Here is a 53,815-nt window from a genome sequence, read left to right as displayed (position 1 = left end):
CTTTATAACATAACAATTCACAAGAGTATCCAAATTAGCAATGCAATTACATTGCACATAATAAGACTGTTCATACAGACCCAAAAATCACACGCTGAGGCTGACCAGTTTCTTTGAAATGCTCAGCCCTGGCTCATATTATACAAACTTGTTTAACAGGTTTCTTGAGTTATGTTGTCCCAGTCAATGCACTTCCAAAGAGCTGGGATGTTCAATGACAAGCTATTCTGACATCAAGTGTGAAATTTTGAGATCTGTTGCAATAAGAATTAAGATGCAAAGACCCTGTGTCATCTCATGATTTGTTCTGGGGAGACCCACAATGTCCAAAAAGTGTGGTTCCTGTCAGTGGCATTTAAAATTACTTGCAGGATCAGTACGCTATTAGGCTTGCACAAAGCAGATGTGACAACGTAGATGCTCAGCGACATCATCACTATGCTGAAATATTGCCATTTTTTCCTTGTTGCAGGCAACAAAGTAGATGACATAGAGCCTTTATATGTACAATGTTCAATGGTGTACTATAAGTCAGAAAATTAATTGAAAGGGTACATGGTGTGATTGAGTGGCATCTTCAGTTTAATCTTGCAGAGTGAAAGTGGTTGTAAGCTATTTGGTTAAACACATATGGTAACTGGGAGACTGCTGTAGGTTATCATTTTGATGTTCCTAGAAGAGTAATTTCAGTGAAGTATAATTTTGAAAACGTGAAGCAAAATTCTTGGTGATGTTAGGATATCCCCATTACACGAGAATCCGTTCTTGTTACAGAAGGTGCCTGTGTATATAGCTCCTTTGTATTGCTTTGAGCAGAGTCCCTTATATATTTCTTACTAATATGCTCTGTAGAAATTGAATTCAGAAATTTTACTACTGATAATTAAGAGTTTAAAGCCACTAATTATATAAAAGTTGCATAATTTGACAGATGATCATTTTATATTGCGTACTGTTTATTGCCTGTCTGTTTAGTTTTGTGATTGAAACACAGATTTCCTTTTTCCTCTGTTATAATGCTGTATGCTGCTGCAGTGTTATTCTCTATCATTATTTCCTAGCAGGCAATAAAGCATATTGTACAGTATTATACAAATGAGTGAGATGATTATTTATAAGAAAATGAAATGTTGATTTACAAACAAAGTCAACCCAAAATTAATTCTAACTACTGATCATTTATGCAAGACGTTAAAAGAATGTGGCTTCATTCACCTTCAACTAGTTGATTCCAGGTAAAGAATTAATATAATTAAACACAAAGTGTATGTTTTCACCGGGTAATGTATAACCATGTCAATTTGCATTCTATCACAATGTTGAGCTCCTTGGCTCAAGAATTGACCAGGCTACATAGAATGCAATTAGAGTCAAGAGAGTTATACAGCACAGAAACAGGCCATTCAGCCCACTGAGTCCATGCCAGCCATCAAGCCTATCTATTCTAATCCTATTTTTCAGCACTTGGCATGTAGCCTTTTATGCTATGGCGTTTCAAGTGTCCATCTAAATACTTCTTAAATGTTGTGAGAGTTCCTGTCTCTCTCACCCCTTCAGGCAGTATGTTCCAGATTCCAACCAACCTTTGGGTGAAAACATTTTTCCTCAAATTCCCTCTAACCTTCCTGCCCCTTACCTTAAATCTATGTCCCCTGGTTATTGACACCTCCACTAAGGGAAGAAGTTTCTTCCTATCTATGCCCCTCAGAATTTTGTATACCTCAATCAGGTCCCCCCTCAGCCTTCTCTGCTCTAAGGAAAACAACTCTAGCCTGTCCAGTCTCTCTTCATAGCTGAAATGCTCCAGCCCAGGCAACATCCTGGTGAATCTCCTCTGCTGCCTCTCCAATGCAATCGCATCCTTCCTATAGTGTGGTGACCAGAACTGTGCACAGTACTCGCTGTGACCGAACTAGCATTTTGTACAGCTCCATCATAACGTCCCTGCTCTTGTATTTGATGCCTCGGCTAATAAAGGCAAGTATCCCATATGCCTTCCTAACCACCTTATCTACCTATGCTGCTGCCTTCAGTGATTTATGGACAAGTACACCAAGGTCCCTCTGTACTTCCTGTGGTCCTACCATCCATTGTATATTCTCTTGACTTGTTAGTCCTCCCAAAATGCATCACCTCACACTTCTCAGGATTAAATTCCATTTGCAACTGCTCTGCCCATCTTACCAGCCCATCTGAATTGTCCTGTAATCTAAGGCTTTCCTCTTCACTATTTACGACACCACCAATTTTCCTGTCAGCTTACTGATCATACCTCCTGCATTCTTGTCTAAATCATTAATGAACACTACAAACAGCAAGGGTCCCAGCACCGACCCCTGCGGTACACCACTGGTCACAGGCTTCCAATTGCAAAAACAACCCTCAACCATCACCCTCCTGCCACTAAGCCAATTTTGGATCCAATTTGCCAAATTCCCCTTGATCCCATGGGTTCCTACCTTCTTGACCAATATCCCATGCAGAACTTTATCAAAAGCTTTACGAAAGTCCATGTAGACTACATCAACTGTTTTACCCTCATCTACACACCTAGTCACCTGCTCAAAAAATTTAATCCAATTGGTTAGACATGATCTCCCCCTGACAAAGCCATGCTGCCTCTCCTGTCCCTCAGAATTTTTTCCAATAGTTTCCCTACCACTGTTGTTAGACTCACATGCCTGAAATTACCTGGTTTATCCCTACTACCCTTCTTGAATAATGGTGCCACATTTGCTGTCCTCCAGTCCTCTGGCACTTCTCCTGTGGCCAGAGAGGATTTGAAAATTTGTGTCAGAGCCCCTGCAATCTCTTCCCTTGCTTCATATAGCAGCCTGGGATACATCTCATTTGGACCTGGGGATTCTTTTAAGCCCACTAAACCTTCCTCCATTTCAATGCTAATTTGTTCAAGTATGTCACAATCCCCCTCCCTGATCTCTACACTTACATCATCCTTCTCCATAGTGAACACAGATGAAAAGTAATCATTTAAAATCTGACCCATGTCTTCTGGCTCCACACACTGATTGCCACTTTGATCCTTAATGTGCCCTACTTTTTCCCTAGTTATCTTCTTGCCCTTAATATACTTATAAAATGCCTTGGGATTTTCCTTTATCTTGCCCGTCAGTGTTTTTTCATGTCCCTTCTTCGCTCTCCTAATTACTTTTTTAAGAACCCCCCCCCCCCCACCCCCCTACACTTTCTATACTCCTCTAGGGCCTCCACTGTTTTCAGCCCTCTGAATCTGTCATAAGCCACCTTTTTTTCCTCCTTATCCAATCCTCTATATCCCTTGACATCCAGGGTTCCCTGGACTTGTTGGTCCTACCCTTCACCTTTACGGGAACATGTTGGCCCTGAACACTCTCTATTTCCTTTTTGAATGACTCCCACTGGTCTGATCTAGATAAGTAGCTGCTCCCAGACCACTTTGGTCAGATCCTGTTTTATCATATTGAAGTCTGCCTTCCCCCAATTCAGTAACTTTATTTCCGGTCCATCTTTGTCCTTTTCCATAACTACCTTAAATCTTAGAGTTATGGTCACTATCCCCAAAATGCCTCCCCACTGACGCTTCTACTACTTGACCAGCTTCATTCCCTAAGATTAGGTCCAGTACCTCCCCTTCTCCTGTAGAACTTTCTACGTGCTGGCTCAAAAAGCTCTCCTGGATGTACTTTAAGAATGCCACCCACTTTAAGCCTTTTGCACTAAGACTTTCCCAGTTAATATTGGGAAAGTTGAAATCCCTGACTGTTATCACCCTATTATTTTTACACCTTTCTGAGATTTGCCTACATATCTGCTCCTCTATCTCTTCCTGACTGTTTGTAGGCCTGTAGTACACTCCCAGCAAAGTGACTGCCCCCTTTTTTTAAGTTCTACCCATATGGCCTCATTTTAGGAACCTTCTAAGATATCATTCCTCCTTACTCCAATAATTGACTCCTTGATCAATAGTGCAATGCCACCTCCTTTTACACCCACCTCTGTCACACCTGAAGATTCTATACCCTGGAATATTGAGCTGCCAGTCCTGCCCTTCCCTCAACCATGTCTCTGTGACAGCAATAATATCATATTCCCATGTGTTAATCAACGCCTTCAATTCATCTGCCTTACTTGTAAGACTCCTTCCATTAAAATAGATGTAATCCAGCCTTGTATTATTCACTTGTGCTTTAACAGGTCTATATTTGCCCTGCCTTCCAGACTGACTTAATTTCTCTTCTATATTTGGCTGTGATTCTACTGTACCTCCACTCTGCACCCCATCCCCCTGCCAAATTAGTTTAAACCCCCACAACAGCACTAGCAAACCTCCCTGCAAGGATGTTGGTCCCATTCCAGTTCAGTTGCGACCCGTCCAACTTGTACAGGTCCCACTTTTGCCAGAAGCAGACCCAGTGATCCAGGAAACTGAAGCCCTCCCTCCTGCACCATCTCTTTAGCCACGCTTTCACATGCTATATCCTCCTAGTCCTACATTCACTAGCACGTGGCACCGGGAGTAATCCAGAGATTACAACCTTCAAGGTCCTGCTTTTTAATCTGCTACCTATCTCCCTAAATTCTTGTTGCAGGACCTAATCCCTCTTTCTACCTATGTCGTTGGTACAAATGTGAACCACAGCCTCTGATTGTTCACCCTCCCCCTTCAGAATGTCCTGCAGCCACTCCGTGATATCCTTGACCCGAGCACCAGGGAGGCAACATACCATCCTGGAGTCACATTTGTGGCCACAGAAATGCCTATCTGTACCTCTGAAGATAGAATCCCCAATTACTGTAGCTCTCCCGCTCTTTCCTCCCCTCCCCACCTGAGGTGCCACAGACTTGGCTCTTGCTGCATTCCCCTGAGAAGCTATCTCCACCTACAGTTTCCAAAGCAGAAAATCTGTTGGAGAGGGAGATGGACCCAGGGGACTCCTGCACTACCTGCCTAGTTCTTCTACTCTGCCTAGTGGTCACCCATTCCCTTTCTGCCTGAGCAGTCTTTACCTGCGGTGTGACCACCTCCCTGTACGTGCTATCCACGAGGATCTCAGCCTCGCTGATGCTCCAGTGTCCCCAGCTGGCGCTCCAGATCCGAAACGCGGATTTCGAGTAGCTGCAGCTGGAGATACTTCCTGCACACGTGTTCATGCTGGACACTGCAAGTGTCCCTGACTTCCCACATTGCACAGGAGGAGTACTCCATGCTGCCGAGCTGCCCTGCCATGACTTACCCTTAATTTTCTCCCTTAAATTACCCAAAAGTTAGAGATTATTTACACTAGGGACCTTGATTCCCTAAAAAAACAGCAGTACTTGCTATATATTTAAAACAGTTTTGGGTTGCCAACCTTCCTGTATTGTCTGAGAATCTTCTGGAATTGAGGACTAATATCCCGAGCACTGCCTCTAGCAGCCCAGATCAAAATTACTTTGTGTTGACTGTTTGTGCCTGTGTGCCCCTATAGTCCAGAACTGAATTACTGCCCCATCATGAGGAATGAAGGTTATCAGTGGGTAACAGTGCAGCAAAGTTCATCTTGCAAGAAAAATGGAAGCACCTCACCACTTTTTTGGACTGCCAAACTGATGAGTAATACTTTGGAAGTGGATTGTGGGTGAAGTTAGTGTCTTGATTTTAATGTGCATTACGAAATTACAAGAAAATGTATTCTGCTTCATTTGACAAGAAACTATTTCAGACTGGAAATGTCCTAGCTGTTGAGCTATAAATCCCAAGACAGTTTGGATATTTAAATTCAAATGAATTATCCAGCTATCTGAACCTCTGCAGTCTGTTATTACTAAAAATTTCCTTATCTCCACCCATCCCCAAAGTTTCTGTGTAAACATTTCATAGAATCATAGAATGGTTACAGCATAGACAAAGGCCATTAGGCCCCCTGAGTCTGTGTCAACTCTCTGTAAGAGCTACCCAGCTAGTCCCACTACCTGGTCTTTTGCCTGTTGGCCTGCAATTTCTCCAGATAATTATCCAATTCCCTTTTGAAAGTCATGATTGAATCTGCCTCCACCACACTATCAGGCAGTGCATTCCAGATTCTACCCACTCACTGTGTAAAAAAGCTTTTTCTTACGTCACCTCTGGTTCTTATGCCAATCACCTTAAATCAGTGTTCTCTGGTTTTCAATCAATGGGAACAGTTTCTCCCTGTCTACAAATCTCTCATGATTTTGAACATCTCTAATCAAATCTCCTCACGACTTTCTCTTCGAAGGAGAACAGCCCCAGCTTTGCCAATCTATCCACATAATTGAAGTCTCTTATCCCCAGAACCTTCTCATAAATCTTTTCTGCACCTTCTCCAATGTCTTCACATCATTCCTAGAGTGTGGTGCCTATGGAAGCACTGGAGCTTAGTATAACTAATTAAAGTTGCTGAAAATAGACATCTCATTTTTAAAAATTGTATCCTGTGCGCAGTTTACATGTTTACATAGTATTCAATGCAGCAGGATCCATGTAATTTGTTGGGTTAACATTACTGTAAGTGATGGGGAGAAAAATAGTCTGTTACAGTACAACTTGCGATATTTTAGATGTTAATCTCCATGGTGAAAATAGAATACACATCCTATTTCGTTTTTTGGATGAACCTATTTGTTTTTGACATGACTGAAAACTTGTGGGGTAGTGTGCTATTTAAATAAATTGATATCTAAATTGAATAGGAACATAGGAAGATAGGAACAGGAGTAGGCCATTTAGTCCCTTGAGCCTGTCCTGCCATTCAATGAGATCATGGCTGATCCGTGGCCTAACTCCAAATACCTGCCTTTGGCCCATATCCCTTAATGTCTTAGCTTAGCAAAAATCTATCTATCTCAGATTTAAAATTAACAACTGTTCTAGCTTCAACTGCTGTTTGTGGGAGCGAGTTCCAAACCTCTACCACTCTTTGCGTGAAGAAGTGCTTCCTAACATCTCTCCTGAACTGTCTGGTTCTAATTTTTAGACACAGTGGCACAGTGGTTAGCACCGCAGCCTCACAGCTCCAGCGACCCGGGTTCAATTCTGGGTACTGCCTGTGTGGAGTTTGCAAGTTCTCCCTGTGTCTGCGTGGGTTTCCTCCGGGTGCTCCGGTTTCCTCCCACAAGCCAAAAGACTTGCAGGTTGATAGGTAAGTTGGCCATTATAAATTGCCCCTAGTATAGGTAGGTGGTAGGGAAATATAGGGACAGGTGGGGATGTGGTAGGAATATGGGACTAGTGTAGGATTAGTATAAATGGGTGGTTGATGGTCGGCACAGACTCGGTGGGCCGAAGGGCCTGTTTCAGTGCTGTATCTCTAAACTAAAACTAAACTATGCCCCCTAGTTTTAGAATCTCCAACCAGTGGAAATAGTTTATCTTTATCTAGCCTGTCTTTTTCTGTTAATATCTTGTAGACTTCGATCAGATCACCCCTTAACCTTCTAAATTCTAGTGAAAACAGGCCTAATTTGTGTACTCTCTCCTCGTAATTTAACCCCTGTAGTCCAGGTATCATTCTTGTAAATGTATGTTGCACTCCCTCCAAGGCCAATATATCCTTCCTAAGGTGTGGTGCCCAGAACTGCTCACAGTACTCCAAGTGGGGTCTAATCAGGATTTTGTACAGCTGCAGCATAACCTCTGTGTCTTTATACTCCAATCCTCTGGATATAAAGGCTAGCATTCCATTAGCCTTTTTGATTATTTTCTGCACTTGCTCGTGGCATTTTAAAGATCTGTGCACCTGAACCCCCAAGTCTCTTTGGACATCCACTGTACTTAACCACTTCCCATTTAGAAAGTACCCTGCTCTATCCTTTTTTGGTCCAAAATGGATAACTCACACTTGCCCGCATTGAAATCCATCTGCAACAGTTTTGCCCACTCACCTAGTCTGTCAATATCTCTTTGCAATTTTATGCTATCATCTAGACTGTCTACGATGCCGCCTAATAGTGAGGGGCATTCAATGGCATTACCGTTGTTGAATCCCCCACCATCAATATCCTGGGGGTCACCATTGACCTGGAACTTAATTGGACCAGCCATATAATTACTGTGGCTGCAAGAGACTTGGCATACTGTGACTCACCTCCTGACTCCCAAAACCTTTCCACCACCTATAACTAGGGCTGTGAAAAATGTGTCATGGACTATGAAGTCACGAGTCCACTATGAAATTAGCCATTTTGCAAACTTTGCGTGTTTTATTCATTGACACAAGGCTCACCTCGCTGATTAGTAGATGAAGGAGGGCTTCTGGTGCACTTTTGAGAGAAGCAGTTTCAAGTATTAGCAGACAAGTGAGAATGCCAGAATGAGCAAATCAAAAATGGCTACAACCATTACTGCAGCACATCAAGTGAAAGAATTTGGAAGCAAAATTCTGCATGCCGATGGTGGAATACTGTTTTGTGCAAGCTGCAATGTTTCATTGGATCACACACAGTGGGCAACAGTTCAGTGTCACTTAGAGTCCAAAAGCCATTGCAGCAGAAAGAGAGCACCTGACATTGCACAGATGGAAAACGAGCATGCAAAAAACAAGCAACAATTTCATCTCTTTTTAAGAAGTATACAGACAGCTCAGAAAATCGTCAGTTGGTTGCAATGGAACTTGGTGCTTGCAAAAGCATCCACAACATACTGTTAGAAAAACTGGATCACCCAAAGTTGTGGGTATTCATTCAACATAATGTGCTCTTCATTTGCTTGGATGAGTGCAGCTGCAACCATACTCAAGAACCTCGCGCCATCCACGACAAAGCAGCCCCCTTGATCGATACCCCATCCACAACCTTAAATACTCATTCCCTCTACCACTGTGGCTGCAATGTGTGCGATCTACAAGATGCCCTGCAGAAATTTGTCAAAACTCCTTCGATAGCACCTTCCAAACATGCAATCTCTACCATCTAGCAGGACAAGGGAAGCAGGCACATGGGAACACCACCAGATATCGCCATTCCTTCATCATCACTATGTCAAAATCCTGGAACTCCCTCTCTAACAGAACTGTGGGTGTACCTTCACCACAGGACTGCAGCATCTGAAGAAGGCTCATCACCTTCTAAAGGGCAATTAGGGATGGGCAATAAATGATGGCCATGCCAGTGACGTCCACATCCCATGATTGAATAAGATAAAATAGGATGAGCTTAGCTGCTTTTCTTAGGCCTCAGTTTTTAAGAACATGGCTGACAAATAGGAGTGCAAACCTTGGCTACACTTAACCCAGGGGAACTGAAGCTAATTGTAGCACCCCTACTGCCATTCTAGTTGAGATGAGCTAAACTTTTGTTCCTAGTCTCTCTGGCTCAGTTTGTTTGCATATTTGCACTGATCACCCCTTGGTTTGAGTACACAGGAATTTAATTAAACCTTTCCAGTCAATGGGGTGATTGTGCAGGTGTTCATATGGTCAAATGTGACATAATTCATGTGATGAATCCTGTGAACCATAGCATATCATTTAAGATCTATAGTGGAAACTGGTGTGTGGCAGTATAAAGTACATAAGCTGTTGCTGGGATCAAACACCTGAGGAAAGAAAGGCTACACCTTAAGTATCATCACAGGATGTGATGTCATGAGCCTGTACCTTGTGTTCATTTAGATACCTGAGTAAGAAGACCCCTGCCTAAATAAACACCTGTTACTTTGACCCAGGGTATACTTTCCTCATTCAATACTAATAGCACATTGACAAGATAGTACTTGGTGGCAGCGGTAAAAATGACTTTACCAGCGTAAGAAAGCAGAAGAGATCAAGACTTCAAAGAAATATGGAAAAATTGATTCCATTACCAGAAAGCTTCCAGCGAGCAGCAGGGTCCAACTAGGTCGGAATGTGGCTGAGTGGATTTGAAGATTTGACAGGTACCGTTCTGCACCAGGTTTAATAGCATGATCGGACAAAGAACAGGTCAGTGTTTTGCTTAATGCCATGGGAGACAGTGTTGACGACATTCTGACTACCCTGGGGATTGACGAAAAGGAAATCCCATATGGTGAGGTGATTAAAGCATTAGAAGGCTGCTTTCAGATCAGGTAAAATGTAATTGTGGAGCGAACTAAGTTCAACAGGTGCACTCAGAAAGTCAGTGAAAGTATCTATTTGTTTATTAATGATTTGTATAAATAGCAGAGGACTGTGACTATGGGAGTCTGCAAGAGGAACTGATTCGGGACAGAATAGTAGTTGAGGTTATAGACAAAGCGTTGTCAGGGCAGCTTTAGTTGAAAGAGGATTTGACTTTGAAAAAAGCCATTTTATTGAATAGGCAGGAAGAAGTATGAAAGAGTAATCGACTACTAGTTCAGTGGGATCGGGGAGTTCAGCCTCAAATTCTGGAATCAATTGACTCTGTAGAGAAAACAGAATAATAGCGTCAGAAAGCCCAAGAGGTGGGAAAGACACCTACAGGCAGCAACACTGAATTGAGTGGCACTGGCGGGAAAATTGCCCAACCTGGGAAGCTGAATGTTTCTGGTGCAGGAGAAGGGTGCACTTTCAGCAGGTCCGGCACATTAGAAAACAAATGCAGTCTAGTAAAAAGCTAGTACCAGGTTGAGAGGTAAATTGGCCATTGTAAATTGCCTCTAGTGTAGGTAGGTGGTAGGACAATGGTGGGGATGTAGCAGGGAATATGGGATTAATGTAGGATTAATATAAATGGGTGGTTGTTGGTCGGCACAGTCTTGGTGGGCCGAAGGGCCTGTTTCAGTGCTGTATCTCTAAATAAATAAATAATAAAAAAAGATAGAGAAAATAAAGGGGGGCTCAGTTGGCTAGACAGCTAGAGTGTGATGCAGAAAAACACCAACAGTATGGGCTCAATCCCCATACCGGCTATGGTAGTTCATGAAGGTCTGCCTCTTCGCCTTGCCCCACGCTTGAGTGGTGATCCTCAAGCTTATATGTCACCCACTGTCTCTCTAATAGGGAAAGATGCCTATGGTCCTTTGGGACTGTGGCTAGAACAAACAATTAATACTCCCTTCTGAGGAGAAGTACAGGGAAAAAAATGAAGATTGCTGGGAAGCAGAAATTCTAGTGGGAGGAAATAAAACTACTTAGATATCGGAGCAGCGTTTCTATCCTGCCTGATCAAACACCTGAGGAAAGAAAGGCTTCGGAAAACCAACAAAAAATTATGCGGGCCAGGAGGAATTCAATTGAAGGTTCTGGGAGTACCTTAATAGCCAACAGACAACCTTAACACACACAAACAACACGATCCCGGAAACCCTTTATATTATTAGGAACCAAGCCTGTTCGCTCCTTAGTAAATAAAAAGCGTGCCAAGCCTTAAAACTGTTACGCAGGGTGGAAGCTGATCGTTCTGGAAAACTCTTCATTGGTGGTCTGAACACTGAAACAAATGAAAAGGCACTTGAAGTAGTGTTTGGTATATATGGAAAAATAGTAGAAGTTTTGCTGATAAAAGATCATGAAACAAATAAGTCAAGGGGTTTTGCTTTTGTTACCTTTGAAAGTCCAGCAGCCCGGGATCTGAATGGAAGCTTTTGGATGGAAAACCCATTAAAGTGGAGCAAGCTACTAGACCAGCATTTGGAAATTGTAGACGATGTAGACCACCTCCATCCCCAAGAAACAATGGTCCTCCTAGGAGGATTCAAGAATGAATGGGAGTTTCCCCTCAGAAACATGGGCATGGTGAGTGGATCCAGGAGAAGGAACAGTGCTACCTTAAGAGGAATATATCACCACCTAAAAGGCCCCTTCCTTCAAGACCAATGCAAACTGTAGGAATGGGGGGGGGGGGGGGGAAGAGGAAGTGGCTCAAGAGGACCTCCCTCTTGCGAGAGGGACAGTTATGGTTCGCCTCCATCTCGCAAAGAGATGATACCATCCAGAAGAGATGATGCAGAAGAATTGGTGAAAGATCAAGAGAATCAGCTACCAGAGAGAGCTGATGAACCGGCGATACAACCAACAACAGATAACCCAGACAACAGTGAAGGCAGAGAACATGAGTCATCCAATAGTTCCACTCACACACAGGAAAGTGAGGAAGAAGAACTGAATGACCCAATATCCCAAACAAGGGAAAGAAGAACATGCTATGGCAGAGTCGTGAGAACCCCACAGCATTACAGACCTGATGAATGAAGTCAGAAACTGTCAGGGGGAGATGTAGTAGATTGTACATAAGCTGTGGTGGGATAGATTATGTATATAGACCTTGAGCATCATCACAGGATGTGATGTCACGAGGCTGTACCTCGTGTACTCAGTGTTCATGTTACTTTGACCCAGAATCTACTTTCCTAGTTCAATACTAATAGCACATTGACAACATAGTACAGGTAAAGGTTTATTCAAACTCTCCAGAAACTATAAGCATTTTGAAACCAGGGGAGGAATTTTATGGGAATGTTGGGGATGGGAACAGAGCCAGGGGGGCACAAAATCGGGATCAAAATGTAGGACTTGAAGTCCTACTGGAGGACTGGTCCTCCAGACCAAATAATCTCTCTAAGCTAGACTAACAAAGGTGGCAGTGTACCAAAGAAACATACAATAAACCTTGCAACTCTTTCATCTTATTCTAAATGGCTATTTCATTATCAGCACTTTGGGATGTCCTAAAGTCATGAAGGGCACTATGTAAATGCAAGTCTTGCTTTCTAAACCATCTACAGAATGGTGATAGTTTATCAATTTTCAACTCTCAATACAGAAAGAAGATATATAAATTAAGATATTCGTGTTCATATCATGTCAAATACATTCATTGTATTACTACAATTCAGCTTCCTATTGGTGTAATGCATATGTTCATCATTGGGTTTGGCCATCTCCCACAGCAGCCTTTAGTAGGGGACGTTAAACACAGGCTTCCTCTTCCCTCTCAGGTGGATGTAAAAGATCCCGTGGTACTATTTTGAAGAAGAGCAGGGGAGTTCTCCCCAGTGACCTGGTCAATTTTTATCCCTCAACCAACATCGATAAAACAGATTAGCAGGTCATTATCATGTTGTTTGTGGGACCTTGCTGTGTACCAACTGGCTGACGCATTTCCTATATTATAACAGCGATTACACTTCAAAAGTACTTCATTGGCTGTAAAGTGCTTTGGGACAAAGAACAGTACAGCATAGGAACATGCCATTCGGCCCTCCAGGCCTGCGCCGATCTTGGTGCCTGTCTAAACTAAAACCTTCTGCACTTCCGGGGTCCGTATCCCTCTATTCCCATCCTATTCATGTATTTGTCAAGATGTCTCTTAAACGTCGCTATCGTACCTGCTTCCACCACCTCCCCCGGCAGCAAGTTCCAGGCACTCCCCACCATCTGTGTAAAGAACTTGCCTCACACATCCCCTTTAAACTTTGCCCCTCGCACCTTAAACCTATGTCCCCTAGTAACTGACTCTTCCACCCTGGGAAAAAGCTTCTGACTATCCACTCTGTCCATGCCGCTCATAACTTTGTAAACCTCTATCATGTCGCCCCTCCGTCGTTCCAGTGAAAACAATCCGAGTTTATCCAAACTCTCCTCATAGCTAATGCCCTCCAGACCAGGCAACATCCTAGTAAACCTCTTCTGTACCCTCTCCAAAGCCTCCGCGTCCTTCTGGTAGTGTGGCGACCAGAATTGCACGCAATATTCTAAGTGTGGCCTAACTAAAGTTCTGTACAGCTGCAGCATGACTTGCCAATTTTTATGCTCTATGCCCCAACCGATGAAGGCAAGCATGCCGTATGCCTTCTTGACTACCTTATCCACCTGCGTTGCCACTTTCAGTGACCTGTGGACCTGTACGCCCAGATCTCTCTGCCTGTCAATACTCCGAAGGGTTCTGCCATTTACTGTATACTTCCCACCTGTATTAGTACCTTCCAAAATGCATTACCTCACATTTGTCCGGATTAAACTCCATCTGCCATTTCTCCGCCCAAGTCTCCAACCGATCTATATCCTGCTGTATTCTCTGACAATCCTCATCACTGTCCGCAACTCCACCAACCTTTGTGTCGTCCGCAAACTTACTAATCAGACCAGCTACATTTTCCTCCAAATCATTTATATATACAACAAACAGCAAAGGTCCCAGCACTGATCCCTGCGGAACACCACTAGTCACATCCCTCCATTCAGAAAAGCACCCTTCCACTGCTACCCTCTGTCTTCTATGACCGAGCCAGTTCTGTATCCATCTTGCCAGCTCATCCCTAATCCTGTGTGACTTCACCTTTTGTACCAGTCTGCCATGCGGGACCTTGTCAAAGGCTTTACTGAAGTCCATATGATAACATCCACTGCTCTTTATTCATCAATCATCATCGTCACTTCCTCAAAAAACTCGATCAAGTTAGTGAGACACGACCTGAGCTGTTCATTGTGATCTCGTGTCAGGTCCCTTGTCTCTCAAATTGACGTCCTGAGGTTATCAAAGACACCATATAAATGCAAATATTTTTTCTTTTAGTATTTTCCTTTCACATGGTATAGGGCAAGGTGTAGAGGTCATGTATAACAGGACTGGCAATGTAAGGTGTATAACTGCAGACTTGCATTTATCAGGACGAAGTTAGGAATCACATTCTTATATGCAGAAATCAAGATTTTCCCCAGAGACAGACTGGCCATATGGGAAAGCGGGAGATTTCCCGAGGGCCCCTGTGAATGGTTCATAGTGCTATGTTATTATTGTCCCCTTTTCCCATAAGAATCCCAAAGAACCCCACATCCTTTCAAGAGCCAAACAACCCCATGCCACAGTTATACCCTTAACAAATAAAAATTTGTAAATTGTCGGGTGAGTCTGGCAGTACTATAGGGTATTAGATGAATCAGCATTGTTTGAGCTTCTTCAGCAAACATATCACACAGAAGTTTGCTTCTTTATCAATGGAAAGTGTCGGGTCCCTTGTCTCTCAAATTGACATCTGTTACCTCTAGATCACAATGAACAGCTCATGGTGAAAATCAAAAATGAATAGCAGTCTGGCTGCAATAGCAATGCAAAATAAAATCTGAATGATATAAATGAAGGTTCACATTTTGATTACAAGCAATCAGCTTTGTCTGCAGACAAGTTTCTAGTGGAAGTAAGATAAATCATACCTTTAACAAGAAGTACTGAAAAGTATGCTTATTTTAAGTTGGAAACACCAAAATTGTAACCTTATTTTTCAATTAAACCAATGTGGATTCAAGGCCCTGTTTCCTGGTACTTGTTGCTCTAATGAGTTCTGTTTGTAACTGTTGATCTTCTATCTCTTGGCATAGGCAAGGTTGTTCAAATTCATCATCAATATTCTGGAAACAGGAAAGGACAAACATGCTGGATGATTGATTTTAGAAATGGGAAATTGAGGGTAGCTTGGTAAAGTTGTAGCAATGCACACTGATCATGGAAATGGTACACCTTACACAGAGGGCTGCTGAGTTTCAGATAGTTATCAGAGGGACCTGTGAGAGGAAATAATTTTTTTAAAAATGGATATAGTACCCCTGATTTTTTTTTTTGAGACACTATTGGTGAAGATCTTGGTATGCTACAGCGGGTGTATGATACTGCATGGCTGAGTCACTGCATGCTGCCATTTACAGTGGGCAATTTTGAGGGACTGAGTGAGGCTATGAGCCTCATTACTCTTACATATTGATTAAAATTAAGTTCCAGACTGAATTTCATGACTTTGTTTGAGATCTCATAGTATGATATTACTTTTACATTCACCTGAGAGGGCAGATGGAGTCTTGGTTTAATGTCTCATACTAAACCACTAATTTCATATTATTGACAGGTGTATGAGTGTATTGGGTGGTTCAATCTCAGGTAATTGTCTTGTCTATGAGCGCTCCTTCCATAACTTTTCCTGTCTGCAAACATGCTTCAGTACAGACGTCTTCTGGGCCAATGTTGGGGTCCTTCTCTGTTATTAGCTGTAGGTGGATCCCCTGCTTATGCAATGTTAGGCCTCTCTGGATGGCAAAGTCGCACAGCATGCAGTAGACACCAATAGCCTTTGAGATTCAGGCCGGGTTGCAGTGTAATATGTCTCCTGATCTCACCAGGCACCTGCAACACTGCTACCAAATGTTTATAGATTAGAATTGGCATCCTTCCATCTACGAAAGATGGTGGACATACAGCAAACAATCCATTCAGGTGGGGTGTTCTTCTCTTGGTGCACCTTTATTAATGGCTGTGAAGGCCAATCTTTGAGAGGCAGGTGCTGCCACAAGTGCTGCATGTGAAGCTGCCAAGTGAGGCTATGGGTCATTTTTGGCATTGGCAGCCGTTGCCAACCTGCTGTAACAACTGGTCATCGTGGTAGTGCACACCAGTCCACAGGATGTATCGTTATTTCCCTCTTTCGCCAGCTAGTGACTCCCAGGTATGAAAGTCGGTATTTAGGTCTTTCTTGTCACGCTTGCAAGCATCCTTGAAGTGGAGTTTTACGCACCCAATTGGTCATGTAGCCCCAGCTACCTCACCATACTGAAGGTCCTTGGGTATGCAACCATCTTCCATCCTGCGGAAGTGTCCGATCCACCAAAGCTGCCTTTGTTTGGTTAGTGCCAACATGCTTGAGAGGACTGCATTTGTGATTTTGTCCTGCCAGGATATACCCATAATTCACAGCAAACAGCGAAGATGGAAACTTTTGAGCTTCTTTTCTTGCTGGCTGTAAGTCACCCATGTTTCACAGCCATACAGCAAGGTGCTGAGAACACAGGCCTTATAAACCATAGCTTGGTCCTAAGGGTCAGCTTGGTGTTATCCCATGTGCTTTTCGCAAGTCATGTCTTACTAACTTAATTGAATTTTTTGAGGAAGTAACAAGGTAAATTGATGAGGGTAGTGCAGTGGATGTTGTCTACATGGATTTTAGTAAGGCATTTGTTAAGGTCCCACATGGCAGACTGGTCAGAAAAGTAAAAGCCCATAGGATACAGGGGAATGTGACGAGTTGGATCCAAAATTGGCTCATTGACAGAAAACAAAGGATAGTGGTTGACGGATGTTTTTGTGAATGGAAAGCGGTTCCCTGTGGCTTTCCAAAGGGCTCAGTGTTGGGTCCCTTGCTGTTTGTGGTATATATTAATGATTTGGACTTAAATGTGAGAGGCATGATTGGGAAATTTGCAGATGACACAAAAATTGGCTGTGTAGTTGATCGTGAAGAGAATAGCTGTAGACTCCAGAATGATATCAATGGTTTGGTTGAGTGGGTGGAAATGTGGCAAATGGAATTCAATCCGGAGAAGGGTGAGATAATGGATTTGGGGAGGGCAAATAAAGCGAGGGGGTACACAATAAACGGGAGGATATTGAGAGGGGTAGAGGAAGTGAGAGACCTTGAAGTGCTTGTCCACAGGTCCCTGAAGGTGGCAGGACAGGTAGATAAAGTGGTGAAGAAGGAATATGGAATGCCTTCCTTTATTGGCCAAGGTATAGAAAACAAAAGCAGGGATGTAATGCTGGAACTGTATAAAATGCTGGTTAGGCCACAGCTGGAGTATTGCGAACAGTTCTGGTCATCACAGTACAGGAAAGACATAATTGCTCTGGAGAGAGTACAGAGGAGACTTACAAGAATGTTGCCAGGGCTGAAAAATTGCAGCTATAAGGAAAGATTGGGTTGGCTGGGGTTGTTTTCCTTAGAACAGAGGAGGCTGAGGAGTGACTTAATAGAGGTGTACAAAATTATGAGGGGCCTAGATAGAGTAGACAGGAAGCACCTGTTTCCCCTAGCGGAGAGATCAATTACCAGGGGGCACAAATTTAAGATGATTGGTAGAAGGATTAGAGGGAACATGAGGAAAAACCTTTTCATCCAAAGGGTGGTGGGTGTCTGGAATTCACTGCCCATTGATATCATTCTGGCGTCTACAGCTATTCTCTTCACGATCAACTACACAGCCAATTTTTGTGTCATCTGCAAATTTTCCAATCATGCCTCTCACATTTAAGTCCAAATCATTAATATATACCACAAACAGCAAGGGACCCAACACTGAGCCCTTTGGAAAGCCACAGGGAACTCATTTAAAAGGTACCTGGACCTACACCTGAAGTTCTGTAACCAGCAAGGCTATGCACCAGGTGCTCGAAGGTGGGATTAGAATGGGCAGCTAGTTTTTTCAGCCGGCGCCGAAACAATGGGCTGAATGGCCACTTTCTGTGCTGTAACTTTTCTGGTTCTATGATGTGTCACCCAAGGTAGCAGAATTTGCTAACCACTTCAAGTGGGGTGTTATTTAGAGATGCAACATCTTGTCCCATGACCACAGTTTTCTTGATGCTTATAGTCAAGGAGAACAGGTTACAGTCACAGGAGAGACAGTCCATGAGTCTTTGTAGCTGAGTTTCCGTGCGATCGACTAGCGCAGTATCATCAGCATAGAGGAGTTCTCTGATCAGGGCGTGATGTGTTTTTGTCTTCGCTTTGAGCCTTGATAGATTGTAGAGCTTGCTACCTGACCTAGTGTGCAAGTAGACTCCTTCCATATCTTCAGGGAAGGCAAAAGTCAGAAGCATGGGGAAGAACGTGCTGAACAGAGTGGGGGCTTGGACACAGCCCTGTTCTTTCACTCCATTCCTCACTCTGAAACTGTTGGAAGTAGAGCAATCAAACTGCACAGTGCAGTGCATGTTGTCATGGAAGGAGCAAATGTGACTGAGGAGCTTCAGTGGACAGCCAATTTTTCCCAAAATCTTGTAGAGCCCTGCTCTGCTGATGGTGTCGAATACCTTAGTGAGATCTACAAAAGTAGGGTAAAGGGGTATACTCTGTTCCCTACACTTCTCTTGTAGCTGGTGCATGGAGAAGATCATATCCACAATAGATCTGCTGGCATGCAATCCACACTGCGCTTCCGGGTACACTCAGTCTGCAAGTAAATGGAGTCTTTTAAGTATGACCCAGCAAAGGCCTTCCCCATGACGCTAAGGAGTGCGATGCCCCTGTAGTTATAGAGTCATAGATACAGCACTGAAACAGGCCCTTCGGCCCACCGAGTCTGTGCCGACCATCAACCACCCATTTATACTAATCCTACATTAATTCCATATTCCCTACCACATCCCCACCTGTCCCTATATTTTCCCTACCACCTACACTAGGGGCAATTTATAATGACCAATTTACCTATCAACCTGCAAGTCTTTGGCATGTGGGAGGAAACCGGAGCACCCGGAGGAAACCCACGCAGACACAGGGAGAACTTGCAAACTCCACACAGGCAGTACCCAGAACTGAACCCGGGTCGCTGGAGCTTAATCATATTAGATATATGTATTAAAGAATCATTGATAAATTATGCCATTTTAAATATTAGAATTTCTGGTTGGGGAATTGCAACATTCAGTTTCAAAATGAATTGAAAACTTCTGTATCAGCCAACCTCTGTGTCCACGTGTACCTCAGTACCTGTTACAACTGGCATTATGATGGATGGTTTCAATGTTAAAGTTGGGTGATAATGGCTGCTATTTTATGCTGATTTCAGTTACCGGCAACAGACACTGGGTTTCTCTGTGGATCAAGCTAAGATTCTGAGGCACCAGTGGTGTCAGCCATGTTGGTAAAGGTATTAAAGGAGGTGGAGACCCACTGCTTAATTACTTAATTTCCCTGATGGAAGCTCTGCACTTTATTTAATTAATTTTCCTGGGGCTGAATTTTGTTGCGCTCCCAACATTGGGATCTGTGGTGGAGGGGCTGGAATATTACAGTGGCAGCAGCCCACCAAGGAGGCCAGTGTTGGGATTGCCGGGCCCAATCTTCCCGGCAGTGGCAAGGTTCCATTGCAGACTGCCCTCCCCCACCCCCTTGCTGCTCGGCGATGGGACATGACTTTAAATATTAAAATTAATTTTATGCATACATTTAAATCCAGTTCCCCGCGATCTTACCATTGGATCCGGATCTTCAGTCCAATGGGCGGCACTCGTGTCTTCACTTTCCAGCCCAGGAAAGCTGGCACCACCGAGCTGGGGAAGGGGGGGAATCAGAGTATTTTTAGTGTAGTGGTAGGGGATGGGGTCAAGTCTGCACTTTTAGTGTGGGCGAGGGGGAAAGGGGTGACCTCTGCACTTTGTGCAGTTGTGGGGGGAGGGGGGAGAGAGGCCAACTCTTCAATTCTAGTGTATTGAGGGTGGGGGACGGGCCAAACATTTATTTTCGGTGTAGTGGGGGGAGTACGAGTTCAACTCTGCATTCTCTGAGCAGGGCTGGCAGCCCTTTAAAAATGGCACCAGCACCTGCGTAAAGACAGCTGACACCATTTGCGGTGGCCCTGAGACCACCCTCACCATGTGATTGGGGGCGGGGCAACCGCCCTGCATATTTAAATGAGTGGCCGCCCTCAGGATCGCGGTGGCGTGGCAGCCATTTTTTGCGCCCGCCGACGGGAATAAAATCCGGCCCCTGGTATGTAAAACACCTTCTAATTCATTAACCCCCACCTCTTTATTTAATTATGTTTTTCAAGATTTCCCAAATTTATTTAATTAATTTTCCGTGCCATTGCCAACTCTAAGTAATTTATTTGGTACTGCTCCCTCTCATTCTGTTTAGTACCACTTTAAATTCATGAAACCCACTTATTTATTCAATGCATTTTTGAGTTCCATCTTTCTTTTGACTCTCATTTGTTTACTCCAACTTCTATCCCACACCCAGAGAGAAGGTCATGTAGAGGTAATGTCACTGAACTAGTAATCCAGTGGCCCAGGCTAATGCCCTGGGGACACGGGTTCAAATCCCACCATGGTAACTGGTGGAGTTTAAAATTCAGTTGATAAATTCAATTAATAAAAAAAAATATGGAATTGGAGGCTAGACTCTGTAATGGTGCCATGAAACTATCATCAATTGTTGTAAAAACCCATCTGGTTCACTAAAATCCTTTAGGGAAGGAAATCTGCCATCCTTACCTGGTTTGGCCTACATGTGACTTCAGACCCACAGCAATGTGGTTGACTCTTAAATGCCCTCTGAAATGGCCTAGCAAGCCAATCAGTTGTGAAGTGCAATAAGGGATGGGCAACAAATGTTGGTCGTGCCAGTGATGCCCACATCCCATGAAAGAATAAAAAAAATCCTCTTGCCCTTTTCCCCTTTCCCCATCATCTTTCCCTTCTCCTTTTTGTCACCGCTCTTCACTCCCCATCTCTTATGCCTCTCCTTTCCCTGTTCCCCCCCCCCCCCCACCCCTTGATGTACTTATGTTCCTGGTTCCAATAATGAACAAAAGAAATAGGAGCAGGAGTAGGCCATTCGGCCCCTTGAGCCTGCTCCGCCATTCAATTAGATCATGGCTGATCTGATTGTGGCCTTAACTCCACTTTCCTGCATGTCCCCCTTAACCCTTGATTCCCTTGTCAATCAAAAATCTGTCTAACTCAGCCTTGAATATATTCAATGACTCAGCCGTCACAGCTTGCTGGGGAAGAGAATTCCAAACACTAACGACCCTTTGAGAGAAAAAATTCCTCCTCATCTCTGTCTTAAATGAGAGACCCCTTCATTTGAAACTGTGTCCCTAGTTCTAGTGTGGTCAGATCCTCCATGCTCCAACTCTGACGTCCTGCAATAGACTTTAATTCTCACTCCTGGAGATCTCTAACTGTCCTCTATCAGGGAGATTAAATAAATAGTCTGCCTCCATCTACTTGCATCTCCTTTAATACCTTTACCTACATGACTGACAACAGAGGAGCCTCAGAGATTTTGGGACTACTCCACAGCGAAATAGATAACGCCTCAAATGCAATGAACAGTGTGACGTTGTGGTAATAACGCAGAAGATACAAACTAAACTCACTGCTGAAAATTATGTCTTGTCATTTCAAGTCTAAATACCCTTTTAGCAATGTAAGAATTGTTAATTATTGCCAATCAACATTTCTGGTACTGAAAATTTACGATTACAAGTCTGGAGTCTCACTGCTTCAGGTTTTAATTGCTGGAAGTGTAAAAAATGTAAAATATTAAATTTAAATTTGTTTAACTTTTCCTTTCTCTTATTTTTCTCGTCTTAATCCAATCTTTCTTTCCTTCTCTTTATTTGTCTCTCTGTAACTGTTTTGACATTGAATTCAATAACAACTTGTATTTATATAGGACCTTTAATGTAATGAAATGCCCCAAGGTGCTCCACAGGAGTTTTAAAATTTGACACTAAGTAACATAAAGAAACATTAGGGTAGATGGCCAAATGTTTGGACAAAGAGGTAGGTTTTATGGAGTGTCTAAAAGGAGAAGTACAGAGATGGAGAGGATTAGGGAGGGAATTCCAGAGCTTAGGGCCTTGGCAACTGAAGACATGGCCACCAATGGTGGAGCAATTAAAATCGGGGATGCTCAAGAGGCCAGAATTGGATGAGTGCAGATTCCTCAGAGAGTTGTGAAGCTGGAGAAAACTATAGAGATAGAGAGGGATGCAGAAATGGAGGGATTTGAAAACAAGGATGAGAATTTTAAAACTGAACCATTGCTTAACTGGGAGCCAATGTAGGTCAATGAGCACAGAAACGATGGGTGAATGAGACTTGGTGCGAGTAATGACATAGGCAGTAGAGTATTCAACCACTCCAATGCACACTTCCTTCTCTGTCTTTGCACTGTTAATTTCACAATCCTTCAGTCTGATTGGTTAAGGAGACACACAGTTGGTTTTCCTGTCACTCTGGTCCCAGGTGCCTGATATCCCTCGTACTTTCAGCAACTTGCCATGCAAAAAATAAAAGTATCTGAGTGTGCAAGGGCAAATCTAACTAATGGCAGATGCTGTCAGCTTCCCTACTACAGCAAATTATGGCCCACTTTGTGAAAAGTCATCCTTTTATTTTACAGTAAGTGTCTATTTTAGAGCAGATCACTGGGACAGTAATTAAAATAGTAGGAAAACTTGTACCAGAACAGGTAGGAATTGAGAAAATGGATTTGTCGTTATCCCTGTGTTGTTTATTAAGTGTTTGCCTTGGGCCAGTGGTAGCACTCTCACCTCTGAATCTGAAGTTCAAAGATTCAGTCCCCTTTCTAGAAACCTGAGCATGTAGTCTAGGCGAACACTTAAGTGTAGTACTGATGCACTATTAGAGGTGCCATCTTTCAGATTCGACATTAAAGCAAGGCATCATCTGCTCTCTCAGGTGGGCGTAAAAGATTCATTATTCGAAGAAGGGAGTGAGATTTTCCTCATCGTCTTGGCTAAGATTTATCCCTCAACCAACATCACTAAAACAGATTAGCTGGCCATTGTCTTATGGGACCTGGCTGTGATAAAGTTGGCTGCCACATTGCACAGTGATTAGACTTCAAAAGTACTCAATTGGTTGTAAAGTGCTTCGAGACATCTGAGGGCATGAAAGGTGCTATATAAATGCAAGTTTATTCTTTATTTCTTTGGAATTCTGAACATCCTCTACAATCAAAGATTCGAAATCAAGATGTATAAACAAATGGGATATACGTTCCTCTGTTTGCTGCTGTTATTTAAAAGGTTATTGAGTATAGAGTAAGTTTCATCACATGACTTTTTTACTAGTTTTAGTGAGTGGAGGAATATATACCACACAAAGTACAAAATGAAAAAGGCCATTCAGGAATCAAAGATGTTTCATTGGGTATAATTTACATTATCGTGTGCTTCTTTTAGTTTCTATAATCTCCTGAAGAAATAATAATCACCTCAAAATCTCAAAGAAGGGCAAACCCCAAAACTCTCTCTAATGTTGTAACACACATTATTCTAAGATGACCGATTTGTATTTGACATTTGATTGTCTCTTTTTACGATGACCTATTGATCTAGTTCACTTTTGAAGACGTTATTCAGTATGATGAATTATCATGCCGATGGGTGACTGATGGGAGAATAGGGATGCTTTTCATACCTGGGATTATTCAATACACTGCTGGAGACCAGATATATGGAGAGCAGACATCCTATTTTAAGTAGGTTGGTGAATTTGTGGGATTAGGAGAACCTAATCCCAATGGAATACAAACACATATCTCCCTGAAAGAAGAAAAACCACAAAACAAATCTGGGGAAGGGAATTGGCAATCTGAGTTGTTTCCTCTAAAGCAAAAATTTAATAAGTTAATATAAAATGGTACAAATGGGGTAAGTTAAAATTTCATGCAGTGGCCCACTGGTCATGGAAGAAACTTAGTGACCCAGCAGACACCACATGCTTCATAAAATGATAATAAGTGGGAATACTTACCTGAAGTCTGAAATATAAAACAAATGCTGCCATCACAAGTAGCGTTGCCACAGCAAGGGTCATGCTTCTTAGTACTATTGTCCATTTAATACTTTTGCCATTGCTTTTATCTGTGAAGAGTTATTGATAAGGCATCATATGACTATCCACCGAGAGACAGACATAGAAATAGTATTGTTCCATAGAGATCTCCATCTCCAATTTTTTTTACCAGAATACACACATTTGAATGCAGAGATTATGGGTATAATTGATTTTTATTTCCTTCACTCAATAATGCAATACTTACAATTGTAGTAATTCTTTATTGGCCATTGTCTGTCATTTAAGTTCTCCAAATTTTCATCTGGGTTGAACTAAAAATACACTGATGTGTAAACATATCTATTTAATCCATTCTTTTCACATCTGTAGCAGTTGGTGCCCCATTTATCGCCACTCAAAGTTGGGTACTTGCACTCGCATTGTAATTTCTGTCAGCATCTCCTAGTGGTAGGAGGATAGTACTTAAATTGCAAAGGCAGACCTGCCGAGCTAACTTGGGTAAACAAAATGAAAAGAAAAACAATGAATAAGGAAATGAACCAAAATAGAAACGACTGAGGGAAAGAAATTAAAAGTTGAAATGAAAGCAAGAAGTGAAAGAAAGAAAAAACAAGTAGTAAATACTGGATTTGTAGTGTAAAATAGAAAAAAATCTGTATGCATTTGGGTTTGGATCTTTGGGGTGAGATTCATTCTCCACAGCAGTATATGTATAGGAATACAATGGTTGAAAATAATTGAGATTTGGAAATGTTTCAAAGCTTCAGCTTCAATATTATAAAAGCATGGTGCCAAGACTTGGATCTGTGAGAATGGCTGTCTTCTGCTTGTAGTTTATTTGAGTTTTGAACGCAAAGTTCGCATTGTTTTCCCTGATGAAACTTTGGAGAACTTAAAGGACAGATAATGACCAATAAAGAATTACTACAAATATAAGTGTTGCATTGTTTTGCTTTCCTTGAGAGCACTGTTGAGAAAACTGTTTTACTCCCTTCCTGCAGGATAGAAAATATTTGAGTATTTCGGAAATGCTACAACGGAATTGATTTTATTGATGTCATCTTGGCTCAGTTGGTAGCACCCTCAGTCAGGCAGAACCTGAGTGCACAATCTATGCTCACACTTCACTGAGGGAGCCAAAATCAATCTTTAGATGAGACATTAAACCAAAGCCCCTGTTCAGGTGAACATTAAAGATCTCACTATTCAAAGAAGTACAGGAAGTTCTCCAATTGTCTTCATAGTCATTTCTCTCGCTCAGCACCAAGAAAAGGATAAACTATGCTGTGCAGTGACGCTAATCAGGAGCTAAAGCATCAAATAATCAATCATGTATTTTACTGATAAGATATTATATTTAAAAACATTTGTACTATAGAACACACTCTTACGTTCTGTAGGGGGTGGTAGCTTAGTGATAATGTTACTGAACTAGTAATCCAGAAACTGGGCTAATGCTCCAGGGACACAAGTTCAAATCCCACTGTGACAGCTGGGGAAATTTAAATTTAATTAATTACTTTGGAATAAAAAAGCTAGTCTCAGTAATGATGATCGTGAAATGACTGGATTTTGTAAAAACACAGCTGGTTCACTAACGTCCTTCAGGGAAGGAAATCTGTTGTCCTGACCCTGCCTGGGCTATATGTGACTCCAGACACACAGCAATGTGGTTGGCTCTTAACTGCCCTCTGAAATGGCCCAGCAAGACACTCAATTGTATTAAGCCCTAATAGAAAAGTTGTGGTTCAAGGAGTTGGGTCACCACCACCTTCTCGAGGGCAATTAGGAATGGGCAATAAATAAGGTCTTTCTCGCAATGCACACATCCCACGAACAAATAAAAACAAATTCTTACCTAGGTTACTGACAGGATGCGTAATGGGTACAGACAATGTTGAATGGTTCACTTGACAGGAATAATTTCCACCTTCATTCCAGTCCAATATAGAAAGATTCAGGAAACTTGTGATGGAGAATGAGCCGTCACTGTTAGCATAGAGGTTTCCATTCTCAGTGCCATTGGTGATTAGCTGTCCATCTTCAAACCAGGATACTTGAATGTTGCCAGGATAGAACTCCAGTGAATTGCACACTAGCTGTATACCTTCATTCGGGTAAGGTAGAGCCTCTGCTCTTAACTGGACGATTGGAGGCGCTGAAAATCAATTGTAGTATGCTATTAAAATTTTTATTTCCATTGTTCATGCTGCCTGTCATTTTTTTCTGCTCTTACTTCAACTGTTACTTTGTGAGATTTAGGAACTGTTTAATTAACGTTACATTATGTTTTACTCTGAGACCTGTGTTAAAAAGCCAACTTCAGAAATAAAAAATTGCAATAGGTTGCACTAAGTTCCCCAGGCATTCATCAAAATCTCCAATGCCATCACACTGCATTCTCAGATACAAGATCTGACTGGCTCCCCCCCTTGTTTCACTTGTTTCTTCCAAGGCCTTGTTGCATTTCCTAGGCTATCTGGTTTGTCCCAGGACATAGTCCAACACCATTACTACTGTTTGCTCCTAGCCTGAATACCCCTGATTCCTTTTGCTTCTCAGGACTCCACTCTCTTTCATGTGTTGCTGTTGGTCGATGACTGAAATTGCTGATTTCCTTGATGCAGTCTAATAAAGAAGGTATCAAGATGAGGACCAACACCAGGCAAGGGTTATGGTTGGAATGGACACTGGCTCTGTCTCAGCATCTTTAAATCTGTCTCCTTACTTTCTAAAACAAAAAGTTAAAAACAGACCAACTCGAGGTTGGATTGGAAGTTGTCACCTAGGACAATGTTGTGAACAGCTTCTATTGGTAATTTGATTGAAGTATTTCTATACTTGGATTCTTCTAAAAGGAGTTTTAGGCCTTAGAGATTTAAACATATTTGATTTAATTATGGATAAAATTAAGAAATTATCCTTAAAACTTTGGAGTTAAAAAACAACCACAGGCACAAAGTTAATCTGCTTTTTTGGAGGGTTGGAAGTGAGATGTGAACAATCTTTGGATTAAATTGCAATAACTGTTCACGTGCATTCACCTGGGAATTCACAATCAGTAGATGTCAATCAAATAAATAGCCAAAGCAGATTTCTAAAATGATTTGGACCTCCTGTAAGGATTTTGGTTAATTCCGGGACAGCATCCACTCAATTCTGCTAAAGTAGGCATTGGAAGGGGTACCCGACATCTTCCTGCTGCCATGGCATATTGCCAGTGGCGGGTATCTTGGCGGTATAGCCAATTGAACCACTTAATGGACAAATGAGGGCCATCTCCCACCATTGTGGGGGGGGGCCGCCACTAGGTGGGGAGATCATCAGGTAAATACTGGCAGGCTCCCAGCTGGTTCATGCGGGACTCCCTTCTTAATGGGTGCTCCATGGCCCATGAAGGGGTCCCTTTGTAGCAATGGCTGTTCCCACGACCAAGGGCAGAAATTTTCGGGGGAGGCTGAAGTTCTGCCGCAGGGGCAAAAGCAGGAGACACCCTGCTCCAGTGGGCGGCAGGACCCTGGGGCTAAAGGTCTGCTCAGGTCTGCAAAAAAAACCCCGACCCGAGCCCTTCCATTTTTTCCCGCACCTGACCCGACCCCACCCGACCATCAGTTAACTTACCTTCCATTTTTCACTTTGTTGCTGATCTGCACAAGCTAAAAATAACTGTAACAAAACCACCTCTCTAGTCCAAAAATTAAATTAACATTGGAGTCACTTACCTGTGATAGAGCGTGCCCGACCCGAGCCTGAATGCTGGACCCGGACGTGCAACCCGACCTGACCCGAAACTGACACGTCCCATTGGGTAGCAGGCCTTTACCTGGGGCAACATTTTGCCGGCAATGACCAAGTAACAGGCCATCACTGGGGCCATGATTCAATTGAGGATGGTGGCCCACCCCCAAGAGCTGCTGGCCCTCTGACTGGGCCAGCAGCTAAGCAGCCTCAGCAGCCACACCACAAGCAGTGGCAGTGCTGAGGCTGCGGCTATAGGATGAGGGCACCTCAATGGTAAGGCGCCCTCGAAGATATGTAAGTGTCTTTGGGGAAGTCAAGGCCAGGCAGGCAGGCCCCAGTGATGGGTGGGGGGGGGGGGCGGGTGCGGTGGCGCTGTTGGGGCGGTGAGGTTGTTGCCGCCAGGGGGGGCATTTGTGGGTTGTGAAGCACCTGTTAAAGAGGGAGTCCCCTACAAACATGCTGGGAGGCTGCCAGCATTTACCTGGCAGTCTCCCCACGTAGCAGTGGGTTTTCACCGTGGCAGGAGATGGCCCTCATTTGTCCATTAAGTGGTTCAGTTGGCCATGCCTCTAAGGTTCCCGTTGCTGGCAATATGCCGTGGCAGCAGGAAGATATCAGGTTCCCCTCCCAATGCCTTTCCCCACCATATTGCCAGCCCTCCCGCCTCCCAGCCTGTCTCCAATGGGCCAGGAAAATTCAGCCACATGTTATTGATGGGAATAACTGTGAATCCAGGTCAAAATTTTAGTTCATCTTTATGTTATTCCTTTTAACGAGGAGACCGTTAATGTTACCAGCTTGATGTATCGACATATGTTGGTTTACTTTAGTTATTTTCTTTTTAGTTCAGCTGAGAGCAGCTGCATCATTTTGCACAATATGGTGATCATGAAATTAATAATGACCAAAACAGCAGCAGACTACATGGCCAGTACATGCACAAAATGGCTGCTGTGATTCCTCTTCCCCCACTTGAGTACGTGGAGCTTTAGATTATTGTGCCGATAATGGAATGTAGCATGTCATCTATTGGCGATCTACTGATTCTGAGAAAAAATTGTCTTTGAAGCATACTCTGTCTATTCAAGATGTGAAATAGATTGTCCAGCATATGCTTCCTGTCCTTGTAAATTCTGTTACTGGAACATATTGAAAAAATGCTGACTTGTGAGATAGAAACTTCATAAAATTATAAAATTAAAAGTGTTATAAATGTATTGAGCTTTTAAGTTGTCAAAGTCCAACAAATCATTGGTTCTTACCCTTGGCTCCATCCATAGTCAAATCATTCATTTTTGAGTCAGAAGGTTGTGTATTCAAATCCCACTCTAGGGGCTGGATTCTTTGGTGGCGAGCTCAAAAAATGGCGGGCTGCACGCCAAAGAACTACCGCGATCTTAAGCGCGGCAGCTTAGTTAAATAGTCGGGCGACCCGCTCCCGCCAATCACATGGAGTCAGCGGGCTGTCAGTCCCCACAAATGGTGTCAGCTGCCTGTACAGTCAGCCCTAATGGCTTATTTAAATATTTAAAGACATAGTGAATAAAATTAAATATATACATTTCTTTTGTTCCTCTTCCACCCCCCCAATAATAATTACATTAACTATTTGCTCTTCCCCTCCCAAAATACTTACCTTTAACATCTGACCTTAACCACCACCACCCCCCCCCCACAAACTGTACAAAGTTTAAAGTACAACCCTTCCCACCATCCCCTACACCCATGACGTTTATTTGACCCTGCTCCCCCCACCCCCAACGCCCCCTCACTGATAAACCTACCTCCTCTCCCATCCCCACTGGGGATCCGAAGGCGCAGGAGTGCCGGTGGACCTTCAAGATCTGAGGTAAGTATGTGTAGATCCATTAATTTTATTAATTTGAATATGGCTATTGTGGTCCCGTCGCTGAGCAGCGGGGGAAGCTGCCAAGGTGTCTTGCTGCCACCAAGAAGATCAGGCCGGGCCCTGCCAGTGTCGAGGTCCATGGAAGACCTCATCCGGAGCCATCTTCAGGTCTCCCCAACACCCCGTCGCTACGCCCCCCCCCCCACCCACCCCCTACCCCCAACGTCGAGGGCTGCTTAAAATCCAGCCCTTACCGGACGACCACATAGTTTTAGTCTAACATGTCAATGCAGTGCTGAGGGAGTCTTGCATTGTCAGAGGCACAGTAAAGGTCCTGTCTGCCCATCCAAGCGGATGTAAAATTCCCATTGTACTATGTGAAGAAGAGCAGTAAATTCTTCTGGTTTCCTAGTCAACATCTCCTCCTCAACTAATACCATCAAAAACTGATTAATTGGTTACTCGTCTTATCTGTCATTTATGGGATCTTGCTGTATTTGCCTATGTACAATAGTGATAACACTTTGAAAAATAATCCACTGGATGTGAAGCACTTTGGGATGTGATCAAGCACTACATAAATTTTCTTCCTTCCTCTGTTGACATTCACTATCTCCTCTGGAAGGTTCTGCATAAGTCCAAGTCTTTTCTTTCTCTTCAGCGGGACCACCAGCTGATACTGAGCAGAATATGTGCTGTGCATGCTCCACCCAGTGCTGTCCTAAAATAAATGGTCAGCGTGTAAAATGGGCTGCCAATGTGTCAAGGCTTATTTTGAACTACCGCCCCAGATCAATTTCTCCCCCATGTTTAAAACTGTACTGACTCCAAATTCATTCTAAACCTGAACACCTGCCCGAATATCTCAGGAGGCTCTTCCAGCATCTCTTTCACATTTATTGAGAAGAAAAAATAACCTATCTTTTTCATACTTCGAACCTTCAAATTCTTTCTCTATGAGCAAATCTTTTCTCTTTTCCATCTCATTGATACAACTCACTCCTGGATTAAAACACTTCCCAACAGTCCTCTCTTCTTCTAACCTGCATGGTTTAAAAACCCAAACTTGGAGCCATCTAACAAAACAGAAAGAAAGAACTTGCATGTATATAGTGTCTTTCAGGATCTTAGGACATTCTTAAGCACTTCAGAGCCAATTAAATATTTTTTGTAATGTTGTAAGAGCAAGTCCTTCTTTTCAATTTTGGTGTCAATTTACATCGTGAGCCGTCACTATGTTAAACTCACCTTCCACTGTGAGGCGTGTGCCTTTACCTTCTGCTATTTGTGTAGGGGGAGGTATTTCAATAGAAACCTGACAGATGTAAATGGTGGAGTCATTTAAGTGAAGATCGTAGATTATTAAAGATGACGAGTTTGTTGAGAGGTCCACTGTAATATTAGCATGTCCTGTACAATGCCATAATGTATATTTTGCATTATTTTTATTGTAAGTGTAATCACAAATCCCTTGTGCACTGTCTTTTCTTTTCCATTTAATCCTCAACTGTTCTCCATTTTCATAGCTGTATGAACAGTTTATCTTCACTGTCTGTCCTTTTAATGCTTTGATCACAGATGGTCTCTGGGAAGCTGTCAGGTTTTGGCTTTTTACTTGGAACAAAAAAAAAATGATAATTAGTTAATCCAGAAAATCTAACATGAACAACCCATCACCCTGCTCACATATCACAAATCAACCCATTTAAAATCCAGGTTCAGTTCATTTTGATGGTAATCACTTCACTCCAATATTCACACACTGCTGATTTTATGTTTGTTTGCTAAGAGAATGCAACATGCTCTTAATATTCTTGAAATCAGGTACTAAATGCCCAGAATATCTTTGGAAGTTCAGGATTGCAGGAGAGCTCCTGCTCCTCCTGGACTCACCAGGAAATCAAAAAAATTAAAAAGACTTCGTTTTTGGACCTCTTCTGGCCCCTACTCTTGCTGGTAGACTAGCCTAACAAGAATACCAACTTCCCTGTACAAGCCTCTAGTTAAAATCACAGTGGGGCCTCAATGGCATCATCAGTACCCGAATTGCCTATTTAAGGAGGACCCCACCAGGTTTCAGCAAACGTCTCTCTTGTCTGCTCAGAAGAGCAGGTTAAAATTAGAACCCACATGAAGATCTTGGTGAGTAAGTCCCATGGGTGAGTTTAACTGTCAGCTCACCTGTTTCCATCAGGAGGGCAGTGTTAAAATCTCCCCAAATGAATCTACCAGTATAACCTGTGGAGTGTTGTATAACCTTATACAATGGCACACAGGTACAAACCTAGTGGGCACTGTACAGTGTACCCCGAAACACTGTTTGCCCCATTAAACCATCACAAAACAAAGCACCAAATTCATAGAATACTCTACTTTTGAAAATTAAACTTTCAAAGATTAGAAAATTCATTTTTAAGAAAAGCCCGGAGTAATTTCAGTTATTTACGGCATTTTTGTCTTTTTTCAGTTTACCAGAAGAGTTTCTTAGCAATGATATTCTTCTAATTCTTTTGTGAATCCATTGAATACCCAGCGGTGCCTGAGATGGCTTGGCCATGTGAGCTGCATGGAAGATGGCAGGATCCCCGAGGATACATTGTACAGCCAGCTCGACACTGGTATCAGACCCACCGGCCGTCCTTGTCTCCGCTTTAAAGACGTCTGTAAACGCGACATGAAGTCCTGTGACATTGATCACAAGTCGTGGGAGTCAGTTGCCAGCAATCGCCAGAGCTGGCGGGCAAACATAAAGGCGGGGCTAAAGCGTGGCGAGTCGAAGAGACTTAGCAGTTGGCAGGAAAAAAGACAGAAGCGCAAGGGGAGAGCCAACTGTGTAACAGCCCCGACAAACAATTTTATCTGCAGCACTTGTGGAAGAGTCTGCCACTCTAGAATTGGCCTTTATAGTCACTCCAGGCGCTGCTTCACAAACCACTGACCACCTCCAGGCGCTTACCCATTGTCTCTCGAGACAAGGAGGCCAAAGATGAAGATGAGATGATAATATTCTGGTCAGTATTCCTCTCTCAACCACCATCAAAATAACCAGATTCATTCATCTCTGTTGTTTGTGGGAACTTGCTGAGTGTAAAACAGCAGTCATGTTTAACCATAAAAATAATGGTTGCGCAATGTAATTCATTATATATGTTGTGCTTTGCAATATTTCTGAGAGACATGGTACGTTACTGTATAAATGAAATTTCTTTCTCTATATCAAAATGTTTGCATTACTTTGGTAACATGATTTTGTGCTCCCAGCACTAATGTGCTCCCTGCCCCTGTTCAAATCTCTACCTGGAGTTGTTAATAATATCGCAAAGTTTGAGGGCTATTAAAATAACAATTCTGGTGCAATTAGCACGAGTTCTAAATCACACACTAGGAGTTGGATTTTGTTCCCAGCCTGACGTCAGGTTCCGTGGTTGGGGGGGGGGGTGGGTGGCAGTGGGGGGACCGAGAATTGGAGCAGCAGCGTCCACCATGGAACCTGACACTGGGATTGCTGGGTGCACTCTTTCTGGGAGCAGGATAGGCTGACGCGGCCTTCCCACCCAGAGGCCAATTGAGGCCCTTAAGTGGCCTATTGACATCCAATTAAGGGCCTCTTCCTGCCGCTGGGATCTTACGTCCCCCCTTCATGGGCAATTCTTGGCCCATAGAGGTCACCCACAGGCACCACTGTACCCCCCTGGGACCCCGCTCCCCTTGGACCGAATGACCACGCCCCCCCAAATCCCCCTTGTCCGGCTCCAGCGACCCCGCCTCACCTACCTCAGGTCCGGATTTCCAACGTTGGGCCTGGGTCCGAGGCCTCTGCAGTACCGGTAGTGGCCATCGCTCCCGGTGATGCTGCCCATACTGTTGAGCTGCTGGCCCTCTGATTGGCCGGCAGCTCTTGGAGGTGGGATCCTCATCCCTATTAAAGTGTTTAAAGGGATGGGGATCCTGTCTCCTTAAACTTTGACCCCAAAAGACCAGAGGATTACTCCGGGGGTCAGAAAAAATGCAGAGGCTGGGTTCCCCCTGTCTTTTTGGCCCGGTGCCGGGAGCCCCACCTCCTGCATAAAATCCAGTCCTAGTAATGATAATCAGCCACTGTCAATTTTACAGAAACGGCACATTCGCATTTCCAAAGAAAATTTAGAATAAACTTACCTTGAGAATAACTTACCTTTTGTTTCAGCAGCTTTTTCTGAAGCAGCGATAGTGCGAGCGAGGTGTCAGCTGGGAAGGTGAGTTTCAGTTTAAAATAACTTATCTTTTGTTTCGGCGGACACGGGGACTGCTGGGTAAGTAAACCTATATATTCGGGCAGTGACTAACCCCGAAACACTACATGTGTAATGTCTCCCACCCATCCTCCTCCTCTAACCAAAAAAAAAGGACTCTTGTGTGGAGGGTTTGGTAAGGTAAGGTTTTCCTTTTTTTTAAATCTCTGTTGTCAATTTAGTGCGGAGGGGATGGAAGCTAGGGCAGTTGCATGCTCCTCTTGCAGGATGTGGGAGGTGAGGGTCACCACTGGTGTCCCTGCTGACTTCACCTGTGAGAAGTGCACCCAACTCCAGCTCCTCGCAGACCGCGTTAGGGAACTGGAGCTGGAGTTGGATGAACTTCGGATCATTCAGGATGCTGAGGGGGTGATAGCGAGCAGTTACAGGGAAGTAGTGACGCCTAAGTTACAGGATAAAGATAGCTGGGTGACCGTCAGGGGAGGGAAAGGGAATAGGCGCACAGTGCAGGGATCCCCTGTGGCCGTTCCCCTCAATAATACGTATACCATTTTGAATACGGTCGGGGGGGTGCCTACCAGAGGAAAACCACAGTGGCCAGGTCTCTGGCATTGAGCCTGGCTCAGTGGCTCAGAAGGGAAGGGGGGAGAATAGGAGAGCGATAGTGATAGGAGATTCAATGGTTAGAGGAACAGACAGGAGATTCTGTGGTCGCGAACGAGACTCCCGGATGGTATGTTGCCTCCCGGGTGCCAGGGTCAGGGATGTCTCGGATCGAGTCCACAGGATTCTTAAGGGGGAGGGGGAGCAGCCAGAGGTCGTAGTACATATTGGTACCAATGATATAGCTAGGAAAAGGGATGAGGACCTGAAAAGCGAATATAGGGAGTTAGGTTGGAAGCTGAAAGGCAGGACGAGCAGAGTAGTAATCTCAGGATTGTTACCGGTGCCACGTGCTAGTGAGGCTAGAAACAGGGAGCGAGTGCAGCTGAACACGTGGCTACAGAACTGGTGTAGGAGGGAGGGATTCAGATATGTGGATCATTGGGATACCTTCTGGGGAAGTTGGGACCTGTACAAGAAGGACGGGTTGCATCTGAACTGGAGGGACACCAATATCCTGGGCGGGAGGTTTGCTAGAGCTCTTTGGGAGGGTTTAAACTAGTTTGGCAGGGGGATGGGAACTGGAGCCACGGATCAGTGGATGGGGTAGCTGTTGAACAGGCAGATATCGAGTGCAGAGAGTCTGTGAGGAAGGTTAGACAGTTGACAGGGCAAAGTTGCAGCCAGTATGAAGGGTTGAAGTGTGTCTATTTTAACGCAAGAAGTGTCAGGAATAAGGGTGATGAACTTAGAGCATGGATCAGTACTTGGAGCTACGATGTTGTGGCCATTACGGAGACGTGGATATCACAGGGGCAGGAATGGATGTTGGATGTTCCGGGGTTTAGACATTTCAAAAGGAATAGGGAGGGAGGTAAAAGAGGTGGGGGAGTGGCATTGTTAATCAGGGATAGTATCACAGCTGCAGAAAGGGAGGTCGTCGAGGAGGGTTTGTCTACTGAGTCATTATGTGTGGAAGTCAGAAACAGGAAAGGAGCAGTCACTTTATTGGGAGTTTTCTATAGACCCCCATTAGCAACAGAGACATGGAGGAACAGATTGGGAGGCAGATTCTGGAAAGGTGCAGAAGTAACAGGGTTGTTGTCATGGGTGACTTCAACTTCCCTAATATTGATTGGAACCTCCTTAGTGCAAATAGTTTGAATGAAGCAGTTTTTGTCAGGTGTGTCCAGGAAGGTTTCCTGACTCAATATGTAGATAGGCTGACTAGAGGGGAGACTATGTTGGACTTGGTGCTTGGCAACGAGCCAGGCCAGGTGGCAGATCTCTCGGTGGGAGAGCATTTCAGTGATAGTGATCACAACTCCCTGACCTTTACTATAGTCATGGAGAGGGACAGGAGCAGAAGGGATGGGAAAATATTTAATTGGGGGAGGGGGAATTACAATGCTATTAGGCAGGAACTGGGGAGCATAAATTGGGAACAGATGTTCTCAGGGAAATGCACGACGGAAATGTGGAGGTTGTTTAGGGAGCACTTGCTGCGACTGCTGGATAGGTTTGTCCCAATGAGGCAGGGAAGGGATGGTAGGGTGAAGGAACCTTGGATGACAAGAGATGTGGAACAGCTAGTCAAGAGGAAGAAGGAAGCTTACTTAAGGTTGAGGAAGCAAGGATCAGACAGGGCTCTAGAGGGTTACAAGGTAGCCAGGAAGGAACTGAAGAATGGACTTAGGAGAGCTAGAAGGGGACATGAAAAAGTCTTGGTGGGTAGGATTAAGGAAAATCCCAAGGCGTTCTACACTTATGTGAGGAACAAGAGGATGGCCAGAGTGAGGGTAGGGCTGATCAGGGATAGTGGAGGGAACTTGTGCCTGGAGTCGGAGGAGGTAGGGGAGGTCCTAAATAAATACTTTGCTTCAGTATTCACTAGTAAGAGGTACCTGGTAGTTTGTGAGGACAGCGTCAAACAGGCTGATATGCTCGAACAGGTTGAGGTTAAGAGGGAGGATGTGCTGGAAATTTTGAATGATATGAGGACAGATAAGTCCCCGGGGCCAGACGGGATATACCCAAGGATATTATGGGAAGCGAGGGAAGAGATTGCTGCGCCTTTGGCGATGATCTTTGCGTCTTCACTGTCCACTGGAGTAGTACCGGATGATTGGAGGGTGGTAAATGTTGTTCCCTTGTTCAAGAAAGGGAATAGGGATAACCCTGGGAATTATAGACCAGTCAGTCTTATGTTGGTAGGGGGCAAATTATTGGAGAGGATTCTGAGAGACAGGATTTATGATTATTTGGAAAAGCATGGTTTGATTAGAGACAGCCAGCATGGCTTTGTAAGGGGCAGGTCATGCCTCACAAGCCTTATTGAATTCTTTGAAGATGTGACAAAACACATTGATGAAGGAAGAGCAGTGGATGTGGTGTATATGGATTTTAGCAAGGCGTTTAATAAGGTTCCCCATGGTAGGCTCATTCAGAAAGTAAGGAGGCATGGGATTCAGGGAAAGTTGGCTGTCTGGATACAAAATTGGCTGGCCCATAGAGGTCAGAGGGTGGTAGTAGATGGAAAGTATTCAGCATGGAGCTTGGTGACCAGTGGTGTTCCACAAGGATCTGTTCTGGGACCTCTGCTCTTTGTGATTTTTATAAATGACTTGGATGAGGAAGTGGAAGGCTGGGTTAGCAAGTTTGCCGATGACACGAAGGTTGCTGGAGTTGTAGATAGTGTGGAAGGCTGTTGTAGGTTGCAAAGGGACATTGACAGGATGCAGAGCTGGGCTGAGAAGTGGCAGATGGAGTTCAACCTGGAAAAGTGTGAAGTGATTCATTTTGGAAGGTCGAATTTGAATGTGGAATACAGGCTTAAAGACAGGATTCTTGGTAGTGTGGAGGAACAGAGGGATCTTGGGGTCCATGTCCATAGATCGCTCAAAGTTGCCACCCAAGTTGATAGGGTTGTTAAGAAGGCATATGGTGTGTTGGCTTTCATTAACAGGGGGATTGAGTTTAAGAGCCACGAGGTTATGCTGCAGCTCTATAAGGCCCTGGTTCGACCACACTTGGAATATTGTGTTCAGTTCTGGTCGCCTCATTATAGGAAGGATGTGGAAGCTTTAGAGAGGGTGCAGAGGAGATTTACCAGGATGCTGCCTGGACTGGAGGGCATGTCCTACGAAGAAAGATTGAGGGAGCTAGGGCTTTTCTGATTGGAGCGAAGAAGGATGAGAGGTGACTTGATAGAGGGGTACAAGATGATGAGAGGCATAGATAGAGTGGATAGCCAGAGACTTTTTCCCAGGGTGGAAAGGGCTATCACCAGGGGGCATAATTTTAAGGTGATTGGAGGAAGGTTTCGGGGACATGTCAGAGGTAGGTTCTTTACACAGAGAGTGATGGGTGCATGGAATGCGCTGCCAGCGGTGGTAGTAGAAGCAGATACATTAGGGGTATTTAAGCGACTCTTGGATAGGTACATGGATGGTAGTAGAATGAAGGGTAGGTAGTTAGTTTGATCTTAGAGTAGGTTAAAGGTTTGGTACAACATCGTGGGCCGAAGGGCCTGTACTGTGCTGTACTGTTCTATGTTCTATGTACACTGTACACTCAACAACAATAACAATTTATATTTATATAGCACCTTTAGCGTAATAAACCATCCCAAGGTTTACAGGAGCATTACAAGACAAAGTATGATGCCGAGCTACCGAAGGAGATACTCGGTCAGATGAACAAAGGCTCAGTCAAAGAGGTAGGTTTTAAGGAGTGTCTTAAAGGAGGAAAGTGCAGTGGAGAGGCGGAGGGGTGTAGGGAAGGTATTCCCGGGCTTGTGGCCCAGGCAATTGAAGGCATGGCAAACAATGGTGGAGCGATTAAAATCAGGGATGCACAAGAGGCCAGAATTAGAGGACCACAGATATCTCAGAGGGTTGTGGGGCTACAGGAGATTACAGAAGTAGGGAGGGATCAAGCCATGAAAGGATTTGAAAACAAGGATGAGAATTTTAAAATCAAGATGTTACTTGACTAGGAGCCAACTGCAGGATTTCCCCTCTGGGCTCGGGACTCCAATGTCAGGATCAAATCTAGATCCCCACCCTGCACTGTGTCAGCAACAGTCAATTGACATGATTTCGGAAGGATTGGCCAATTAATGGTTAGAGAGCGCACTTGCCAATTAGGGGCATCAGGTGAACTCTCGAAGCTGGGGGGACATTTTCTAGTCAGCCTCTTATCAATGGCCTTAATTGGCCTCTTAAGCTTCCTGCCTCTTGCAGGGACTGGGGAGGGGAACTGGAACGCCAACCGGCATCAGGAAATTCTGTACCTGCCTGCCTCCGTTCCAACACCATATAGGCACCAAAATCCTGCCGTATATATTTCCATGATTGCCATCAGATAGTGAAAGAGCAAAAGAAAGAACTTGATTTATATAGTGACTTTCAGAAGCTTAGGACATCCCATAATGTTTTATAGCCACTGAAGAAATGCAGCATCCAAGTTGTGCCCAGCAAGGTCCCATAAACAGCAATGAGCCAATGATGAGATAATCTTGTTTTAGTGATGTTGGTTGAGGGATAATTATTGGCCAGGACACTGCGGGAAAACGCCCACGTCCTTCTTCAAATAGTGCTATGGGATCTTTTACATCCGATTGAGAGCAGACAGGGCCTCAGTTTAAAGTCTCATCCAAACGACGGCACTTCTGGAATGGGTTCATGAGCCAAATGCATTTTTAATCATTTCATATTTTATTACATTTAAACAGCTGCAGTACCAATAGAGTCTTCTTTTGTAGAAATTTCTCTTAACAGCACCACAAACAAACATAAAGTCTGTATTTTAAATTATTTTGCAGACAAGATAAAAAGAAAAGACAACCATACTAGAAACTTGAAATCAAAGCAGAACTGGGGTTAATCAGCATCTGAAAGAGAAAGTCTGTTCAACGTTTCCAATGGAACCTTCATTTCAACTGAACAAGTTTAATCTGTCAGTAAGAAAACAACATTTAACGGGATTAAAAACCCTGCACTAACACCAGCTACAATGTAACAATAAAGGGGGGAGAGGAGAAAAAGTGAGGAACATTCATCTTACATAAAATGCTGCAAATACTCAACAGGTCTGGCAGCATCTGTGGAGAGAGAAGCGGAGTTAATATTTCAGGTCAGTGACCCTTCATCAGAACTCTGATGAAGGGTCACTGACCTGAAACGTTAACTCCACTTCTCTCTCCACAGATGCTGCCAGACCTGTTGAGTATTTACAGCATTTCTTGTTTTTCTTCCAATTTCCAACATCTGCAGTATTTTGCTTTTACATTCATCTTACAGCCGGCTGTAAAAATGGCAATCAGAGGAGACAGATCGGGGAAGGAAAGAATAAAGACCATGAATTTGGGGAATTAATACCCATTCAGCTTTCAAAATCTGGACATGTATTGTGTTGCATAAAACAATAAGAGAATATTTTTGCAAACTTTCAAATGTGAATTAGAAGAAGACATTGTAAGCTCCCTCACCTGCACTGAGAAGGATAAGCAGTAAAATAGGAAGCTGGACACCGTGATTTCTCAGCAGTAACATTATTTGATGAGTTCTGAAAATATAGAAAAGAAAGCAATGAACTTTGAAAGGTAACTGTCTTGCAGATTTTCTTACACACTTTGCAGTGGAGATTGGATGATTTAGTGAAATTCAACCCTCTATCTCTAACACTTAATTTTCATCTTTAAAAGTAAGTATCCAGACATCAAGGCCATCAACATTGACGAAATATTGGAGTGAGACTTAAGAGTTAGACAGATTGCAAGTCCATTTAAACTGATTTCTTTCTAAGAAGGAGTTTCATTAAAATAGCTTGCCGTTTTTCAACAAAATGAGTGATTATCACTGAAATTGTGACAGATCAAAAGAGCGACAATATAATCCCTCTCTTTGGCCTCCTTGCCTCGAGAGACAATGGGTAAGCGCCGAGAGGTGGTCAGTGGTTTGTCAAGCAATGCCTGGAGTGGCTATAAAGGCCAATTCTAGAGTGAGAGATTCTTCCACAGGTGCTGCAGATAAAATTGGCTGTCGGGGCTGTTACACAGTTGGCTCTCCCCTTGTGCTTCTGTCTTCTTCCCTGCCAACTGCTAAGTCTCTTCGACTCGCCACTCTTTAGCCCCACCTTTATGGCTGTCCGCCAGCTTTGGCGATCACTGGCAACATCTTTAAAGCGGAGACATGGACGGCCGATGGGTCAGATACCAGTGACGAGCTGGCTGTACAATGCGTCCTTGGGGAGCCTGCCATCTTCCATGCGGCTCACATGGCCAAGCCATCTCAAGCGCCGCTGGCTCAGTAGGGTGTATATGCTGGGGATGTTGGCCGCCTCGAGGGCTTCTGCGTTGGAGATACGGTCCTGCCACCTGATGCCAAGGATTCTCTGGAGGCAGCAAAGATGGAATGAGTTGAGACATCGCTCTTGGCTGACATACGTTGTCCAGGCCTCGCTGCCGTAGGGCAAGGTACTGAGGACACAGGCTTGATACACTCAGACTTTTGTGTTCCGTGCCAGTGTGCCATTTTCCCACACTCTCTTGGCTAGTCTGGACATAACAGTGGAAGTCTTTCCCATGCGCTTGTTGATTTCTGCATCGAGGAGACAGGTTACTTGTGATAGTTGAGCCTAGGTAGGTGAACTCTTGAACCACTTCCAGAGTGTGGTTGCTGATACTGATGGATGGAGCATTTCTTACGTTCTGTCCCATGATGTTCGTTTTCTTGAAGCTGATGGTTAGGCCAAATTCATTGCAGGCAGCCGCAATCCTGTTGATGAGTCTCTGCAGACACTGTTCAGTGTGAGATGTTAATGCAGCATCGTCAGCAAAGAGGAGTTCCCTGATGAGGACCTTCCGTACTTTGGTCTTCACTCTAAGACGGGCAAGGTTGAACAACCTGCCATCTGATCTTGTGTAGAGGAAAATTCCTTCTTCTGAAGACTTGAACGCATGTGAGAACAGCAGTGAGAAGAAGATCCCAAACAGTGTAGGTGCGAGAACACAGCCCTGCTTCACGCCACTCAGGATAGGAAAGGGGTCTGATGAGGCACCGCTATGCTGAATTGTGCTTTTCATATTGTCATGGAATGAGGTGATGGTACTTAGTCGCCTTGGTGGACATCTGATCTTTGTTAGTAGTCTGAAGAGACCACGTCTGCTGACGAGGTCAAAGGCTTTGGTGAGATCAATGAAAGCAACGTAGAGGGGCATCTGCTGTTCGTGGCATTTCTCCTGTAGCTGGCGAAGGGAGAACAGCATGTCAATGGTGGATCTCTCTGCTCGAAAGCCGCACTGTGCCTCAGGGTAGACAGGCTCAGCCAGTTTCTGGAGTCTGTTTAAAACAACTCGAGCGAAGACTTTCCCCACTATGTTGAGCAGGAAGATTCCGTGGTAGTTGTTGCAGTCACCGCGATCACCCTTGTTCTTATAGAGGGTGATGATATTGGCATCGCGCATGTCCTGTGGTACTGCTCCCTCAACCCAGCAGAGGCAAAGCAATATAATGGACCCCAATTAATCAATAAAATGGAAATTGTTTTGCAATATAATGGAAATAGATATTATTTTGGAAGTGACATTGGCACTAGAAATGGAACAGGAATATTTGGTAGATGCTATCATGTGTCATTCCTCGTCATTAACATGAAATTTCTCTGTATTTTATTAAAATTACAGTGTTGAAACATTGTTGTGATAGAGTATCTATTATTTCTTGTTATTATCACACCCAGTGAATATCTCTAGTCCTTGTTTTTACTGTTCATTGTATGTGTTAGACAAGTGGAGTGAAACAAATACACAGCCTCGCTCTGAAGACCATTATTCTAATGGTCAGGGAAAAAGGCAGGAACAAGAGCTGTGGATATATTCATTGAACACACAATCACTTTTTGTATTGCACTATTTGGTGTTGACTTGTGGAGAGTACCAATCCAATGTTAACCTGAGAGCTTCTTGTCAGCCAGTAGTTAATTTGTCTGTTGGCAAAGGTGGCATTGGGGTGTGTGAGACTCTTCTGGGAGTCAATTACCATTAGTAGAATATGTTCATTAAACCTAACAGATCAGTGTGGTTCCCCAGAGTCCGAGAAATTTGAATTGACTGATTTTAATGTGTGTGCACTGCTGCCATTTATAAATAACTCTTTGAAATGTCTTGATCAGCTTCTCCACCTGTGGCTTTTGGTGTTGGATTCCTCGAAGCAACTAACAGCTCCAACTTGCTCACAGGCTGAAGAGGTCACCAAGCATGATCTCTGGTGCGAATTCTGATTATTGTAAGCCCTGATGCTGAAGTGAATTGTTCAACTACTGCCCTGATTGAGATCAAACGATTGAGTACAGAGTGCAGATTGAATCTGCAATCTTCTGTTCTATATTATTTAGTACTGGGTGATAGCTTTATTCTCACAGTGAGTGTCTACACTTACCTGCAGGCCGTATAGGTGTATAGAATGCGGTGGGAGAGACATATTTAATTTTGATCACAATCCCCATTCATTTGCGCATTTCTCAATTAATACTAAAGGATCTTGATGCCCTGATTTAGCATTAATCCGATAATGAAGCAAAGGCACTAAGAACAGCAATTTCCAAAGTTCCAGCATCACAAAATTCAAACACCATAAACCAACCAATAAATATCTATATAAGCTAGAATTGCCTCAGCTGCAAGGACTGGATTTCTGAAGCTCTGGAGCCACATGTAGCTCATGGATTGTGATTTGGTCACAGTTACTCTAGGCCAATAGCAGAACGGTTTGTGTCATTTTCAGTCAAAATGTATATTTTTTCAGTACAGCTCAATGAAACTAATTTAATTAAAAACAGGATGAACAGAATTGGGCTGGTACACTGGCACAGAAAGTGTAATACCACATGCAGACCACATAAATCTCACTTTGTGCTGCCATTTACTGAATCAAATTTTTAAAATAAAATTTAGTTCATCAGGTTCATTAATTTATTCCATGCATGACTAGGCCTAATTTACCAAAGACAGGGAAGAATGGCCTTTGCAACTGCAACAGACTATTGCAAACACTTATTCTAATTGGGAATCTGTAAATCCACTAAAGTATCAATTAAATGAGAAGTACTTTCAGAGCAAGGTTAATTTACTGTAATAGTTCAGCACTTACAGCAATAACTTTTCAATTTATCCTACCTCCCCTGTAGTCAACAGGTTTAGAAAACACTTTGCGTTTCCATGACATGCCTCATGAGCAGGAAGATCGCTCAACTGAGTTTTCACAACAAGCAGAAAAAACAGCAGGAAAAAGAAAAAGAAAAAGTAAAGTTTTCGGATGGGGCACTAATGGCGTAGTTGAAAAAGAGGTTTGGAGGAGAATTTGAAGGCAGGAACAGAGGCAGAAAGGCGAAGGATGCCATGGAAGGAGATTCATTGAGGAAAAGTAGAGGGGGAAGTGGACAATATTGTTTTAGTTTTGGTGGTGAAAATTTTAGCTCACCCAGGCCTTGATGTCAGACAGGAGTGAGTAGTGACAGCCTTTGAATCAATGGAAGAGGCAGAGAGAGATAGCTGGTGTTGTGAGTGTGTGATAAACAGTTTTAAATTTTGCGTGGGTTCTAGAAATCCTCATTAAATGGTGTCCTTTTTAAGCAATGTGAATAACTGTAGAAAGCTTACTAATTTTTCATGCAAACTGACCTAATTATTAAACTCTAAGTGCTGGATTTCGTTTTCTGGTCAGGACCACGATGACCGGAGCAGTTACAACTATTTTTAAACGCATGCTGAGTAATTGGCCTGGGATCAAGTCTGGCACCCAATTAGAGGCACTGGAAGGTTATGGAGGCAATAACAGGCAATTGACAGCAATTTTTAAAGGCAAGCTGCAGCTTTCACTGGACTTGCCGTTGCCTATACCAATGAGTCACCAGGGATCTCAGAAGGCCTGTATAGGCAATGGGAACGCATCCCTGGGCAGCACTTCACTCTTCCGATGCTCTCTGGAGGCTCTAATACATGCTGTGTCCAAGTGAAGAGAGGTCTTCTACCCAGCCTCAGAGAGGAGGAACCCCCCAAAACAAGACCAGGACGGCGTGAATGGAGGTGGCCACGGAGGTCAGCAAACAGGGGCCAATGAGAAGGACCGAGCTGCAGTGCAGCAACAGGTTTAATGATCTATTGTAGTCTGGTCAGGTAAGTGGCCATCGGTATCTGGTTGAATGGGCAGAAATTCTCCAAGCAGTAGAAAGCCACAAAAAGACCTCATATCATGTCCATACATACATCGGTTTAAGTGTGTGCTCACTGTACAGAGACACTCAGATGGGGACATCACTGAGGGGGACATAAGCCCATTTGAATGACAGGCTGAGAGAGATGAGGGAGCAGGCAGCATATTTATGGATCTCTCTCATCTGACCCTGCAGGAGAACAGTGCCCATATTGCAAGGAAGATGGCCAGAATGGGAGGTGGAGTGGCCCAGCTCCACATCTTAACTTCAGTGGAGGTGGCAGTGCTGGATATCACCAGGGTGCCAATCCAGCAATCAGTGGGGGATGGCGAGATGGGAGGCCATGAGCAGCAGGATCATTGGGTAACTCTTCCTTGAGGTGAAGGGCATGGAGGTGTTGTACTTTTGGCTCTTAACACATGCGTACTAAACACAATAACATTGATTGGTAAACTAAACAAAGTGTTCTTTAATGAAGAATAACAGGATTCTAGGAGAACTCTTCACTATGCATGCTACTTGCTAACTGTTCCAACTACTGTATCACATGTTAACTTGCATCATGTCCTGTGATAATGTATACTAAATTATTTACACAGTCAGCAGTATGTTAATCAGTATTAAAGCAATTAAAGCAACATTACATCAGGAGGAGACTCCTGCCCAGTGTGAACTTTGGATTTAAGACGGCTGTCTTATAAGGGACTGGATGTGCTAGGGCACTTGGTGATTAGAACCACTTCTCATTACCATTGTCTTCTCTCTCACAGGGCCAATGGTAGAGAGGCTTCCAAGGCAATGTTCTTTCTTGGCACCGACATCAGTATCTGGCGACGGGTACATGGCAAATGCACTATGACATGATACCTTGCACCCTCCACCAGCATGGACACACTCATCTCGGCTGGACCCCAGTTTAGCGTAGAAAGGGGAGCATCACTGGGTGAACCTCACAGCATTCATGAGCAGGAAGAGGAGGGTGAGGCAGAGTCACCTATGGGCAGTCCCCCTTGGAGGATGGAGGACAGACACAGCAATGCTTCACTGGACGAAGATGCTGCCCCTCAGTTGTCACAAACAAGCAGGGTTTTCCTCGAGAACCAGAGGCAGATAAGTTCCCATTTGTCTGAATTCCCTCAGGCTTTGCAGAGCCATGGGCAAGCAATGGAGGAGTCCATGCAGCACTTGTGCAATGTTATGACCCAGGGCTTCAATCATATGAGCTCCTCCATAAGATTGGCAACCTCTTGGAGAGCCAAATGCAGCACCATTCTTAGTGGGCACAGGACCAATGCGCTGATATGTGCATAAAGAGTGAACCTCTCTGCAGCATAGATCGTTCAGTGTCGCTGATGGTGCAAAGGTGCTCAGAGTGGTTACAGCTGCGTCCCAGCCGGTGACTGCTTCTAGCATCCAGTAGTGCCAGGAAAGGGCTGAGATGGACCTCACAGGTGATGACAGGGCAACTGCTCAGGGGGTTCCGGCATCACCCTTTGGCCCTTCGTCCCCTCTAATTCAGGAGCCATTTGTGTGCCAGGGCCCTGTGACAGGCAGCCTCTGCCATGACGCAGGCACAGCATCCTGTGGAGGGGGCCCCATGGGCAACTGCCAGATGAAGACAGAAGCCAAAGGTGTCTCAGCCAGTGACAGAGAAGAGTGAGCAGGCTGCCTCCACCTCATCCTCTGCTACGCTGGGAGCATCCTGTAGAAATGTAAAGGAGAGGAAGGTGCCACTTTGCTGATTTTACTTCTGGGGTCACCTGGGTGCTTATGGTCATTTCTGTCTTTATTTTGTTATGCCTCACAATACAAATTTCTCATCATCACTCAGACATGTGTGTTGTTGATGTGTCCTCTGGAAAAGTGGATGCTGCAATATGATACTGGTGGAGGGAGCATGGAGATCTGAGACTGCTATTTGACCAAGCTTTTCAATGTTGCAAATATATGGATGGAGGAAAGTTCCACATGCATGTTCATGGCTGACAATGGAACCTTTCAGTTTAGGAAATAAGTGGTGCAATAGTTCTGCATGGTGGAAGATGAGTAGTTGGGCTTCTCAGCTACAAGGATTAGGTTGAGATCAGGTGAAGCATGGCTGAATCAGTGTTGCCCACCCACTGTGCTCTCCTGGCCTCCTGCTGTCCAGGAGGGTCTATATGCTGCAGCTCATCCTAGCTGCTCTGTCCAATGTCAGAATAGCCTGATCCCATCTGACCTCCATCAGCTGGGCCTTGAATGCTCACCAGGCCTTCCCATGCCAACCCTAGCTGCCACAGTGATGGCAGCAAGCACACTTCCCTATCCAGTTTCATGGTACTCTCCAATGTAACATTTAACTCTTCCAGCTGCAACAATATCCACACTGAGACACATCTGAAGCAGCTAAGATTTATTTGCTGCTTCTGCTTTATTTTAATCAGCCCTTCCCATAGCCCTCATGGTCCTCCACACTGCTCACGTCTTCACAATCCTGTTGTATTCCCTCCATGGCGTTTTCCCTTTTTCCAGCCTTTAAAAACAGATCCCTGTTCCTGACAAGCCTGTTAATGAGCTCTTTAATGAGCTCAACAGGCACTTAATTGGACACGAGCTCCTGACCTGTTCCATCCCTGCCGGCTGCACTTTGAAAATTGCATCACCTTCCAGAGGCAGCAGGACCCAGTGCTGACCTCTGAAAATGTGATCTTCAAATTGCATTCACACCTGCTCCCACTTTCAGCAGTGTTTGAAAATTGCCCCTCAGTGTTACCAGACCTGTAGACTTTAATTGAATAGGGAAAATGTATGAGAATTCTTGAAGTAGTTTCTTTTTAAGGCTACCTTTTAAATTAAAGTACATTGCAACTACAGCACTGCATTGTTTTACTATGGGCTGGATTTTAGTAGCTCGCCGCAATCTCCCGCAGGCCAAAGAGCCGCCGCAATCTCCCACGCAGCAGCTCACCGGAATAATTAAATACTTAAGGAAAGATTAAATGAAATTAAATAAATTCATCTCTTTTCCCTCTCTCCCACCATCCCAATAACAATTAAATTAATTATTTGCCCTTCCCCCAAAACACTTACCTTTACGATCTGACCTTCCTCGCCCCCCCCGCAACTGCACAAACTTTCAACTATAACCCCTTCCACCATCCCCTACACCCAAGATGTTAATTTGACTCCACTCTCCCCCCCACCACTCCCGCTCAGAGAAAGTTACCTCCTCCCCTCTCCCCACAAGTGTTGTGCCTCGTATCCCTGGACAGGGATCTGGTCACAGGGGTGAAGATCATGACAGGACATCCAAGGCGATGGTATTTTAATTTATTTAAATATATAAATTGTGGTCTGGTTGCCGGGCGGGGGCGGGATGGGGTGTGTGGGGTGGGCTTGGGTGGGGGGCGCCATGAGGCCTCGCCGCCACTTGTAATATTGGGCTGAGCCCTACCAGTGTCAACGTCCGTGGCAGGCCTCATCGGGGCAATCTTCAGGCTCCCCCACTACGGATCCCGACATCAAGGGCTTCTTAAAAGCCAGCCCAATGGATAAATTTAGTCATATAATTAAAACATTTGTAATTTTTTTGAATGTTGTTTTAAAGTTCCATTTTGGACATAGAAATTTCAATTACTGTGCAAAAACATAGCATGTCAAACCTTTTCCAACCGTATTTTAGGTGATATGAATGTTTATCAGCAATCTGAGAACGTAAAATAGGTACGTATGGTTTTCCCATTATAAATGTTCACATACAGTTTGCCAATATAAATGTTAACATGTTGAGATAGTTTTTTCTCTTTGTAGAATTCCAATGTATGGTTTTCCTATTATAAATGTGAACGTAGGAAGTTTCAATTCTAAGTTTTGACCTAAAATGACTTACAGCAATCACCCCTAAAATCCTGCTCTGAACCAAGCAATATTTCCCAAGGACAAAACAAGAGCTGTCAAACAGTCTAAGACATATTTCTGATGATTCATTCAACCTGAAATATTATTGTACACGCTGTGTAATTTCAGATTTGAAACATTTGCAGTTTCTTTCTTTTAAATGATAATCGGGAAGGGATCCCTCACCAAATTCAGTGGGCACACCCCGCCCTGCAACATAAGTCCTATTTATTAGTTAACACAGAATTTACAAACTAGTTTAGTACCTTACAATATACCCAAATTCATAAGAAAAATATATTATCAACAGAAGCTTATAGATATTGTAAATAGCAGTGCCAAAATAAATAAAATCAAAAATGTCAAACTTTCCATTTTTACCCATTATTCAAACATGAAAATGGAAAAGTAATCACGGACCTTGCAGAATAATGCAGGGAAAGGAAAATGTTCCATGGAATACCGAGAATACCAGTGGCAATGCTTCAGCCACTGCTCCTTCTGCCTCTGAACCTGTTTACCAGGCAGAATATTCAGCTGGAAATTTGTCCGTTTGTACCCAGCTGTCGTCTAAATGCAGCAAACTGTCGGTTATAAAAATCTGATTTGTACATTATTATCGTCATGCTATTTAATACCCCAGAAAACCCTCTGTAAAGGACAATAAAATAAAACACTTACATGAAGTTAAGGATGAATATATGTGATGCTGCTGAATCAGGAGAGTAATTCTCAGTAACTATTGTTAACACTTCCTCTTTTGGAGATAAATGATTACAGGTGATATGAAACCTGCTGCTAAACAATGCGGATGACGAAAAATCTTTGTCTTTGACAATATAACTTCTGACTACTGCAAAGTTCAGTATTAAACCTTATTTCAAAGATAAAATTAATATTAAATTGAGTGAAAGTCTATTAACAGATACCTGTACTTGCCACATTCCACAAAGATGCAAAACTGATAACTGAACAAGAAAGTGGTAATGCAAGCTGTAGTAGTGTAACAAAATCACTTTTAGCTTTAGATTTGCAGCGTTGTTGACTAGACTCAGTATTCAGATCACATGGATAAATTAATCTGAGTGTAGCAGGGTGCCTTCATTCATTTATAGTTGCCTGAAGTATCCCTCATTTTTAAAAAATATTTGCTATCTTCGGTCCTCAGGCATAACTGTAGTTAGATTAGAATTAGAACATTACAGCGCAGTACAGGCCCTTCGGCCCTCGATGTTGCGCCGACCTGTGAAACCATCTGACCTACACTATTCCATTTTCATCCATATGTCTATCCAATGACCACTTAAATGCCCTTAAAGTTGGCGAGTCTACTACTACTGTAGTGTTTAGAAAACTCCTAAAACAAATTCCCCTTGCTTGCATGTTTCCTCACTCATTTTCCTGAAGATTTCATCTCCACTCCAGGTGCCCTGTAGACTTCCTTGAGTTTCTTCAGACAATGCTATCCTGAACCTCTACAAACTTTATTTTCCTGAGACAAACTTTAACCAGTTTTCATTTGCGAAGAATTAATTCAACACATTTGGTAGTTTTTGATTCTCCATAATGTTTCCACTCAAGCTGTTCATTGAAGAGTTAACACAGCCTGTGATACTGGGCTGCATTTTACCAGCCCCCCTATGTCAGGGGTCATGGTGGGGGGAATATACTTCTGGGAGAATTTTTTTAAAATTTCCAAAATATACTTTATTCATAAAAAACTGTAAAAAATACATTACAAAACAGTTCCAAAAAGCACAAAGTCTAACAATACAAAGAGTGCAAAGGAGATCAGTTTCCTTCAATACAGGAGTGAGTTGCCTCACAACCCTTTCATTTCATTTGAAATGCCATGTACATTTTACAGCAAAACAATATTTTCTGGATACAGTTGAGGGGTTTCCCATGGATCCAGCCTCTCAGTTCACCTTGGCGGGGGGACCTTACCGTGGTCTTTCCCCATTGAGCCTTTGCCGCAGCTGCCCCTAGCTTTAGTGCGTCCCTCAGCACGTAGTCCTGTCCTGGCCTGTCACGGGCTTCGATACCAGGAAGGCACCTCCATATTTTACCAGTAACGGCGAGGCTTTGTGGCGGTCTCCCCACCGCACGGCGACGGAGACGTAATTTAAATATGTTAATTAAATTTAAATGAAAGACCAATGACTTACCTTGTAGTGATGGCCGCCCCACGTCAATATTCTAGCTGAATGCCGGAATTCCAGCGCCTTCGGATTTTCTTGGGGCGAGAGGGCAATTTGCATATTGATTCCTCATTGGGGGGTGAGAGAGTGGATTCAAAGTGCAATCAAAAGGTTTTTTTTGACAGCGGTACTTTTAAAAATGTGATTCTCACTGAAGGGCTTGAAGCCCTTTAAAATGGGCGGTGGCCTGCGCGGTGGTACCAGACATTGTTGTGGGGGATGGAGCGGTTGCCCCCTCTACGTTATCGTGGGGGGGGCGGGGGTGAGCTTTAAAAATTCAGCCCACTGTGTCTACTTCCTGCTCAGCTGAAAAATTCTTCCGTGTATCTTTCCTTTTTGCCTTTCTCAAACACTTCTAATATTTTCTTCCAACTGTTTTCTCAGCCGTGTAAAAATTCACAAGCTCTTTCACAGACAAAAAAATCAACTTAAACTTGCTCAATGGTGGAATAATATATTTATATTTGGGTTCATTGAGATGTATACCTTTGGTGTAAGCATTGTGCATTGCCCACTTGCACGCTTGTTCTAAAAACTTTGCCACGCAAGTGGTTTCCTGTCAGTACATCATAAATATCCATCTACGTGTACAGACTATAATCTTTATTATTATATTGTGACTAGAAATAGATGGTCTTGGATAATTATCTTTTGAGGCTTATGCAAGACCTATGCATATACAGTCCCCACTGCTTATAGCAGTCATGTTGGTACTAACACAATTTGCCCGCTGTACATACTGGTTGGTACAATGGTCATCATACAGGAGGGTAATCAAAGAAAAGTTAGTCAGTAATCTGTTTCATAGGTCAGTGTTCTTCATGTCTCAGTTCGACCATATATTTAAAAAAAAATTATCCCCTCCTATCTTCTTTCCATTTAAGATCCCTATTTTAACTTAATTTTTTCTTTCAGCCAACACAATCTGATATTACCAATATAATAGGTGCGATGGTGGGAGGAAAGGTAGATAGATTACGCATAGGTATTTGAAGTGGACATGAAATGGGATTATAACAAAAACGGATTTTTGGCAGCACTTCTCCTGCTCCCCCAAGGACAGTAGCACCCTCCCTAACCCCATATTTCCCCCATCCCCCCTGCCCTCACACAAGACCACCCATTACCTGTGATTTACCTGCTTGCTGGCTATCTTTCCTTTGATGCCAGGTGGTGACCTCCAATCACCCAAATGATTGCACTAGCTACTGGCTGCTGGCACTTTAAACCCTTTTGGGCAAGCAGCTGACTGGCATACAGATAAGGCCCGGTGGGTAAAAAAGAACAAGCCTTAAATGTAAACCTGCGACTGAATCCATCCCCAGAAATTGTTATTGGGAATTGTGATGTACATTGATTATTTTTAAAGTTATAAATCTGTAATTTAAGAATAAATAACCTTGGAGTCAGCACCATCTAAAGACATATCAAATTACCAAACAATGCTTCACACTTTCAACATCTGTGGATTACAAGTAGGACAATGAAGATCCAATATAAATCAACAGCTATTACACCCCATTTCCAATGAAGATTGTTGAAAGCATCCTTGTTCAGAGAGGCAGAATATGAAATGTATATATTTTAAACACAAATGGTTGTGTACAACATTCCCATTTTCTCCTACAATTGTTGGTCTTTTAATCGCTCCTGATCACTGAGATGGCTCCTATTCACTGCTTTTATGAGAAATAAGTAACTAAAGGTTATAACTGTTTGTACAAATTTGGCATTTACCTGCAATTCCCAGTTTGCACTCTGAACTCTTTGAGTCTAGATTTCTGCAAGTCCCTACACACTCTTGCACCACCTTTGAAGACCAGGGTTTCAGTCACAGTTCTCCCAAAATCCTTTTGCCTTGCTATCTCTCTCCCTCACTTCAAAACCCACTACCTCTTAAAAAAACACATCTCTTTGACAGTTTAATTTCTCATTTCATGCCTGGTGTCCTTCTCTTCCCTCTTGTAAAACATTCTGAGACATTAGGGATGATTTTGCCTCAAATGGGTGCAAAGTCTGTTTTGTGCAAACCTGAGGCCTGAACCATTTTGAGACCCAGGCATCATTGGCATGCTGCTGGCAAGCTGTAGATGCCAAGCAGGGCGTTCTGTTTGAGCTTGCCAAGAGGAAGGCCAGCGATACTAGGGCAGAGGTGGGGTGACCTCAAATAGGTCAAAATGGGGTGAAGTGTTTTGGAGGCCCAGGAACAGCACTCTTTGGGGACTCACCTCCATTAAGGAGGTAAGACACTCTCCACAGAATGCCCAGTCTCTGACTTACCATAGTAGCTGCAGCTTTTATGTGACTGGTCCAGTTTGGAAAACATCAGCTGTGGGTTGCCAAGTGGCAGGTAATGTGTACATTGCATAAATGCCAGGGTGTAGCTAGCCTGAACAAGAGAAAGTCCAAATACCCCCTCTTGACCTCCAATGGCAGCACTATTGCCAAGTTCCCTACCATCAACATTTTGTGGGCCGCAATTGACCAAAATCTTAACTGAACCAGCCATATCAACACAGTGGTTATGTACTCTGACATTAAGGAGTTAGTGGAAGCCCTATAATGTCACAAACTCTGCCACATACACTTCAACAGGAACTGGCAGCAGAATAGCCAGTGTAGGCAGGGAACAAGTCTTTGAGGATCTGCCAATGGCGTTGCATTAGTAACTGAACCATAAAGGGAGAACCTGACTGGAGCTTTATGCCCCACCTTGCTTTATGCATTCTTTTGCTTGTAAGAATGAGCTGAAGATGGTTGGGCCTAGGGCACTACCCTGAGGAACTCCTGCAGTGATGTCCTGGAGCTCAGATGATTGACCTCCAACAATCACA

The 53,815-nt window shown here is 43.6% G+C and overlaps 1 protein-coding gene across 1 annotated transcript; it reads right to left on the bottom strand.

The window, feature by feature from the left end:
• Positions 1 to 15,164: 15,164 nt before the first annotated feature.
• On the bottom strand, positions 15,165 to 43,197 carry LOC137374199 (immunoglobulin lambda-1 light chain-like). Its single transcript, XM_068039988.1, has 5 exons — positions 43,131 to 43,197; positions 31,103 to 31,468; positions 26,123 to 26,422; positions 24,220 to 24,329; positions 15,165 to 15,287 (listed from the first exon to the last, which is right to left on the bottom strand). Exons 1-5 carry the CDS (start codon positions 43,195 to 43,197, stop codon positions 15,165 to 15,167), a joined length of 966 nt encoding a protein of 321 aa, XP_067896089.1.
• Positions 43,198 to 53,815: the final 10,618 nt, after the last annotated feature.

This window comes from Heterodontus francisci, chromosome 10, assembly GCF_036365525.1.
Source record: "Heterodontus francisci isolate sHetFra1 chromosome 10, sHetFra1.hap1, whole genome shotgun sequence".
Classification (NCBI taxonomy): Eukaryota; Metazoa; Chordata; class Chondrichthyes; order Heterodontiformes; family Heterodontidae; genus Heterodontus; species Heterodontus francisci.
The sequence above is the reverse complement of the archived record's forward strand: the minus strand, read 5'-3'. Positions and strand labels throughout refer to the sequence as shown.

Coding starts and splice junctions, on each gene's coding strand:
- LOC137374199 (XM_068039988.1), bottom strand. CDS start 43,197: ATGGGGATTGTGATCAAAATTAAATATGTCTCTCCCACCGCATTCTAT. Junction 31,469..43,130: donor TACACCTATACGGCCTGCAG/GTAAGTGTAGAC, acceptor TTTTGTTCCAAG/TAAAAAGCCAAAACCTGACA. Junction 26,423..31,102: donor CACACGCCTCACAGTGGAAG/GTGAGTTTAACA, acceptor ATTGATTTTCAG/CGCCTCCAATCGTCCAGTTA.